At 47.6% G+C, this 72,089-nt stretch overlaps 3 protein-coding genes, 1 long non-coding RNA gene and 1 pseudogene across 13 annotated transcripts; 4 read left to right on the top strand and 1 right to left on the bottom strand.

Moving 5' to 3' along the window:
• The first annotated feature begins 30,237 nt into the window (after nt 1-30,237).
• LOC136463836 (uncharacterized) lies at nt 30,238-33,564 on the top strand. Of its 10 annotated transcripts, none has more exons than XR_010761103.1 (8): nt 30,238-30,562; nt 31,007-31,199; nt 31,283-31,498; nt 31,613-31,716; nt 32,076-32,154; nt 32,221-32,744; nt 32,982-33,207; nt 33,299-33,564. It is a non-coding gene; the product is annotated as an uncharacterized lncRNA (long non-coding RNA). The 10 variants fall into 10 exon arrangements; XR_010761101.1 differs by having other exon boundaries at nt 32,076-32,274; nt 32,571-32,744; XR_010761098.1 differs by having other exon boundaries at nt 32,076-32,274; nt 32,547-32,744.
• Nucleotides 33,565-41,514: 7,950 nt separating this feature from the next.
• On the top strand, nt 41,515-44,245 carry LOC136463835 (aquaporin PIP2-4). The gene is made up of 4 exons (XM_066462817.1): nt 41,515-42,050; nt 42,152-42,447; nt 43,083-43,223; nt 43,833-44,245. The coding sequence occupies exons 1-4, from the start codon at nt 41,732-41,734 to the stop codon at nt 43,944-43,946; spliced, it is 870 nt and encodes a 289-aa protein (XP_066318914.1). The 5' UTR covers nt 41,515-41,731; the 3' UTR covers nt 43,947-44,245.
• A 1,484-nt stretch (nt 44,246-45,729) lies between these two features.
• LOC136463834 (phytosulfokine receptor 1-like) lies at nt 45,730-49,328 on the bottom strand (annotated as a pseudogene).
• A 1,527-nt stretch (nt 49,329-50,855) lies between these two features.
• On the top strand, nt 50,856-52,117 carry LOC136465870 (protein DOG1-like 3). Its single transcript, XM_066464439.1, has 2 exons — nt 50,856-50,861; nt 51,635-52,117. Exons 1-2 carry the CDS (start codon nt 50,856-50,858, stop codon nt 52,115-52,117), a joined length of 489 nt encoding a protein of 162 aa, XP_066320536.1.
• Nucleotides 52,118-58,996: 6,879 nt separating this feature from the next.
• LOC136465869 (uncharacterized) lies at nt 58,997-59,437 on the top strand. The gene has a single exon (XM_066464438.1). The coding sequence runs from the start codon at nt 58,997-58,999 to the stop codon at nt 59,435-59,437; it is 441 nt and encodes a 146-aa protein (XP_066320535.1).
• The last annotated feature ends 12,652 nt before the right edge of the window (nt 59,438-72,089 follow it).

The following is a 72,089-nucleotide window of genomic DNA, read 5'->3' as shown; positions in this document are numbered from 1 at the left end:
AGGCTGAAACATGGCTTCACTATTGAATAGGAGGCAAAAAGGAAGTCCCAATTTGATATTCTTGAACTAAAGGAACAAAACATTACAGTAGTACAATCCATTGGTAGGGGTGGCAGTTATAGCCGACTCCATGAACACTTTCTGGTCATGTTCGAAAATCTTTGCCATAGTAGGCAAAAATGACATATGCTCAGTTGAAACATAATAGAGGCATCATAGGCAGTAACAATCATAGAAAATGACATATGCTTAGTGCTCAGGTTAAAAATGGCATCATAGGCAGTGGTACATGCTGCTAGGGTACATCACAGGCAGCTAGGGTGGTTCATCACAGGCAGCACAGGCAACAAGAAGATGGGGCGTGAAAAAATGTTGTAGGCATCACAGGGAGTTGCTGTGAAATATCTCTCAATGCAAGGGCTGGCCTGTAGGATAGCTGCATCTGCATGCAGCAGGCAGCAACCATGGCCCATGATATATATGTGGAAGGAATAATATGATGGACAGGTGTACCAGCAGCAAAAGAGCAGTAGCATCCATCTTATATCATTGCGAACATGAGCAGTGGTAGTTCATGATGAAGGAAGGAACTAGTGCTAGATGGATGGATCGAAGATAGATAGATAGATGCAGATCTATGAAATCAAGTATAAGATGTTGATAAGATGAGTGTTAGTTCAATCGATTTGCCTTAGATTTAATTGCCTTTTCATTTGACCTTGAACTTGGAGCTTAAGAAACATAGACAGCAACAAACCTCAAACAGATAGTAGAAAACCAAGATCATGACAGGCATGAAACTATGAGAGACATCCAGCCCAGCCATCAGATTATCACAACCGCCCAGCTATTGCTTGGGCATGGATGTCTCACATGGTTTGATGACAGCCATGAGAAGCATAAACAGAAGATAGAAGAAACAATGCTCTAGTACCTCACAAGTCTAAGGTCATCAATGTGCATAATCCATTACTCAACTGGCACTGTTATCTTCATAGGCATGAAAAGGATCTCACAATTGTATCAGCCTCAGTCAAAAAAATGGTTGACATCATAGGCAAAAAAAATGTAGGCCTCAGCTAACTGCAAACTAACTTATGATCATCTTGCAAGCTAACTGCAATCATCCCAGGTGGCAAATAAGAACACAAATTGCTGAGGCAAGTTCATGGCTCCCATGGAAGCGTGGGACATGTCCATCTCAGCCATCAGGTAGGCATGCCTACAACAGTTGCTTGAGAATGGACGTATCCCACGGTTTGATGAAAGACATGAGAAAACACAAGAAGACAAAAAAGCACCAACAGGAAGAATACCCACAGCCACCTCAGATTGCTATAGTTTGCATCATCGGCCAAATGATGTGAGTAGGGCAACCAAACACAAGCGAATGAAACTCTACATGAATTAATCAACCCTGCATTTAGCCAAAGAAACAGGAGGTACGTAGGCACAGGTGAACCACATGATTATAAATCAAACACATACCATAGTCAACATAGCAACACAGACCATTGGACACAATCAAGTATGTCTGCTAGTATTTCAAATATAGCATCCCCAATGTTATACCTACTTTCCTAGTAAGTGCAAAAACAATGTAACTGTGATGACAAGCACAATTACTGTGTGGACAAAGCATAAAAGCACATAAGTAAAAATGCTTTAAGCAAAATGTCGCACCAATTGTACAGATCACATATCGTTACTAGTTAACAGATCAAGGAAACAACAAATAAGGTACCATAGTCAAGAACTTCTGTTACTACTCATATCTAAATGCAGCACCAAGTTTATCTATTTATCTCTATATTACATGAGGTGAATATGCAATCAATCAACAACCTATGTTACGGTACTGCTATGTTAAGGTACAGCTAGATAGTCTAGATTTATAAGCAAACAAGCTGGAAGAACTGAAGCAATGCACAGATCTACAATATGGATTAGCCAAAAAAAGAAAAACAATGGAAGTTTCTTGACAAGCACAATATGGAAGTATAGTGACTCAAAGAATTAGTAGTTGCACAAACAATGGCGTTTGATATTTTAAATGGGCCTATTATAGTACAGAGAGCATGCGTACTACATGCAGATCATTATTTAGCAAAGTTAAGCACAATGGAAGTTTCTTAGATGGGGGGCTACTCAATTATGTGCATGCACGAAAGCCGTATTATCTTCGTGATGGCCTTCTCCAAAATTATCACAGGGGGCAACCAACACAAGCAAGCCATGCTAAACCCTAGTAATAAAACCCGTGAAATCGGCAGCTAAAAGAAGGGGTTGGGCTTACTTGCAGAAGATGGGGGCGATGCGCGGGGGCCGGCTAGGGGACGACAGCCAGAGGAGAGGTCGGAGAGGAGGCGCCGCTGGTGCCGAGGACGACTACCAGAGTACACGGCTGGGCGCGTAAGGGCCGGCGAGGTCGGAGAGGAGGCGCCACCGGTGGTGGGGACGACTACTAGAGCACACGGCCGGGCGCGCAAGGGCCGGCGATGATGGAGGTCGAGGTCCAAAACGGACGGGGCGACGGTAGCCACGCGACTTGTGAGCTCTCACGCAAACCCTAGCCGCCGTGGCAGTCGGCCTGGGGAAAGGCAGCATTTGGGGGAGGAAGCGTGGCGGGCGACGAAGGCGGTCACAGGAGAACGGTGGAGGTGAGAGGAAGCGGCGCTAGGCACGGAGACGATGGCGGCGGCGGGGGAGGTGAGAGGATTCGGCAGCCTAACGGCGTCTGCAAGAAGAAGAGCGCCAGACTTATCCAAATTTTGGCCTCCAAGCCCGCCCTATATTTATACTAGGGAGTATTTGTAGGGGTGGCTGGTGATTGAGCCACCCCTACAAATTCATTTCTAGAGGCGGCTCACTCACCAGCCGTCCCTACAAATATTTTTCATTTTATTTTTATTACTTGTTCTATATATTCATTTTTCTTTTTATATAACTGTATGTATTTGTTTTCTGATTATTCTATATATATAAATGTATCTATATATACATTTTTTCGATATACAAAATATATAATTTTATATTTTCTTCTTTACAAAAAAAATATTTTAAAAATTTAAAATTTGAATTTCAAAACAACAAAGAGAATTTTAGAACACTAAATGACCTCAAAAAAATTTGTAAACATCAAAGTTGTAGAACTCATCAAGATGTACAACTTATATTCTGGTCATCTTTTCATTTGACCAAATTTGAATAGTTCTAATTTTGAATTTCAATAAATGTCAACTTCAAATAAGATTTTGAAACCTTAAATGGTTTCAAATAAGAAAGCCATGAACATAGAAGTTGTTGAACACATCACTATCTACAACATTTATTTTGGTCATCTTTTCATTTAACCAAATTTGAACAGTTGAAATTTTGAATTTCAATAAATGGCAACTTCAAACAAGATTTTGAAACCTTAAATAATTTCAACTATAAAAGTCGTGAACATAAAAGTTGTTGAACTCATCACTATCTACAACTTTTATTTTGGTCACTTCTTCATGTGACAAAATATTAGTAAACATTATTCACAAATTCACATATGACTCATAGTTTCATGAACTATATGAGAGACATGTTGATTTGTGAACAATGTTTACTATCACTTTATTAGATGAAGAAATGACCGAAATAAAAGTTGTAGATCTTGATGAGTTATACAACTTTGGTATTCATCACTTTTTCATCTGAAATCATTTAATGGTTGAAAATCTCGTTTGAACTTGTAATTTTTTAAAATTTGAAAATTTGAATTGCTCAAACTTTGTCAAATGAAAAGAATGACCAAATCAACATAGTAACTTGATAGAGAATGATTTTAGAAAATTTTAGAAAAAAAATCATCACATTTGGAGTAAGTATGAGGGAGAAAGACCAGAGATTAAAAAGAAAAATCACAACTGTTCATGATGATCAATGATGAACAAGTATGATTTTTCTTTTTAATCTGTGGCTGAAACTTGTAACTAGTTTTTCTCCCTCATACTAACTCCAAATGTGATGGGTTTTTTTTCCTAAAATTTTCTAAAATTATGCTCTATCATTTTAGTGTGGTCATCTATCTTTGTCATTAATTTTGGACAATTCAAATTTTTAATTTCAGAAAATGACAACTTCAAACCTGATTTTCAACCATTAAATGATTTCAGCTGTAAAGGTGATGAATACCAAAGTTGTATAACTTGTCAAGATCTACAACTTATATTTTGGTCATTTCTTCATTTCATAAAGTGTTAAGTGCTTGTTTTAAGTGTTTCAATAGTAGTCCGAACACATGCATAAATATAGTCTCACACACATACATAAATTTATAGTCTCACACACATACATAAATAGATAGTCTCACACACATGCATAAATGAAGTCTTACAAACACACATATTTACACAAACACTCCATGTTCAACAATTAGCTAGCCCGCTGTAACGACTTTTTCCTTGACACCTTTTCGTTCTCATGGCAATATATGTTTGGGCAGGTTCTTTTCCACAACACTGATCTTCTTAGGAAAGTCTGTGAATAGCGGCATCTCATCGTAGTTATTGTAAGCTTCAACATCGTCCACGCCATCAACTCCGATAATGTGCTGCTTCCCGATGGCAACCACGTGCTTTGTCTTCTTCTTTGGGGGGGAGGTTACTTTGTGGGTTAGGCATATAGAAAACTTGTGCGACACGTGAAGCGAGCACCCAAGGGTCATCTTGGTAGCCTAGATTCTCAAGGTCTAGGACTCTCAATCCGATCTCATTCAATTAGTGTTGTTTGATCCAGCGGCATTGAAACAGGGCCACCGTTATATCCCTTCTATAGTCAAGTTCCTATATCTCTTCAATGATGCCAAATTATTGGATCTTTCACCCCACTCTATCGAGAGCTTCTATTCGAACGCCGTTGTTTTGGTTCACATATTTACTATCCTTTACATGGGTATAGTACGTATACCCATTGATGTCATAAGCATTCCAAGATGTCACTTGTCTCGATGGCCCCTCCACCAACCTACTGATGGTAATAGAGTCTATGGTTTCTTCAGGCGGTATGTTTTGGTCCTTCAACCATGTAGTTAGTCGTTGCTTGTGCTGTTTCATGACTCAATCATCTGAACGACCATTTTTCTCCGCCATAATGATAGCCAAGTGTTCATCAATGTAAGGTTACATCAGTTGTGTACCCTACAAGACACTGTAATGCGTCCGACTCACCTCTTTATAATCATGGTCGATGAACACTTTTCTACCACTTGTGCCCTTCCCAGCCAGCCTACCCTTGTGACGAGAATCGAGTTTACCAATTCCTTTCTATACTTTTATGTACCCTTGATAGCACTCGACGACTTCTTCAGTACTGTAACCCTCTATCATGGAGCCCTCTAGGTATGCTCGATTATGCACGTATCGACTTAGAACCGACATGAACCACTCGTAGGACCACATTTCATGCAAGTAGCATGGGCCTAGCGCCTGTATCTGATGAACCATGTGAATCATGATATGTAGCATTATATCAAAAAAGCAGGAGGTAAACACACATCTAGTTGGTTTTGTGTCTTCACCACAAATTCATGTAGGTCACTCATCTCTTGCTTGCTAATCGTCTTCTGTGAGATCTTCGAAAAGAAGTAGCACATGCGGGTGATGGCCATTTTTAAGAACTCTGGCTTTATAGCCCTGATTGCAATAGGTAGAAACACTGTCAGCATCATATGACAATCGTGAGCCTTGCAGTGTGTTATTGACAAGTCCTTCATCGATACTAGCTTCTTCACATTCGCTAAAAACCTAGTCGGGACTTTGACCCCCCTCAGTAAAGTGCATATAGCTCTCTTCTCTTCTAGTGTTAGGTTGAAGCATGCCGCGGGCAGAGTGTATTTTCCATTAGCCTCAGGTACCAGGTGAAGCTATGGCATCACGTTTAGCTACACCATGTCTTTCCATGATTTCAGACCATCCTTTGACTTGCCTGTGTCCATCAAGGTAGCAATGAGACTCTCAAAGATATTCTTTTGCACGTGCATAGCATCAATGGCATGGGGGACCTCCAAGTCTGGCCAATAAGGCAGATACTAAAAGAAGATCGATTGTTTCTTGAAAGGTACGCCTTCGACAGGAGGTGTGCTTCTATCTCTATTCGTCCCATTCGGATTCTTCTTTCCATAGACGACGCGTATGTTTTTAACCATTCTGTACACGTGTTCTCCATTATGACGTCTCTTCGGAGGGGGTTCAATCTCTGGGGTGTTGTCATAAAATCTAAAGAATAATTTGCTGCGGTACTTGTGACTTGTCTTTAAGAAGCGCCGGTTCCTTAGGTAAACTATCTTCTTGGATGCATCTAGGAACACCCATGTAGTACCATCCAAGCAAACCAAGCATACCGTCTTCCCTTTGATCTGTCTAGACAAAGCAAACAACGCGGGGTAATCATTGGTAGTAACAAATATTATTGCTCTACATATGAAGCCCTCCTTTTGGAATGCATCGTACATCGGCTCCCCAAGCCTCCATAGCCTCTCCATTTCTTGCATCAAAGGCTCGAGGAACACGTCTATATCAATGCCTGGTTGTTTAGGGCCAGAAATAAGAATAGTGAGGAGAAGGTACTTCCTCTTCTGACACAACCACGTTGGGATGTTGTACATGGTCAAGATCACTGGCCAAGTGCTGTGGTCGCTCATCCTCTCATTGAAGGGATTCATTCCATCGATGCTTAAACCAAACCGTACATTTCTTGGGTCATCGCTGAATTCTTTGTGCTTCTCATCGATCCTTTGCCACTGACTACAATCAGCTGGGAACTAGTCCCAGTTAGGAACTAGCTTTACTCCCGGTTTCCCAACTAGGACTAGCAATCCGGGGCTAAAGGTGTTGTTCTTTAGTCCCGGTTTGCCACAACCGGGACTAAAGATCCTCCCAGCTTAAAAAAATAATGCCTCCCACCGCTGCGCCCTGTGAGATTCGAACCCAAGACCTCATGCACTGCCTCGCACGTAGCTTACCACTCCACCTACACAACACATCTAACAATAGATGGGATGCTTTCCTTTTGAACTAACCCATCCGGGGACCTTTAGTCCCGGTTGGTGTTACCAACCGGGACTAAAGGGTCTACCTTTAGTCTGGGTTGGTATTACCAACTAGGACTAAAGGTTGGAGGACTTTTAGTCCCGGTTTAGCCGTTGGGCAGGGACCTTTAATCTCGGTTAGAGACACCAACCGGGATTAAAGGCCTTCTAGTCCCGGGGGCAAAAAATGCCGAGGCTAATGCCAAATTGGGACATCGTTCTAAAGTCTATTCTCTAGTAGTGGGTGTGCAATCTTATCATCATCCACATTGCGCTCATCATCCCACCATGTCATGAGTGCTTCTTTAGGGTTTAGGAAGATACGTATCAAGCGGTCGATCACTGACAGGTACCACATTACCAAGGTAGGAATTCTTCTCTACTTTGCATCGTGGCCTAATGGAGTGTCCTCTGGGGGCTGAGATTCTTGTACCACCTTTTTTGTACCCTTCTTATTCCTATTTTCCCCGTGGAGGCTTCGTCCCCACCATAAAGGTCATTGTTCTTGTACCGGCTGGCCCCACACCGGGGACATTTATCCAATGACTTAAATGTTTTGCCACGAAAAAGTATACAGTGGTTGGGGTATGCATGGATTTTTTTAACCCCCATTGTCAATGGACTTATGACCTTCTTCGCTTGGTATGTGTTGGCGGGAACTGAGTTTGGTTGTGACAGCACCCATGACAGGAGACGCAATAGATCATTGAAACTATAGTCTGATCAGCCGTACTTAGCCTTCAGGATGAGTAGCTCAAGCACAAAACGTAGCAATGTCCAATGTGTCGGACAACCCTTTTCAACATCATACACAATCTCCTTCGATGCTTTTGTCACCCTTTCCAAATTTTCTAGACTTTTTGGGCTCTTTAGTAAAATCTCTGGTCCAAGGGCTCGAATCATGTCCTCCAAATTATCTTCATCCCTGACATGTGCTCCACCATTATTATTGGCACCACCTTCGTCGTTACCATCCCAACCACCAGCATCACCACCTTGTTCATTGCCAAACTCGGAATCCATTCGTGCATCAAGCTCTGCTGAATATTGGGACAGGGATTCTAGGGTTTTGTCGTCGTATTCCTCCTCATCCTCGTCGTTAACAACAACCGTTTCACCATGATGAATCCACACTATGTAGTCCTCAACAAATCCTCGCATAATCAAATGTGATCTGATGATAGTCACATCTATCCATGCCATATGGTTCTTGCAATCTTTAAAGGGATAAACGATTATATCCTTATTCTGTGTCAACGTCGTTGCATGCTTCTTTGCAGCTTCAATAAATTTATCCACCTCTTAATGGAAACCTGCCATGAACCTTAACGAACCATACATCCCAGAGTTCCTGTACTCCATCTTTTACAACAACAACAAAACAAACATTAGAGGACTACTTATTCATATATATATATATAAATAAATTAAATTACTTGAGAATAATTGTATATACTTTAGATATATATGAATATAAATCAAATATAATTATATGAAGCATACAAACACACCATGGTAGAGAAAAATTAATTAATGGCCCATTTATCCATAAATAATTAAAATACATATTTATTGATTACAATAAACAATTTCAAAGACAACAATTAACAACAATTATATTTTACCCAATATCTTTTATGCAAACCCTAGTCCAATTTCATTAAACATAAATTTACAAAAACAAAATTAATAAAAAAAACCAAACCCTAGATCTAGATCTACATGCACATGAAACATCCATAAAACTAACTAATTGTTCACTAAAATCAAGAAACATGAACCAAATAAGGGTATGATCTTGTTCCCCTACCTAATTTACCCAAGTACATGCAAAACTTGGATCTAATTTGCTTCATAAGTAGCTCAAGCACCATAGAAGAGAGAGAAAAGCAAAATTCTAATTACTCACTAACCAACCATTAAAACTTCAAAAAAAGTGTGGAATAGCATTTTCATACCTTCTACAACCTCTCCACCAAAGGATTTGAGACCAAAACCTTTCCCCCTTAGTAGAGCAATTTTTGGGAGGTGCCCAAGGCCTCCCCACCTTTCTTTCACGGGTTAGAGTGAGTGACCCGAGGAGGAAGAAGGTGCTACAGTTTTTTTATACGTGGGCCATTTGTAGGGGCGGCTGGTGATTGAGCCGCCCCTACAAATAGCAGGTATTTATAAGTGGGGCATTTGTAGGGGCGGCTCAATCACCAACCGTCCCTACAAATAGCAACACCGGGGGCGGCTGGTGAGTGAGCCGCCCCTATAAATATAATCCGACCCATTTATAGGGGCGGCTCGTATCACCAGCCGCCCATACTGTTCCATTTATAGGGGCGGCTGGTCTCGTGACTCCCGAGCACGCCACTGTAGGGGCGGCTCCATCACCAGCCGTCCCTACAAAGAATTTCTCCCGTTGCTACAAACCGTTTTCACGTAGTGCTTCTTGAAGGCATCGACACAAGCACACTTGCTCCCATCTGCACCCGGTGTGACCTTATGCTCTCTCTAGTTGCTCTCCCATCCTATCTCACTACCCTCCTATCCCGGCTTCTGCAAACACTAATTGCTGTCAGGTGCTCGTCATCAACGACTTGCTCTGGCGTCCTCTAGATCACCTCTGAGTGCTCCGCCTCATCATATGTTGGGCTGCGGGGACCTTGATCTCTTCTCTGGATCTCCTCGTTCTCCTCCTGGCGATCCTCCCCCTTTGAGGCTTTCCTCCCCTCAAATGGCATTGGTGGGCGTCGGTTGGAGCCCAGATGCGCTCTTAGGCGATGCTACTCACGGCTGCCGCCTGTTGGCTCCGACTCCATGCCTCACACTTCCTAGTTGTCGTCTATTGGATCCAACTCAATACCTTACAGCTGCACGTGGGCTAGAGTTCTTCAAAATAAGTCATTGGTGGTGACACATGTTAGCAAGTAGGGCTTGCACTCGCGTCGGTTTGTAGGTAGAGCTGGTAGCTGAATAGTGTTGTGTTTGTAGTTTCTGTTAAGTGTTGTATTCCCTCTCTCCTTATCATGTACTTCTCGGAACTTTGTATTGGATTGGCGCCAAGCCCTTCCACCTCCCGGCTAGCCCCGCATCTGTGGAATGAAAATTTAGGTGGGAAGTCCTTTCTCCCTCCGGTGTTGACCTCAAAAAAAGTATTGGGCAGGATTATATTAGTAGTACAGTATATATAGTACGACGGGGAAACAGAGACTTATCTTTGTGCCAACCTGAAAATAGGAGAGTTTGTAGACGAGTTGTCCTCTAATTCCTTTTGTTAGCCATCATGGCTGTTAATGTGAAATATTCCCACTTAACCAAAAAAGAACTACCCATTGTCTGAGCATTATTATCCGATCATGTAAAATACTCCGGTCTTATGTTACAATCCTACAAAGCGGATTGGAAGACTTTTGCAGCGAAATGCGATGCTCTTACGTGTATGGTCAGACTGTTTCGCTGTGAACTTGTGATGGACGCTTCGCTGGATGTAGTAACAATAAAATAAATTTAGGTGGCTAGTGTTGACGGCGTCGACTGCGATGACCCATGGGGTCCAAGCTCGACGTGTCGCAGACCACGAGTCCATCACACGTACACACGCCGCCCCGGATCGTTATCCGCTGCATGGGTGCCGTCGCTTTCGGCCGGAGCCCGGAGCAAAGGCGATGGATGCGCCGGAGCGGGTGGACCCCGTGAGCCGGCGGACGTGGCCACGCCGGAGTGGCTCCGCTCCCGCGCGCCGCGTGGGCGCGCCTTCTCGTGCGTGCGCGGCTGTAATAATCCGCGCGACAAGCCGGGGGCGCATACGGCGGACTGTCCTCGGCCGGGGCCGTGCGTGACAGCGCCCGTATGTCGATGCGCTTTGCAGGCACACGTGCAGTGTGGTGCTGTATCAGCGACTCATCAGAGCGAGATGCAGGAGGGCCTCTCGTTTGGTGTTTGCAAAGAGGGGAATTCGATCGCTGCGGTGCGGAGACGCCGGAGAGAATGATCGAGATGAGTCCGGTCAGGCTGCTTGCTTGGCGGTGGCGGTGGCGGTGCCGACGTACGCGCCGTGCTGCTGCGCCTGCGCGTCGAAGAAATTAAATCCTGTGGGGAGCCCACATGCACTCATGGCTGCGCAGGAGAGTGACAGCACCGACGTACACGTACGTACTGCGGTGCGTGCATGGAGGGCGGTCCACGGTTGATCGCCGTGGACACTGGACAGGACGAGGGCCAGGGCTCGTCAGTTCTTGTCTGGTAGGCTTGAGCCGCCAGCCCAAATCTGTTCACAGCTTTCTGGGCTCCACATGTGAGCCGAATACTCTCAAACACATGGGAGACTGCGGGAAGACAGATGCAGGCGGACCAACAAAATGGGCCGTGCTATGTGTTGGTCAAGCGAGCCTGCTATCACTTCCGCAAAGGAAAAAAAAAATCTATGAAGTCCGAGCGTTGCGGTATGATTTTTCTTCCCGATCTATCTATATCTATACCTAATAATAGTATAGGCTAATATTAAAGAGCCAAAATTTCTCTCCCATTTTTCTGGTCCGGACCTCTCTAACTAACTTTCTGAATGTGAAAATTGTCTCTGTTCGTGTGTCTACAACCCTCCTATTTTTATGTAACACATAGTTGGGTTTTTTAGAAGGAAACAATAATTGTGGTCAATAAACAAAAGGAGAATGACCAACCCAAAGTACATGGGTGGTTAGGAAGTTCCACCTCTTTGTTAGTTTGGGTTAATCAGGCTTTGAATGTTGCAATGGTTCCAATTAACTTGACGGCACCGCCTTCTTAGCTCCTTTGCTTTCACTATTCTAGACATCAAATTCTCATAGGCAACTTGAAAGGTCATCCACTTTTGGTATTGATGCGATGGCTCGGCTACTTCTGATCACTAGTTTTTTGTAGTGAACTTGGGAGGCGATCCTTGGACAAACACTGGATGGCTGGATATATGTGTATTTCCAACTCTTGTAGTGTACCTTGGAGGCCACCCTTGGGTAATGACCAGATGGGCCACACATTGGTATATGATTATTCTCTTAAGGTTGGGAATTCTATGCAAACCTGGAGGGAGGCCCTGCATCTTGTTCTAGTACTAGAAGTTGATTGTTCTTTTTTTATGAAATCACCGGGGAGGGGGGAGAGTCCCCCACCCGAATATATTGATGATTTGGCCCTTATGGCCTGATGTCAAGGTTACAATAACAACACTTCAGTACTAAAGGTTGATTGTTCTTGAGAAAAGTAAGGAGCTGAAGTAGCTTATCTTGCTACTTTGTGAAGAGTTGTACCTCTTTGTCCCTAAAAAAGCTCAATTCAGATAGTGAGTAAGACAACAAGCTACACATGGGTACAATAAAGGACATTCAACGCATTCAGTCTAAAGTGTATAGTTTTGGGTGGTAGTGAAACAACACGAGAATTGGGGATTTCACTGACAATTTCAATAAGATGACCTTCAGCGGGGAGTGACTACAATCCCTCACCTCTTAAATCCCTACATCCTCGTATGTATAAAATAGTGATAGAGGTGAGGTGTGAGAGAGGCAAAAGTGTCTCTGCACCCACTATGCCTTCAAGAGACATAATCCAGGGAGGTTGGGAAGGGGAAACAAGAATTTAGGGAGGCTGGGCAGGGGAAACAAGAAGAGGAGGATGGGGAATGGGAGGAGAGTAACTTGGGGCAACCACTTATATACAATGTTTGAAACAAACGTAGACTTTGGAGGCCCCCTCCTCTGTCTCTAGTTTGCTCTAAGTCTTTGCCTCCATCGAGCGAAATAGGACGGAGGACCAAATTTTGGAAGTCAAAGATTTTCAAACTTTGTAGTTGGGGAGGTAATAACAATATAATAGTCTTTATATTTCGGCTGCTATTTCCTCATCTCATCTTTGCTGGTCCACCACACCAAACCTAGTAAAATTCTCACACTTGCAAACAATGAATTTGTGGAGCTTTGGAAATAAGGCAATAGATGCATTAGCTACCCTCCATTAGCACCACACTCTGCAATGGTAAGGTATTCAACTAGACATTGATATCTGACATGGTAATCACCTTTAGTCAAAGAAAAGGCATCACTTGAGTCAATTATCTCGAGGGCATTTAGGGATGACAGCTTTTAGAGGAGAACAAGTGACAGAGCAGGGCATCTCCACATAGTCAACACTCCTAATCTAGATAGGTTATCAAAGTTCAACGCTCTCCAAAAGACATTATCTAATGCATCCTTGCCCTTAATATCCAAGATAAGCCGAGACTTAGAACATTCTCTTAATTACGATTGTTCAATCCCTAAACCAGCGTGTGCAATAGTAAGCGCGTAGCACTAGACCAAGGAGTACAAGTAGTGGCGGGGGCAGGGGTGAGAGGGGGCAAGCGCCCCCTAGGATGTGAGAAAGGGAACTCCATAAGTTCTAGGCAAAAGGGAACTCCATAAGTTCTAGGCAATCTTTTGAGAAAGGGAACCCCGGGATGGTAATTACTTTTGAGTAAGAAAATAACTCACTAGGACCATTTCCAACCCATTTTCTCAATTTTGGAGCCTTGTCCTAGTGTACGGCTTCTATATTCTACACCGTGTTCATCCACTAGCCACAGCTCTCCTAGAGATGGAAAATTTGTCCAAGGTGCATCATTCAATTGAAGAGATTCCAAAGTTCTTACCGAGATGTTCACATCAAGCCACGAAGGACGATTTTCACCTCCATGCCCCTTAATATAGAGCTTGTAGAGACTGCTATTTGGTCTGAGACTTTCAGAGATATTGTCTTGTATGTGACTTGAAATCATGACCCATACTCATATGAGTTAGTACAACTTGCGTCTAGCAATTATGAATATATGAAGTCCGATTCTAATACATATTTGGCTCATATGAGTTAAGAACAACTTGCATTTAGCGATCATATGAAGTTTGATTCCTATTAGTATTGAGTTCCATTACGACGCACAGGCACGTTTGCTAGTTAAACTAAAACTAGACATTTTAACCTTGTTCATATTTTTAATCAGAAAAGAGGGATGGATTTTGTAATCGCTGAACTGTAGCGTACACCCCTAAGTCTTAAACAAGTTCCTAGTCAAACATGATTTTACAATAACAAGCACAAACACATAGGACTCCCGATACGCCACTGACGCACCTCGTCGAAGAAAGAGAAACTCTATCCAGCTTCAAAATGTGGGGACAACGTCAACTCTGAAGAAGAAGCCTGAGTCATTGTTTAAGTGTCGCATGAGACAACCCTGCCAATGGAGACACATTAAATCCATTGAACGTACATCGGCCATGGTCATGTTGAAACTGGAGGATGACAAATCTCGCACCATCACCTTCGTTGATAGAGGAAATCGCACAACCCAAAATTAGGAAGTGCGCATAAATCAAACCAAAGCCACGTGAAGTTGGGATTGGAAGGTAAAGAAGCACCACGAAAGATAAGGGTTATAAAGTCGATGATGTACCGAGCCATGACCCTGAGCATCCAAAATCTAGCATAAGAGTAAGACTCTAGCCTGAATAATACAAGCAGACTAAAATGACTCTGATCCGATAGAGGAATAAAGTCCAGTAGTACTACCCCGGGGAAGAACAAGAGGGAGCAGTACCCATGCCAAAAATCTACCATGGGGAAACTTAAACTAATCTAATACTAGTTAGTATTCACATATCCGATGTTGATTGATGGGTCAACTCCACTACCTGTGCCTATGACTCTATGAGACAACCAGAGGCGAGGGGGCCAATGAAATCGACACATAGATGAAGTCTAGTCACCGCTCTCTACTGTTATGGGGAAGTTCTGGAAGAGGAATTAACCCTGGCTAGGTTAGAAGTGGTTGTCAAGATTTCATTCTCCTATAGTTAAATACCCAATAAATACCTAATAAGGCTTTTAAATCATGAAAAAAGTATCTAAGCTTCTTAAGATTACGAGAGAAATCCTAGAGATAAACCAAAATAAATGTTTAGAGCTTTTGAAAATATCTCAAGAAACTTCCAAATTGGAACTAGCTCTAACAAAATGGGAAAAACATCTTGAAAATTTAAAAAAAAATCTCAAAAAAAATCTAATTTATGTCTTAATGCGTTTTATAGATTTTACATAACAAAAATATGAGATGCAACCAACAAGAATGCAATATGCATTTAACGCAGCATGCATTCATGTTGGTTGTATCTCGTGTTTTCATTGCATAAAGTTTTCATAGTATGTTTAGACATCGATTGATGATCATAACATCTTGGGGAACTTTCATATTTTTTTGAATATTTTCCCATTAATATAGACCTAAATCTAATTTTTGGAAGTTTTTTTGGTATAATTTCAAGAGCTATAAATATTTTATTTGTGTTTTTCATGTGCTAATCTAGCTTTATGATTTTTCTTTGAACTTTTAGAAGTTTATATATTTTCTTGATTTAAAAACCTTATAAGGCATTTACTATATCTTCGTATAATTAATGAAATGATGAAACCGACTTGAAAACAATTCAACCTAGGGAGATAATTTAAATGATTTTTGAGAGTTTAGGCATGTCCAATTTTGAAGTTTGACGAGGAAAAATCATATCATGATAATAGTTCATAAAGGTAAAATGATTTTTTTTTGTTTGTTTGCAAATTGTAGGATGCGTTAGTACGGGCCGGGCTGCTGTTGGATGTGTTGACATTTTTGCAGACCTTGCAGCTGGCCTCCGAAATTCTAAATTCGTGTCGCGATTACTGGAGCCATGGGTTCTAAACTGCCACACAACTCGGCCCGTCAAGCTGGAACAATCCGAGTACAGGCTGATGGCGTCAAGCCGGGATGCCACCCAGGCCCTATGTCGATTTTTTCTTTTTTGTTAACGTGGAAACATGGGCTAGAGGATAGAAAGACATAAAGCTGTGCTCTGACACCAGGCTTTGCAAAAGTGCAAAAGGGTTTTCTCTCTCCTCTGATCTCCTACCTCTCCTAGGTATTACAACTAAAAAGAACAGGAGCGACAATTTGGGGGTCGTCGCTCTGTCTCTGCATGCGATCCGAGCGACACCCCTTCCGCGCATTAGGCCAGCCCTAACACGCCACTCTAGCTATTAGCCTCACGCTCCACGTCCGCCCGATGCATTCATAGCCTCACGCTCCACCTGCAGAAGAACTGGGTGCCCAATCTAACAAAAGTCTGAAATCATTGCTCACCGAATGTCGTGGAAGATTGCATGTTAGCTTGTGACGTGTTTTTGCAGGAGGTGAGGGAGAAGAACTAAAAAAGTTCTAACAAAGTTAAAGCTACTTTTTTTTGTTTTGAGTGTTGGCCTGCCGTAGAACTAAATTAGCCTCGTGTGTATATTCTCTATTTACGTGGCAGTTTACTTTAAGCTGAAGCATTTGATATCATATGCCCGCGTTGGGCATGCTCTTAGACGGTCTCCAACAGTGTACCAATAACGCGACCCACACTCAACGGAGTAGGTAATCGCATGACTCATTTTGCGTTCGAGGCGACGCGGAACGCAAATAAGCGTCCTCTCTCCGTCTCACCCGTCGGTCTCTCCCTCTCTCTCTTGATCCCCACGCGGACAGGGCGGCGACAGATGGCACGACGGCTGCGGCCGGCCTCCTCCTCCTCCTACTCTCCCCCTCGGCCCTCCTCCTCTCCACCTCGCGCCGCGCCATGGCCGGGGACGGGCACTGCCGGCGCCCACGGGTGGTGCGAAGTCCGCGCTGCAGCCCACCGGCGAGGGAGGCCCCCAGGCGCGGTGGCGTGGGACGAGCGCCCTCCCCCCGACGCGGCGGTTCGAGGCCGGCGCGGCGGCGTTGGGGCGAGCGCGCCCCCTGGCGGCGGCGCAGGGCGAGTGCCCTCCCCTCCCCTGGCGTGGTGGTGCGGCGGTGCCCCAGCCCATGGTGCGGCCTCGCTCCCTTCCTCCTCCTCTGCTTACCTCACTGGCTCCGGAGTCGAGTGTCGGTCTGTGCTTGTTGCCGTTCTTTGCTGGGTCGATCTGGGCCCTCCAAAACCGAATCCAGGAACTTCATGGCTGGATCCATTCATTCCCCCGCCAGATCTGGCCTGGTGGCGTTCTGTGGCAGAACCGCCTAATTTAATGCCTCACAGGAGTGCTTGTCTTCCATTAGACACTAAGCACTCGAGAGAGAACACTAAATTACTCGATTCCGTCGGGCACACCCCAGGGGAGAACCCGAAAATCCACATTTTTGCCATCAGGATCACAAATGAGAGAATAAAGCTTACATCATTCTTAACCATTTCTTACATCACTTTTAAGACAACATCAGAGTATAATGATTATTAACATAACAGTGGAATGAAATCATATTATCAGAGTTGTAAACAATTTAATTGAACAGCGGAATATAAACATGTGATCAGAGTTACAGCAGAAATAAACCTCTATTAATGACATGATGAAGTATTGATATATGAACTACGTCAACAGATTATTAAACTTCCATTTATAAAAGCATTTGGTGAGAGTTATAAATAACAACTACGATCGCAGCGTAAAGGAAATCCTCTCTGAGCCCACCAGGAGGAATCCACACACAAAGGTCAGCTCAAGCCTCCACCTGTTACCTGCAACAGGGGGAATAAAACCCTGAGTACTCAATTGTACTCAGCAAGACTTACCCGACAGGAGAACAGAAAAGACTCCAAGGATATGCAAGGCTATCTGGTTTGTGGGTTGCATTTGTAGAAAGCATTACTAAGCGTGCATCCTTATATTCGATTTTTATTAAAAGCCGCATTGGTTCATTAACTAACCATTCTATGTAAGCACCTGTGCTACTTTCAAGCAGGTGGTAAGCAATCAGATTTCCTTTGTCCATCTTCCATCTTTCATCTTTCAGTTCTTACTACGATGCTAAACCGTAGACAAGCCGTACCGGATAGCCCGGCGATTCGCGAATCAATGCCCCCAGCTGGGTACCCCGAAAACACACGCCCCGCTTGTACCCCAGGCACAAGCAGGACCAACCCATCACTCTCCTATCCCGGGTGTCCAGGTCCCCGTCCAAACTGGGACTCCAAGCCCCCGCCCCTGAGTCCCGGACTCAGTGCGGTGCAAGGACCTCCTCCACCAAAATAAAACCCTGACAGTCGGTCCGGAAAGAGCCGGATCCGCGACAAGAGAGCAACAAGCTTTCCAAGCGCCCATACACAAGTATGTGCTCGGGATAATAAGTCTGTGACCTGCCTAGAGTCATATGCACGATCGGTCCTTAATCGACCAGACAGGGAAAACGGTGTAACCAAGCTATGACCCGCCTCCGCGGCGACACAACTTCTTACACCCACCAATACCCAAACCACATCCCTGCCCGGTCACCATTTTCTTTTCTACCATTTTATATATTCCAAGTGATAATCATATAGTAACATGTTTCCTATATCTCGCGAATGACAGACAATCACTCGACTTCTACCGGAGTCCTGTAGCATAGCAATCTACACGATCCTGTCATACTAGTAAGACTCATAGGGTAAAGATATATATGCAAGTGGGTTTCATTCAACTCCTTGAACTTAATGCACAAATATAGTTTAAGCTGCAGAAAGATAGGGGTTATGCACCGGGGCTTGCCTGGGTAAGATATATTAAAAGTTAGTATCTGCATCTTCAGATCATGCACCATCAACTAGATAGAAAGCCCACTGCATCAGCTCCTGGAGAGAATACCATTACACCATCTTCGGATTCCCAATCCTCCTTCGATCGATCCGTTGATCCATCATCGTACCTATATGATATGCATGCGATGCAATGCAAAGATGTAATTAATCAACTAAAATCGTGACTCGTATAAATACGCTTTACGTCTCTCGAGTTAACTGGCTAGTTCTAACAACGACCGTACTTAGGCTATATATACACGTTGTCGGATAAAACGTTATTTCCCAATAATAATTTTAGTTATATAAACCAAAGGTGTTTCTTTATTTCACTCTATCACTTTAATCATTGTTCGAATTAAGACATCATTATCTATTTAGCAACTAGTTATTCCGGAGCTACAAAATTTATGATGAGTAACTAATATTGCTAGGGATCTACTGTAGAAATTTCAGATCCAACGCTATTACCAATTTACCACGAAAATCCCTACAAGTTTATATATCACAATATTAATTATCTCTAATTAATTATATAGCTCCCTAAGAATATTATCCAACTACGTGAACAAAATATACTAGCAGGCAGGGCAAGATTTTAGGAGCTCAACAAAACTGGTTTTACCATTTTTGGACTCCTATGTTATTTCATATTGATTTTACAACTTTACCTTTTTAAACTAACTTAGAAATTATTCTACAAGTCGAAATGGGCCGGCGCCAATCACTTGGCCCAACGGCGCGCGCGCCGTCAGCAGCAGCCCATGCGGACGCGGTGGCCCAGCAGCAGGCAGGCCTAGGCGGACGCAGCCACGGCAGGCCGGCCCAACGAGCCGGGAGCCCGCGCGCGCCGGCTTCTTTTCAAAAACGACCTCGAGCTTTGCGATATTTATACCAACCCTATCCGCACTATTCCTAGTGATAGAAGTTTCATGACAAGGCCCTCGTAGTATTCGTCTTTACAACGGGGTGGTCCTCGAGACCCCCGCGCACGACGGCACGGCTCCGGGCGGTGCTGCGCGACCACGCCGGCCATCAGGGGACCACACTAACAATGCTAAGAGGTCGACCACCTCCTCTGACTCGAACGGTGACGCTGGGTGCCCACAGGAAGCTACGGTGCGCACCCATGTGAGCAGAACCGGCGGGCGGCGATTCACGGCGGTGGCTAGGCCGTTCCGGTGATCCTACGCACTCACGGGCGAGTAGAGATAGCGGAGAAGCAACAACAGCTTACCACGGTGCATGCTATGGTGACGGTTGGAGTGGAGGGAGGCTGAAGAACTCCAGCCATGTGCGCCCGCACCGCGTGGCGGCGCTCCGAGCCGGGCACCCACGCGTCACCTCGTCACCGACGGCCGGCCTAGTCAAGACAACACGAGCATCGGAAAGAGGGGGTCGCGGTGAGTCCAAGGGCACAAGCAATCGAATTTCAATCGATCACGCGAACCGTACCTCCCAACCTACCAACCTGGCGGCACACAAGACCGGCGGCGAGCCCAACACCAAATTGGCCGACCACAGTACACGACTGAGGCCAGGTGCGGGTTGGGTTGCTAGATAACCACCTAAGCTACTTGCAGAAGTGAGGAATTGGACGGTGAGGCCTCGAGCCAAAAGAATTGGAAGGGCGGGGAGCGCGGTGCCCAGCTGTGGTCCTATCGCGAAGCAGCACACGGCGAGCCGAGCGGTTAAGACCAGGCGAGGACCGGCCGGAAGCAGCAGCACGTGCACCTGAGTACCGACGATGAGACCGGGAAACCTGGCGTGACGTGCTGGGTAGGAGGAGTCAACCCCGAGCAGTCCCTCTAGCGTCGGCTAGCGGCGGCAGCACGCAGAGGCGCACGCCTCGACACAGGGGTCGGGGCCAGACGGCCATCACGCAGCGGCAGTGGCGAACACCCAGGGGCACGGCGCGGCAGGGAGACGTCGCCAACAGCGTGGCTGGGCCAGGCAACCCAGGCGCGACGGTAGCGGCAATGACCAACCGACACGGCAAGAGTTCGACGAGATGGCCACGACGCAGGTGCAGCGATACGGCGTGCAGCAGCCGCGTGGTGTCGTGACGTTCGTAAACGCGGCAGGTTCACATGGCTCTGGCTGAGCATGGCGCGATGGAACGTGACAAGGCAGGCAGCGACGGTCAGTTGGGACGTAGACCTATGTCGGGCGTGAGAGCAGTGCTCGTTCGGCAACAGTTTGCGCCCAGCAGAGAGCGGACGCGGCCACGTCGGGCCCGGCGTATGGTCGACGTCCACAGACTGGCCAGCGGGGCACGGCATGGCAAACGGGCACCCAAGCGCGCGGGGACAGCAGCGCGACGTCGGTGGCTCAGCGCGGCCAGCACTCAGCCGGACATGGCCAAGCGTGCAGACACGCCTGGTGACCGTGACCCAAAGGCCAAAAGGGCAAAATCAGAGCCGTGCACGCTTTTTAAAGCGACGCCAAAGCTGCCAAACAGTGCGGTTAAGGTTCGGCCAACCTTGCAACTCAAAGTTCACACCACCAGCTTGCTAGGAAAACACTCGGCGCGACCAAAGAGCGACTAGGGAAGAAAATGCGAGAAGGCCAAGACGGGTTCGTCACACAGCGCGTCGGTTCACGAATAGAGCACCGAACGTAGTTCTACGTGCGTTCTAAAGGGTTCCGAAAACTTCTAGGGCAACCCTGCTACTTCAGACCATTCTACGCACCACCCCTCGCCAAAGTACTTACCATGATACAACCAGCGATACAATAATATAAAGTTAACGTTTAAGGATTTAGCGAGAATTTAAATGCTAACACGTCAATGTCAATCGTTTCTGATTTAGGAAGTTATAACTTTTAGTTTTGACTGCATCCCTAGAACTATTCAACTAGCTAGTGCGATATAACTTGCCACGAGTGATACTTTAAAACCTAAGTTAAGACTTCTAAAGCCCGGAAACTCGTTTCGGTAAAACCCGTTAGGTCAAAATTGTGGCGCTAAATAAGATCGTAACACCGGGGTGTTACAACCAACCCCCCTTAAAAAGAATCTCGTCCCGAGATTCGAAACTAGAACCAGAAAAGGGGAAACGTGATTACATTCCGTAGATCAGGGATTACACGAAAGATTACATGACTTCGAATACTAAACCACACGGGGATCTAGGGATATATGGTTACGAGCAACTTGGTACAATCGAGTCCTACTCCAGAAGTCGAGATAGACGAGGACAATGGAGAAACAACAAGATAATGATTATCCAAAACATGGCGTAGCACCAACAAATCCAGAAACAGTCGACTGAGAAGTAAAACATCGTGAATCCTAAGGCCAACTAACCAAGGGACTTGAACTTCTTTGACGAACTGGATCCCTTCTTCTTCTCAGATCACACCATCACCTCAGACAGCCGAACCTAGCTTCACAACGTCGACTGGATCTCGTAGCTAAGCTCCGAATACGGGGGAATGGGGATGAAGAAGAAAAGCAAGGACCAAGGGTTACTTATAGTGGAGAATGGAGGTGGGGAGCAACACACCGGAGTGGAGATAAGATTGGACATGTTGCGCTCCCTACGTGAGCGATGGAGGGGGGGAAAATAAAGGAGAGGAGAGGGGGTCCGCTCGACGAGGCGGCGTGCGGGCGACCATGTTCGCAAAAGAAGAAAGGAAAAGAGAGGGAAGGGGGGGTCCGGTACGAGGAACGAGGCGTGAGAGTCGAGAGCCGACCGGATGCTGGGGAAAAGGAGCAACGCACAATGCACAAAGACGGTGAGCACTGCACGATGCCGCGGCCACGCGAAAACAGGGAGCTAAAGACCCGATACAGACAACGTTCGTAGGACACGCAGTGAAATTACCCAGCATGCAAAGCATGGTCAACTAAAAACAGGGTTTGGGACAAGACATCCACTCTAACTTTTGCAATTACTCCCGACTGTCCATTGCTAACCTTCCTTTACTATTCTTCTTTTGCTTTCCTTCCTTGACCACATCCGTCTTTTCTGTAAACCTAGATCATATCATTCTTTCTTTCTCCAAACCATCTCTTGTTTACCTTGAGAGAACACTTCTGTATCACCCCGTTGTGGATTTTCCCGTTTGAACACCTAAACATTTTCAAGGAGAAAACTTTAAAACAAAACAGTACTACAGTGTAACTTGATAAAGGTACTTGGTTAACAACCTCGATACCAGCGCGTGCCGAGCAGCGTCACATGTGGCAGCTGTTCCACATGGAGCCCTCGGTTTCGTCGTGGCACCATAAGCTTTTAACCAGGCAACTATTACCAACTTACACGCCCAGAAGGCAGTGGGGTCATAGACCACAGAGTAAGGGGTATCGCAAGGGAAAAATTCAACAACAAAGGTTTCCCTCCACAACAAGGGACAAGGAATTTTAAATCCAACGACGGATTTGGTTTAAAAAGATTCAAGTATTCTGTTGGGACATCCACAATTAGTCGATACAGCGTCCAATAACACCCAATCACGACAGATCTGCTGGCGTCTGAATGGCAACTTTTCTTGCAACCCACTTGATATCACCCATGAAACTCTTACGCACACCTAACAAACTTAAGGTAGATGAACGCAATAAACACAGCGAATAAATAAAATGCATGTTCCAACGGTCTTATATGGGTACAACGTACAGGCATTAGGCTCACATTCACGGCATAGCATTCACCTACGGTTAGACGATCTCAACAACTACGGACGAACAACAACGATAAGAATGCAATACCGGAGGGACAGCAACGAAAAACACTACTACTACGGTTACAGCATTCCAAGGAAACTAATCTACATCCTCGCGGGGCAACGACTGAGCGAGAGGAATCAAGGGTTCTTCTTCTGACACTTCCGAGGGTGGAGGTGCTGGCGTGCTGCAACAACCAGTTCTTCTTCTTTCTGGCGGGTGGAGAGGGGATCCCTTCCAAGATCGGGGCATCCTGCCTTCCATCAACCAGCGACCTCCGCCTGGCCCTAGTGAACAGATAGGCCTCACCCAGCTGATGGACATGCCGATCTTCAGCCTCCTTCAGGGATTCCTCCATGGTGGCCTCTCGGCTCTCAGCAGGCTGCAGCGCTGGCATGCGCTTCGGCGAGCTGCACCTGGAGCATCCGGTTGAAGACCTCGGCTTCCTCGGCGCACCGAAGGCACGCCCTCAGCTCCAAGGCTTGACGGTCGTACTGCTCATCCAGAGCGAGCAGGTACGTGGTCAAGTGCACCATAGTGGGACTGTCCTCTTGCACATCCCGCCCTTGCAAAGCCTCCATGCGAGCCCTCCATGCCCGCCGGTTCCTATCCAAAGGTGGAAAGAACCGCATGGGGGTACGGGCAATGGGCTCCTCATAGATCTGGCAGAGGTACCGTAAGGCTTTACGGGCCACAACCTGGTAGGTGTCGGTGAAGCTAAACCCGGTTGCGGTCACACTCCAGGCTTCGGTGAGGTCGGGGAACTCTTCACTCTTCCCGATGTAGACGGTAACCTCACACCGCTCGGTGCCATGCTCCTCATACTCACGGCCCTCATACTCGGGGCGATCATTGACTCCGAGCTTTTGCAGGGTGGCATGCAGGATTTTGGGAAACCCCTCAACATTCAGGCAGTAGGTGCTAACCCAGGCTCCTGCCATCTCTGGCAGTGGTTGCAAGGAAGGCTGAGCGAAAAGCTGGCTCAAAGGAGAAGCTAAGCGAGCTAAAGTGCGCTGAGTGGTGGTACTAATGGCTAAGCCAGGCTCTACTTATAAAGGCGGAGCATTCAGTGGTCCTGGCGCGGTTCACCAGGGTTCCCGCGCGATATCACTACGGCGGATTGACCAAACTCCGCGCGTTGGAGGCGAGCGACGTGCGATGCCATTACTGACTAGTACGACTGCAGGGCAAGGGTCCGACAAGAGCGCAGAAAAGGGTATGGGGAGACGTGGGTCACGACCGGCGTGAACCACGGGCGAACGCGGAGAACGAAGCCACAGTGCAGACCTAACTCTAGAACAGGAACGAGTTAGTCGTGCACAATACGACACTCGTGACACCTGTGGATGGTGTATCTGCCAGTAATACGAGTGCTACAATGCATAGGCAGGATGTGCATGAATGCACATCCTATACGTCCTTTCACTGTTGCCACATATAGGGCAACCGTTCTTAGATTTATGGCACATCGTTCTCTCCCTGTAACTAGGCGATACTATCGGACTATGCTCGAGTCAGTGTACCTGCAGAAACTTGATTAATCCTATCTAAGTCAGCAGAGTGCCATCTATCCTGGATACATAACCATAGTAATAGGGCTACTTATATAACTTCGCATACAAACGCCCTAACTTTTTGCAACAATGGGTTGTCAAATTTTAGTTTAGAAAAGGTTTTCGAAGCTTTATTTCCTCATTTATGCTCTGATACCACCTGTGGCAGAACCGCCTAATTTAATGCCTCACAGGAGTGCTTGTCTTCCATTAGACACTAAGCACTCGAGAGGAGAACACTAAATTACTCGATTCCGTCGGGCACACCCCAGGGGAGAACCCGAAAATCCACATTTTTGCCATCAGGATCACAAATGAGAGAATAAAGCTTACATCATTCTTAACCATTTCTTACATCACTTTTAATACAACATCAGAGTATAATATTATTAATATAACAGCGGAATGAAATCATATTATCAGAGTTATAAACAATTTAATTGAACAGCGGAATAGAAACATGTGATCAGAGTTACAGCGGAAATAAACATCTATTAATGACATGATGAAGTATTGATATATGAACTACGACAACAGATTATTAAACTTCCATTTATAAAAGCATTTGGTGAGAGTTATAAATAACAACTACGATCGCAGCGTAAAGGAAATCCTCTCTGAGCCCACCAGGAGGAATCCACACACAAAGGTCAGCTCAAGCCTCCACCTGTCACCTGCAACAGGGGGAATAAAACCCTGAGTACTCAATTGTACTCAGCAAGACTTACCCGACAGGAGAAAAGAAAAGACTCCAAGGATATGCAAGGCTATCTGGTTTGTGGGTTGCATTTGCAGAAAGCATTACTAAGCGTGCGTCCTTATATTTCGATTTTTATTAATAGCCGCATTGGTTCATTAACTAACCATTCTATGTAAGCACCTGTGCTACTTTCAAGCAGGTGGTAAGCAATCAGATTTCCTTTGTCCATCTTCCATCTTTCATCTTTCAGTTCTTACTACGATGCTAAACCGTAGACAAGCCGTACCGGATAGCCCGGCGATTCGCGAATCAATGCCCCCAGCTGGGTACCCCGAAAACACACGCCCCGCTTGTACCCCAGGCACAAGCAGGACCAACCCATCACTCTCCTGTCCCGGGTGTCCAGGTCCTCGTCCAAACTGGGACTCCAAGCCCCCGCCCCTGAGTCCCGGACTCAGTGCGGTGCAAGGACCTCCTCCACCAAAATAAAACCCTGACAGTCGGTCCGGAAAGAGCCGGATCCGCGACAAGAGAGCAACAAGTCTTCCAAGCGCCCATACACAAGTATGTGCTCGGGATAATAAGTCTGTGACCTGCCTAGAGTCATATGCACGATCGGTCCTTAATCGACCAGACAGGGAAAACGGTGTAACCAAGCTATGACCCGCCTCCGCGGCGACACAACTTCTTACACCCACCAATACCCAAACCACATCCCTGCCCGGTCACCATTTTCTTTTCTACCATTTTATATATTCCAAGTGATAATCATATAGTAACATATTTCCTATATCTCGCGAGTGACAGGCAATCACTCGACTTCTACCGGAGTCCTGTAGCATAGCAATCTACACGATCCTGTCATACTAGTAAGACTCATAGGGATAAAGATATATATGCAAGTGGGTTTCATTCAACTCCTTGAACTTAATGCACAAATATAGTTTAAGCTGCAGAAAGATAGGGGTTATGCACCGGGGCTTGCCTGGGTAAGATATATTAAAAGTTAGTATCTGCATCTTCAGATCATGCACCATCAACTGGATAGAAAGCCCATTGCATCATCTCCTGGAGAGAATACCATTACACCATCTTCGGATTCCCAATCCTCCTTCGATCGATCCGTTGATCCATCATCGTACCTATATGATATGCATGCGATGCAATGCAAAGATGTAATTAATCAACTAAAATCGTGACTCGTATAAATACGCTTTACGCCTCTCGAGTTAACTGGCTAGTTCTAACAACGACCGTACTTAGGCTATATATACACGTTGTCGGATAAAACGTTATTTCCCAATAATAATTTTAGTTATATAAACCAAAGGTGTTTCTTTATTTCACTCTATCACTTTAATCATTGTTCGAATTAAGACATCATTATCTATTTAGCAACTAGTTATTCCGGAGCTACAAAATTTATGATGAGTAACTAATATTACTAGGGATCTACTGTAGAAATTTCAGATCCCAACGCTATTATCCAATTTACCACGAAAATCCCTACAAGTTTATATATCACAATATTAATTATCTCTAATTAATTATATAGCTCCCTAAGAATATTATCCAACTACGTGAACAAAATATACTAGCAGGCAGGGCAAGATTTTAGGAGCTCAACAAAACTGGTTTTACCATTTTTGGACTCCTATGTTATTTCATATTGATTTTACAACTTTACCTTTTTAAACTAACTTAGAAATTATTCTACAAGTCGAAATGGGCCGGCGCCAATCACTTGGCCCAACGGCGCGCGCGCCGTCAGCAGCAGCCCATGCGGACGCGGTGGCCCAGCAGCAGGCAGGCCTAGGCGGACGCAGCCACGGCAGGCCGGCCCAACGAGCCGGGAGCCCGCGCGCGCCGGCTTCTTTTCAAAAACGACCTCGAGCTTTGCGATATTTATACCAACCCTATCCGCACTATTCCTACTGATAGAAGTTTCACGACAAGGCCCTTGTAGTATTCGTCTTTACAACGGGGTGGTCCTCGAGACCCCCGCGCACGACGGCACGGCTCCGGGCGGTGCTGCGCGACCACGCCGGCCATCAGGGGACCACACTAACGCTGCTAAGAGGTCGACCACCTCCTCTGACTCGAACGGTGACGCTGGGTGCCCACAGGAAGCTACGGTGCGCACCCATGTGAGCAGAACCGGCGGGCGGCGATTCACGGCGGTGGCTAGGCCGTTCCGGTGATCCTACGCACTCACGGGCGAGTAGAGATAGCGGAGAAGCAACAACAGCTTACCACGGTGCATGCTATGGTGACGGTTGGAGTGGAGGGAGGCTGAAGAACTCCAGCCATGTGCGCCCGCACCGCGTGGCGGCGCTCCGAGCCGGGCACCCACGCGTCACCTCGTCACCGACGGCCGGCCTAGTCAAGACAACACGAGCATCGGAAAGAGGGGGTCGCGGTGAGTCCAAGGGCACAAGCAATCGAATTTCAATCGATCACGCGAACCGTACCTCCCAACCTACCAACCTGGCGGCACACAAGACCGGCGGCGAGCCCAACACCAAATTGGCCGACCACAGTACACGACTGAGGCCAGGTGCGGGTTGGGTTGCTAGATAACCACCTAAGCTACTTGCAGAAGTGAGGAATTGGACGGTGAGGCCTCGAGCCAAAAGAATTGGAAGGGCGGGGAGCGCGGTGCCCAGCTGTGGTCCTATCGCGAAGCAGCACACGGCGAGCCGAGCGGTTAAGACCAGGCGAGGACCGGCCGGAAGCAGCAGCACGTGCACCTGAGTACCGACGATGAGACCGGGAAACCTGGCGTGACGTGCTGGGTAGGAGGAGTCAACCCCGAGCAGTCCCTCTAGCGTCGGCTAGCGGCGGCAGCACGCAGAGGCGCACGCCTCGACACAGGGGTCGGGGCCAGACGGCCATCACGCAGCGGCAGTGGCGAACACCCAGGGGCACGGCGCGGCAGGGAGACGTCGCCAACAGCGTGGCTGGGCCAGGCAACCCAGGCGCGACGGTAGCGGCAATGACCAACCGACACGGCAAGAGTTCGACGAGATGGCCACGACGCAGGTGCAGCGATACGGCGTGCAGCAGCCGCGTGGTGTCGTGACGTTCGTAAACGCGGCAGGTTCACATGGCTCTGGCTGAGCATGGCGCGATGGAACGTGACAAGGCAGGCAGCGACGGTCAGTTGGGACGTAGACCTATGTCGGGCGTGAGAGCAGTGCTCGTTCGGCAACAGTTTGCGCCCAGCAGAGAGCGGACGCGGCCACGTCGGGCCCGGCGTATGGTCGACGTCCACAGACTGGCCAGCGGGGCACGGCATGGCAAACGGGCAACCAAGCGCACGGGGACAGCAGCGCGACGTCGGTGGCTCAGCGCAGGCCAGCACTCAGCCGGACATGGCCAAGCGTGCAGACACGCCTGGTGACCGTGACCCAAAGGCCAAAAGGGCAAAATCAGAGCCGTGCACGCTTTTTAAAGCGACGCCAAAGCTACCAAACAGTGCGGTTAAGGTTCGGCCAACCTTGCAACTCAAAGTTCACACCACCAGCTTGCTAGGAAAACACTCGGCGCGACCAAAGAGCGACTAGGGAAGAAAATGCGAGAAGGCCAAGACGGGTTCGTCGCACAGTGCGTCGGTTCACGAATAGAGCACCGAACGTAGGTCTACGTGCGTTCTAAAGGGTTCTGAAAACTTCTAGGTCAACCCTGCTACTTCAGACCATGAGGCAACTAACGATGCAAGAATATAAAGTTAACGTTCAAGAAAATTAGCTAGAATTTAAATACTAATATGCCATCGTCTATCGTTTCCGATTTAGGTAGTTATAACTTTTAGTTTTTGCCTGCATCCCAGAACTATTCAACTAGCTAGTGCGATATAACTTGCCACGAGTGATACTTTAAAACCTAAGTTAAGACTTTTAAAGCCCCGGAAACTCGTTTCGGTAAAACCTGTTAGATCAAAATTGTGGCGCTAAATAGGATCGTAACACCAGGGTGTTACACGTTCTCTTGCGGCGTTCGGCGTCGAGGGATGCGGCATGGGGATGTCGTGCGGCACCGTGGCTCCTCGCGTTCCGTTTCTGCCTCTGATTTTTTCCAAATGCGTGCCTCAAACCGTGGAACAGGTGCCGCGTTTAGGTTCTGGTTCGCTGGAGACAGCCTTAGGCCGTTCCGCTTATAAGCGGCTTATCGGTGGAAATAAGCGAGAATCCCGCCAAACGTTTTGCTTATTTCCACCGATTCCCGCTTACGTGGTAAGCTGCTTCAGAGATTTAAACTACGAAAAGCGAAAAACGAGAAGCGAGAAAATCTTCGCTTAGATTATAATCCAAGCGTGTTTGGAGAAGCGGAAACAAACATGGCCTTAGCTAGGCCCGGCGTCGCCTCGCCTCCCCCACAGCGTACGGCCTGGCAGTAAGCCCTTGTTTAGTTGGAGAAATTTGGATTTTGGGGCTACTGTAGCACGTTCGTTTTTATTTGGTAAATAGTGTTTAAACATAGACTAATTAGGCTCAAAACGTTCGTCTCGCAATTTCTCACCAAACTGTGCAATTAGTTTTTCTTTTCGTCTATATTTAATGCTCCATGCACGGGTCGCAAACATTCGATGTGACAGATACTGTAGCAACTTTTTGGAAGTTAGAGTGAAACTAAACAAGGCCTAAATATGGAAGGTCACTCCAATCTCCGCCGGGCGCTCCGTTCCCCTTCCCAGATCGGCCCTCCCCGCGCCCCCTCCCCCAATCGCGAGAGGCCTTCATCGAATCGCTCGTCGCCTCCTCCCCTGAACGCTTGCCTCCTTGCCAAGATCGCCCCCACGCCACGCTCGCACGCTCGCCTGTGGTTCCGCGTCCCTCCCCAGCACGTCCGCCCGTGGCAGCCGGCGGAGGAGCAGTCCTCTAGCCGGAGCGGCCTAGATCGCCTTCGCCGTGGTCGTGGCACGTCGCCGGAGCCCTCACCGTCATCCTCGCCGTCGCCGGTCGCAAGCCGCCGGTAAGATCAAATGTACCACCTGTTGAGTCACACTGCAACCCTTGAATTGGGATGTCTTCTGCATAGATTTCTAATCCCAGGATCAATCCTTCAGTCGTATGTGTTTTGTATGAATAGAAAGCCACGTGCATCGCCAATTTGTTAGGGTAGTTGGATTTCTATTCATTCCAAATCATCATGTGAATTTTCAGAAGGTTCATAGCTTGTTGGACATGTTGGCCTTGAACAGAAGATTAGATCTCAGAAGTCAAAACCAATTACCAAAAGTATCTGGACGAGTGACTATTACCTGGCTTCAAATATATTCCATGCTATAATGCTTCTGACGAGTGACTATTTCCTGGCTTCAAATATATTCCATGCTATAATGCTTCTGTCTTTGTCTTTTCTATAATCTATCTTTTTTTTTTCACTTTCTGAATATTGACCTGTATTGTACACCAGTTGTGTGTATAGATGCTGAATTTGCCATCAGTCTTGATCCGAACAATCCAGAGCTAAGGAAGCAGCATTCTACCGCCAATGGACATATCAGATTCATAGTATTGCAGAAGAGGCACCACACAAGCCTCTTCAGTCTTCCCAAACAACCCAAATAATCACCAATGGACAGACAAGAGTGGAAATATTTTACCGGGTTAGGAATACAAATGTATATGCTGCTGTTTTTTAATGCGTTTTTTGACAATGATTTTGCTCAAATGTTTCTGGAATTTGCAGGCACAGCTCCTCTCTTCTCCCCCCTTGCTTCTGCCCCTGTGAAACCGGTAACACTTGGAAGGGTGTTCAGGAGGTGGTTTGGTCTTGGTTCACGCTCTTGCCTTGTGCTGCTGTTGCTGCTTCTTGATTCGTTGTCATGATGAAGAGCCGATGAGCTGAGTTGCTGTCAGGCTCGGTGGTTCTGCTGGTTCAGAAATGGACATGGCTCTTTTTCAAGTAACTAACTAATCTTAGTATGTTTCTTTCATGGCATATAAATTCTCCCAAAACAAAGTATGTCGAATCTTTTTCTAGAAAAGTCTAAATTTCTCTCTGTTGGTGACGACGAAGAACAATCAAAGGCTTGTTGCAGATCACATTGGCCATGGAAACTTCATTGGTTATCTCAAGAACACTCTGAACTCTGGTGATATGGAGGAGCGCGAGCCCCTAAGGTACAGCACACCTTGCTTGTACTACCCTGACTGCCCCATGTGCAGAGAACTTTCGTTTTCAGAAATGTCAATGATAGAATCCTTTTTATTTTGAAATGTCAATGATAGAATCCCTTTTTATTTTGAAAACTAAATATTAGGGAATTCTTCTTCATAAAAAAAAGAATATCAAAGTAAAAAATTTTAACACTCATGAACAAATAATGTTCATTATTAGAAAATAATGACAGAACAAAATGTACTCACCCTCCAAGTAGCTCTCCATCCTCCTACCTGCCCCCATAGGTTCTCCGAGTCCTCACCCTTGGAGGTTATAAATGTACTCAGATCATGAAACATATTTCATGTATTTTTTTCAGGATGTAGCTAGCAGCATTTCCACATCTACAAGCTGTGAGAATATGCTGTGGTTTTCATGTTGTCACATTTCGAAAGGTGGTATCCTTTTGATTCTCTGTGGCATTGTTTTTTCTCTTTGCTCGTCTTCCTTACAGCACAAGCCAGATTCATGTACCCTGCAAGCACACAAAGAAGACAAAAACTAAAGTTAATTATCGTGTAAGTATCTGATCTCCATTTTTCAGCCTTACTGTATTTTACACATTGATTTTTCAGTGATGTAGCCTGTAAGGTAAGGGATTTTTCTCATGGGTGCTACATATCAATGTTACCCTGTTATTTTTCAGTGATGTAGCCCTTGGTGAATCATATCAAACTAATTACATGGTGATATGCTCCGATAAACAAGTTCGAAGATTGGAATATTAATCATTGCCCATGGATTCAGTGTGATTATTAACTTTTGATTTTAGTTTCTTTTTGCTTATTAGGATCATGCCCGTGCATTGCAACAGGAACAGAATAATATCAAGGTAATTTAGGTCTACAACGTGTATATATATTTGGTCTTGCATCCAGCTGATGGATTGACGAGACCACGCACTGTGGTGGGACTGGGACATCAAGCTGGGAGATGTGAATTTGGGCATCAATCCGGCGGCATATTCGAGCACATCAGGATGGACATGGTGATGTTTTCATGTCCCATTTTTTTCTTGCAGATAGCAGAATGTGTAGTTATGCTCTTCAGTTTGATTATTCACAAATTGGATTGCTTATTCTGTAAAATTACATGACTGGAATTTAACTTACTGTAATTAATAAGATAAGTTGTTGCGTACATAGGATTCGATAGACAGTGCATAGAACACATCCATTCTCCCAAAAGCTGGTATCTTCACTTAAAATGGGCAAACATACTGTAGGGATTTGCGTTGAATGATTATGTGGGATTTCCTATTTGTGTATCTTCTGCATGATCTGGGGTCCCAAAGAAAGGACCGAAGGATGGAGGCCGAAAAGCATTTCCAACTGGATATCCTGGTATCTGTATGTGATTTTGGGTACATTCGGATTTACTAGGGTCCTGGTGGGGTCTCAAGTGTGACCCGTAGCAGTTTGTTAGAAATCAGTCTAAACCTGCATCCAAGGGTAATATTCAAGTGCAAAAAATGTACATTATCAATGATAATAACGGTTGGCCTTACTGTTTCTAACTCAATTATTTTTGTATGATCAGCAGGAAAAATTTGGTGACGATGAGGCAGCAGCCACCGGTGGGAAGTTTATCGTCGGTGCTTGTGAAAGAGTTTGCAATGCCACATCTACAAGAGGCCTTTATTATCCCCTCCATGGTCCATTTTCATATTTGTTTAGAATCAAATGATTGTATGTTCTATATGTGTTAATTCTGAACTTTTGGCCATTGTTAAAAAATACTTGTCAAACTGTACAGTGAGAATATTTTTTAGTGCATGGAAAAAGGGGTGGCGTCATCACCCAGTTATCTAATTTGACTGCAAGAACAGTAATGTTGACTTCTGATGCCATTTGAACCGCACAAGTAGCTCAAACCAAATGATTGTAAGGAAAGCGAAATGTTTAACTTCCCCAAGTGGCAATTTGCACGAAAGAAATGGATATCGGAGATTTCTTTCTATCGATATAAAATATTATTTTAGCCGCATTATGAAAAGGTTTATACAGTAGAGTTGGGGTTGGTGAGCCTGCGACGCCGCGCTCTCCGCAACTGTGTTAATTTCATCAACTTTGGTTTTTTATATTAAATATCTCTTTAACGTCGGTTTTTAATTTTACAGTAGTGTTATCTTATCGTGTGATCCGTGTGTTATCGTGTGATCCGTGTGTTTTCAGTATAAAAGTTTTGATGTCATATAGCAACCCACGAGCACGCTAACCAGTAACATTTTAAAAACAGAACACTGGCGACAACTATGTGCTACCTTCACGGGAGGAGACCTGCCCTGGTGCCCTGCACTGCACGAATATTGTAGAGGCACCTCTTTGAAAAGCCTGAAATGCTCCTCGTTCACTGATGTCAAGCTCTCTCTCCTTCCAACGACAGAGGAGTATTCCTGCCCATCGAAGCTCCATTCCCTTCCAGCTCAGTTCAGCTGAGCTGGTGTATGCCGCAGCGGCACATGCAATGCACAACGTGACCTCGGCGGAGCAGTTCACCCGTGGCGCGCCATTGGCTCGCCGTCGTTCTCCGATCCAGCATCAGACCTTCGCATGCTGACACGGGGTGGCGGTCGCTGGTTGGTAGAAACCGGCAGATAGCATGGAATTGGAGCGCCGCATATGTTATGGGCCTGTAGAATGCTGCAAACCGCAACTCTTGGCCTGCGCTGCCAGCACAGACGTGAAGGCATCACGGATGATTGGGACCGTGAGAGGGACGCGAGCCGCCCGGCTCTTGGCAGCCACAAGAGTGCAGGTGGCACCGCCGTATTGGCCGGCCGCCGCTCTCGCGTATGCTCCAGGCCTGCAGGCTGCAGCAATCTGAAGGCCGCCGTTGTGCCAGGTGTCGCCTCTGCAGGATACGCATATTACTCGCCCCGAGGCGAGGCCGCGAGGGGGCAGTTGCAGAGATGGAGAAGAGAGTACTCCGTAGAAGAAAAGGAGAGAATTCGGTTGAGTGAGTTCACTCTCATGACTGAATGATTGAAGAAAAGGAGAGAAATCTTGTGGAAGTGGGAGGCACGCTGGCGAATGTTCTGCCCCGCTCTGCTTCGATGTCATGCTTGTCCTCATCGATCAGGGAAAGTGACCTGGTTGGAATGGCCGATTTCTCTCATCAGCCAAAGAGCGAAGACAAATGGGCAGCACCCCCGACCGTTTAATTCGCTCATGCGGATGTACTATGAGTCATTGAACAGAGAGGATGCAACGAGAAGAGAACAAAATCACGACTCACCAGGACAACTCATAAAACAAACCGAGGAACATTGTTCACGCAAAGTGCCCTGATTAATCTCCAATGATGAACCATATCAGTTCCATTTGCGGATACGCTAGACCTAATGTTCATGGGGAGTTCGTGTGTGGTCCAGAGATGGGACAGGATTAGGTTTAGAACCCTTTACATAACGTCGTGCCACTGCCATGCTAGAAATCTCTCGAGTTTTCCTTCAGAAAGGGGCGAGGACGACGACAGCTAATGCCGTCACGCTCATACAGCTTGTACGTTGCAACTAATCGAGCCTGCGATAAGAATCTCAATTTGTAGGTAGCGCGCTATAGGGCTCGCTGTCTGTCTGTGCGTGATCGATGCAATGCAATGATTCGCTGTTGCTGTTTGTTATTATTGCCAATCAAGTTTCCGAGCATCTCCATTGGCGGATAAGTACTACTACGATTTTTCTTTTCAGAGGATAATGCGGCGAATTGTGTTTAGTTACTATATATATATATATATATATATATATATATATATATATATATATATATATATATATATATATATATATATATATATATATATATATATATATGTCCACACCGTACTCTTCATCTGAATAATAATGTCCATGCTAAATGTGTGTGCCTCATTTTTCCAACTAGCAATTGGCAGTTGGAATATGTATGTCGAGCAAGCATGGCAGCATGCTGACTTCAGTTTAGAAATTCCTGATAAGTTTTTTTTTTTGTTTTTGTTTTTAAAGAAGAAACAAGAAGTCCTGATAGTCGCTTAAGATCGACGACGATGACAGCAATGCTGACAGCGCATGCGTCGCTATTCCACAGCATGCACTCGGCCATGCATATTCTTGATTGGTTGTCTGATTTGTTTTTCTCTAGGTGCACATATGCTTGTGGTCATCGCGTTCAGTGTTCTCTCTACTTTCACAGTAGTCCATGATTCATGCCTTGCTTTATTTGCATAATAGTGTTTCATCCACCTAATTCTTTTGACAACAAGTTCTCCTAGCCATTGGGGGGGGGGGGGGGGGGTGTTCGAGCTGTGTCCACGCACAGGGCCCTTGAAGCCTAGGGGGCCAATCTCAAGTATGTAAGCTAGTTGGCAATACTCTGGTGCAATAGGAAATATATATATATATATATATATATATATATATATATATATATATATATATATATATATATATATATATGGCCCATAGGAAATACCAGGCGCGTAAGAAAGAGTTTGTCGATTTCCCTTCTGTCGCGGCCGCTCTCCTTCGTGGTTTTATCGCGGCGCGCCTTCGCGTCTGCCGTCCGGCGTCACTGTCGCCGATCGGCCGTGCGCAGCGCACTGGCTACTTCGCTTGCTCCACTACCGCAAAAACGTTCTTTGCCCAGAGCCGCGATTTTTGCCGAGAGCAAAAACGCGGGATCTCGGCAAAGAAACCGTTTGCCGAGCGCCGCTCTCGGCAAACAAGGGCCGTCGGGAACTCACAAGATTGCCGTGGGCCTGCATCTCGGCAAACAACAACTCTCGGCGAAGTGGTCCATTTTGCCGAGAGCCCCGCTCGGCAAAAAATGACCTTCGGCAAAATGGGCCTTTGCCGTGGGCCGCACTCTCGGCAAAATCAGGCTCTCGGCAAAACATTGCCGTGTGCCCATCGCCGTGACTTGCCCTGACGGCGTCACCACTTTGCCGAGAGCCCCACCGTTATGGCTCTCGGCAAAACAGTTTGCCGAGCGCTGCTCTCGGCAAATATTTGCCGAGAGCCCCTCCCAGGCTCTCGGCAAACGTGGTTTCTATATTTCATGTACATGTGTTTCTCTTCTCCTAACTCTCTCCAATCAAATTGTTTTTTCTTTCATATGCTCCAAACTTTTTTTCTCTATACACATACTACAGGTTGTACTCAATATTAAAATTTTGTGTATTTTTGTAATTATTTGCTATATATAATTAATTAATTGCATTTCAAGGAGTTTTTTTAATCGATTAAAATTTGAACAACGATTGATTTAAACACGGGAACAAATTAAGTAGAAAATGATATTCATGCTATTTATGCATTATTGGGGGCAAATAACATCTTGTTGACGTTTTTTTCACCTTTTATTTTACGAATCGAAGACCACGAACATATGTCGCTGAACGATTTAAAAATTCTTAATAAAAGGAAACGAATTCGGAAAATTGTGATATTTGCAATGAAGTCATGGTATCACACTTGGAGGCTGTGGTAAAAAATTGAAAATGTTTCGCGCAAGTGGTTGCGTATGATTCTTACAATCTGAGACATCTCCGAATAAGTTTCATAAAGTTGAGAAGGATCCATTAGGATTTTCAAACAATGTCACGGTCGAATTAGTTTTGGAGTTCCAAACTTTTTGTATAGCCATTAGAGAGCATAAGTTGCAACACAGCAAAATTTCGTATTTTTCCGGAGCCGTTTGCTATTTATTAATTTTTTTTTGGATATTCTTTGCCGAGAGCTTCAGGGGATTGCTCTCGGCAAAGCTTCTTTGCCGAGAGCAACTGGGCCCGCTCTCGGCGCAGATTTCTTTTTTTTTTACCTAGCCTGGATCAATGGTTTGCCGAGAGCTGGCTCTCGGCGAAGAGGTTTGCCGAGAGCTACTCTCGACAAATAATGATTTTTATTTTTTTTATATTTTTTGTGCAGTTAGCTAGTTAAAAAATTCGAACGAAATTTGAAAAAAAAATAACTGTACCGAGAGCCGGATCTGGGGGCTCTCGGCAAAGGGGGAAGGTTTGCCGAGAGCCTCCCAGATCTGGCTCTCGGCAAATGGCTTCACCACTTAAACGTTTCGGCGCAGCCCCGCAAGCCGCGCAAGTGAACCGTTTCGGCCGCAGCCCCGCCGCCGCCGCAGCCCGCCACGCCCGGCCGCGCGCGCTGCCGCCGCCGCTCCGCCCGAGCCTCGCCGCCGCCGCAGCCCACGTCAACATACACACCATCGGTCAGGAGTTTTCTCACTGCCATCGATCGGTCTTTTCTCCTTCCCAGCAGGAACTCGTGCCTGTTCTCCTTCCCGGCGGCACAGAATCTCCCGCCGAGAAAATCCTCACGTTCTCATCTCTGCCACCACCCTCCATTCAGGCAAGTGGCCAGGCAAGCGTCCGTTCTAATTTTAAGCGCCTCCTACTTTCTCCTATGATCCTATCAGGTTTCATGATTTCGCGATTGCGCTGTAGCTCCAAAGGTGCTCGACGATTTGCCAACAAGGGAATCTCTGCAGAGTTTGTGCTTCATTAAGCTCTTCCGGCTCACACAGGTACACAAATTCTCATCTCATTTACGTTGGATGAGTGTATGCATCTTTTCTTTTGTTACTCTTGCTGCTCGATTCACCATCCCATGCCTGAATTTTTATACATTGGATGAGCAACAGCAAATTTCTTCAAATATATTAGCTACACTTGGCCACCTCCCACGTCCCACCAGACAAAAAAAAAAAATAGCAGCCATGGACACTGGACGCCGTGGGGTCATGTTTGTGTTATTCTACTGAACTAAGCAGCACGCTCGCATAATCTATTTCTTCTCGGAACTAATCATTTCAGATTTTTTTGTGTCAACATAATCAGCAGTATTAAGCTTTATGCTATGTATATAAAATGCAATTAAATTTAAATAACTATCAGTACAGCAGTCTATATCAGCACAGCTGTCTAATTGCGTTTATATTTTGGGCATCAGCAAATCCAGGGCACCTCAGTCTATATCAGCAAATCCAGTTCTGCGATGCGCATGAGGTGACCATGGTTGATTTGATTTGATCATTGTGCAGTCCAGATAAAAATACTGCCCCTGGTACTACCAATTGGGCACTTAGTGATTCATTGTATTTACCTAGATAGGTAGCTTGATTGGTTTTGAACTGCTCACAGCCTGTGCAGCCAGTTCAGATAGAAGAATTTCTCCGGGGTTTCCCCCTTCGCTTCTTCCTTATGCCATTCCAAATCGCTCCAGTTAAGTTTCGGAAAAAAAAAATCGCTCCAATTAAAACCAAAGATAAGCGGCATCTAACCACAAGGATCAGCGTTCTTCCTTATGCTTGTAACAATGCGGTAAAAAATTATAGGCTCAGGTGCATGCGCTCGAGGAGCATAAGGCTAGGGTGGAGGAAGAGCGACAGAGGGAGCGGGAGGCCGAGCGACAGAGGTGGGAGGCCGAGCGGGCGAGGTTTGACGCCTTGGCTCAGTACGTGGCAAGTCTTGGCGTCACGATGGGTCGTCCAGCGCCACTAGAGCTGTTCGCTCCTCCACCGCCTTACCCATACCCACCTTACTCATACGTGAGTTCAACTTCTCTAACAAAAGCTCTTTACTGTGCATGTCGGCCATCGTGCCGTTGATATGTGATAGGAGGCCTTCGTGCCGTTTATATATATGTGTGCCGGCCATCGTGCCGTTGATATATGGTGGGCGGCCATCGTGCCGTTGGTTTTCTTGCAGGTTTTGGAAACCTCACCGTGTAGGGGAGGTGCTGCCGAAATTTTGATGTGTCTAGGCTTAGATTATAATTTTATACCTAGTTCTGTAAATTTTGACTTGTCTACGCTTAGATTACAATTATATGCCTTAGTATTACTATAATTATTAATTTTTCTTCTCATTTGTGCAGAATCAATCGGCGGGTTCGAATGATGTGCCTGAGCAGCCATCGTCGGGAGGGTCGTGGCACCAATCGTATCCACAACTTCCGCCGCATCAGCAGCCGCCGGGAGGGTCGGGGTACCAGCCGTATCCACACCGTCCGCCGCAGCAGCAGCCGCCGTCGGGAGGGTGGGAGCCTTGGGAGTGAGCCTGTTGTTCTTCATCATGTATTAGCACTTTGTGACATGAACTTAGCACTTTGAGATGGACATGTGTTGTTGGATTTGAGATGTTTAGATGGATTATAATGTGAGACATGTGATGTGGATGACATATTTGTGATATATGTGATGTGGATGATGTGTTATATTTGTGAAATATGTGTCGTTGAAGCTGGAAATATAAACAAAATAAGAAAAAGCTCTCTGGACTCTTTGCCGAGAGCTAGGCTCTCGGCAAATATTCCTCTTTGCCGAGAGCTTGGTGGTCGGCTCTCGGCAAACCTTCGTTCATCCTCGATGTACTGAACCCTTGAATATGCCTCTTTGCCGAGAGCCTAGCTCTCGGCAAATATGCCTCTTTGCCGAGAGCCTAGCTCTCGGTAAATCTTCCTGTTTGCCGAGAGCTTGGTGGTCGACTCTCGGCAAATCTATTTTTTTTTTGAAAACCACCTCGGCCGCACATCTTTTTTTTTTTTGCAATTCTTTGCCGACGGTCGCTCTCGGCAAAGAAGCCCCTCACACCGTTACCTACCGCCTGACCGTTACTATTGCGCGCCAGTTTGCCGAGAGCTATTGTTGCCGAGAGCCTTTACATTACTCTCGGTAAATGTTTTGCCGAAAGGGGCTCTCGGTAAAGAATCCTTTGCCGGTAGATGTTTTGCCGACGGCTCTTTGCCGAGAGCTGCTCTCGGCAAATAGTTTGCCGAGCGTCAGATCGTCTTTGCCGAGAGCATCGGGCTCTCGGCAAAGTTACTGTTTATGGTAGTGCTCGCTCCATAACTCCGTTCCCAGCCAAGCGAGTATGACACTACGACTATACGAGACGTCCTTGCGCCTGTTCAGGTAAAGTGTCGTGCCCAATTGCCCCTGTTCCCTAAGCCCCTTTGTTGATTGTTTAATCAATGTTTAATTTGCCTAATTGCTTTTGCCCCCTGTCGTTATTCTTCAGAATATAAGACTCAGATCTAATTTGGGATTGGGGAATTCCTAATGGTGCAGGGCAGTGAATAATTATTATCCTGTTCTCCACTTGTCTCTCACCAAAAAAAATACTTGGTAATTTACTAACACTTATTTTTATTTTAACGTTAAACTGAATCTAGTATTTCTAAAATTCCAGTGTACTCGTGTTGACAAAAGGCACGCATTTATATAGAAGTGAAAAAAGAAAAAATAGAGATGAATAGAATTTTTATGTATATTATTATAATTATAATGAAGGGCCCATCTCCCAGGCTTGGCTCCAGGTCTATAAATTGACAGGACCGGGCCTGCATGTACCGCCACGCAACTGAAGCTGGACCAGTAATTGGAAGCACCAGAGGTTTTGTGCTTTCAGACGCACGTCAGGATCTCAAATTTTCAATTCGCTTGTTAATCTTTTTTCAGAACGTACAGAACGTAAGCACACAAGGCATATAGAATAAGTGAGTAGCCCCTCCGATTAATCACTGGCCACCAGTGGCAGTTCGCGACTCTGGCTGACATAATGATGAGGGTTTAGTCGGTTGTGGGCGGCAAATTATATCCAAGAAAACCTCTAACCAGAAACTAAACCCTTATCCCTGACTAAATTAGTGTAATCAAGCGGTCGCTAAGCAAACCATCATCGAGGCGATGAGCTCGTCCTCTCCCCTGCACGAGCTAGCCGTCCTCCTCCCGCGCCCCATATATACCTCGGCTCTCCCGTCTCCAGCCTCACACCACACAGCAAGCACAAGCGCAGAGCCTGAGCAGAGCTATTAGCTAAGCTACTCGGCCCGTTCGCTGGTTGGTTTCTGGGCTGGTTTGGGCTGGCTGGTGCTGGTTTATTGTAAGAGGAAAACACTGTTGACTGACTGATTTGGGCTGGCTAAAACCAACAAGCGAACAGGCTGACTAGCTAGAGAGCAGCAGCTGCTGGTCTGAGTCTGACATGGGGAAGGACATCGAAGCATCGGGGCCCGAGGCCGGCGAGTTCTCGGCCAAGGACTACACCGACCCTCCGCCGGCGCCGCTCATCGACGCGGAGGAGCTCACCAAGTGGTCGCTGTACCGCGCGGTCATCGCCGAGTTCATCGCCACGCTGCTCTTCCTCTACATCACCGTGGCCACCGTCATCGGGTACAAGCACCAGACGGACGCGACGGCGTCGGGCCCCGACGCGGCGTGCGGCGGCGTCGGCATCCTCGGCATCGCCTGGGCCTTCGGCGGCATGATCTTCATCCTCGTCTACTGCACCGCCGGCATCTCAGGTCCGGTCGCCACCCTTGCATGCAGCATATATATGCGCGTGCCGCTCTTTTACTGCATTGAATCGTGTGCGTGACACGAAGATGTCTATGTACGCATGCAGGTGGGCACATCAACCCGGCCGTGACCTTCGGCCTGTTCCTGGCGAGGAAGGTGTCCCTGGTCCGCGCGCTGCTCTACATCATCGCGCAGTGCCTGGGCGCCATCTGCGGCGTGGGGCTCGTCAAGGGCTTCCAGAGCGCCTACTACGTGCGCTACGGCGGCGGCGCCAACGGGCTCAGCGACGGCTACTCCAAGGGCACCGGCCTCGCCGCCGAGATCATCGGCACCTTCGTGCTCGTCTACACCGTCTTCTCCGCCACCGACCCCAAGCGCAATGCCCGTGACTCCCACGTCCCGGTGAGTACATATACACACTGTTAATTCAATTCTGGTACACTGCTCATATACATGAACACATATATACAGTATAACAATACTACAATAGTGAACTGTTACTTACTGTTAGTGGCAATATATACAAAGTACTCGATCGATGCTAAAGACTATACTGTAGAGTTTATGCATACTGCCAAGGCAGAAACGGATGTTAAATAGAGCCTGCAGGAAGTGTGTTGAGAAAGGACTTGAGCTGACGTACGTGCAGTAGTCCTTTTGACGAGTAGAAATTCAGACTTTAGTCCTCTGCTTCATGTGGATAAAATGTGTTAGGGATAGGAGCAAGGTGCAAAATCCCAAGAGAAACTTCTGGTCATTTTGCCTTCAGATTTGGTGATGCATCCCTTTCTACTTTCTACAGTAGCTACTAGGAGCCTGCGCTAGAACGACCACACGCGGCGATTTCAAAGTCCTGTGCTATTTTTTTCAGCTGGAACACATTTTAAAAGGATACCCGTTTTGTCAGTAGCTGTTCGGATGATGATGTTGTGGATCATGAGGAAAATTGCGATGATGGAAGTGATCGATCGGCGAGCTAAATTAAAATATACGGAGCACTAACTATGGTTTCCCCTTGGGTCTATGTATATATGCAGGTGTTGGCTCCTCTCCCAATTGGGTTCGCGGTGTTCATGGTGCACCTGGCCACCATCCCCATCACCGGCACCGGCATCAACCCGGCGAGGAGCCTGGGAGCCGCGGTCATCTACAACAACGACAAGGCCTGGGACGACCAAGTACGTACACGTATCAGTACCACTGAAATTTTCACGATATGCAGAAAGCATGCTTAATTTTTCTCATGCTCAATTGCTAGTTGTTGGCAATAAAACATGAATTATTCTTTAATTAGTGCGTACCAACGGCTCAGGATAAGCAAATCGATTAGCTCTACCCTTACGACGAGACGACCATTGCTAATCTGTCACAATGTATGTATGTATACTACTACTATTCCATTATTTAGTACAGCTGTTTAGTTTTATGCATGACATAAGCAGCCCTTTATCGCAATATACTACCACATCCCTTGCCACACTACCCTCCTACCTTACGGACACCTAAAAGATGCCCACATCTGTTTGGAACTAATATAACCCTGTTGTTGCACAGCTGTTGGCTTGGTCAAGCATTTGACTATATATATTTTTCCCACAACAATAATCAAACAAATCTTTAATTTGCAAGATAAGTACTCCTACTCAAGCAAGTAAAACAATCGCTTCGGATGTCTTACATTATACACCATAAATATATAAAAGTCGTATAACTGAAAGGTGTAGTTTATGTTAGCGCGCTCCTCCACCGCTCACTGTCGATCGTGTTTTTGTGTATTTGTTGTGCAGTGGATCTTCTGGGTGGGCCCACTGATCGGCGCCGCCATCGCCGCCGCCTACCACCAGTACGTGCTGAGGGCCAGCGCCACCAAGCTCGGGTCGTCCTACCGGAGCAACGCCTAAGTCCGGCCGCCCGCCGGACGCGCCAGAAGCTGGGCACCGATCGATCGAAGTGTAGATACGTACGCGCACAGCCGACGCCCGACTCCGTCCACAACTCCACTCCGTACGTTAGTAATTGTGTCATGCAACGTACGCGGGTCTCCATGTGGCCAGGAGTCCGCTTGCTGCTGTTTTCTTCTTTCTTCGGAAAAATGTGTGATAAATCTTTGCTTTCTGTATATGTATGAATGCATTCTGTAAGGAGAATTTGGAAGCCAATTATGTGAGTTTTTATTTATCACAATCTATTCATTAGCGTATAAAAGGTCCTGAATCTTACTTGCAAGTTTAGCGTTTTTTCTTCAAAAAAAAAAGAGACTTACCATTGATATGTGTTGGGCTTACGGCCCAATTTGGAAAGCCCATCGGGGGCTCCGTTTCTCCTCTGTTGTACTGCGGCGCTGGCCTGCTGGGCTTGGGACTGAAGCGGCCGAGCTGAAGCAGTTAGGCCCAGCACAAACTTGGGAGACGTGGTGGCGGACGGCGGTGACCATCGCCTGCGATCGCCGGTCGCCGCCCGCACGCCCTACACTCCTCGGCAGATGTGCCCATGCCGAATGCTCTAGTGTTCGATGCGGCGCCAAGGTACGCGCAGGGTCCATCGAGCTCGCATTCCCTTTCCCTCGGCGTCGCTCTCCCTTACCTTAGACTTAGAGGGCCCAGGGCCCACGCCCGCATGCGCGAGCCGGTCCAAGCAGCGCGGACGAAGGCGACGGACATCTCAATGGCGGCGCTGGAGGAAGGGGACGTCCACTCTCGGAGTCTACGATCTACGAAGGCGAAGCTCTGATAGAGCACGAGGGCAACCGCACATGCACGCCACCTGTTCGAGCGAATGCCTGAGTCACTGAACCATGGGTTGCCAGTGAGGTAACGCTCCATAAGTTTTCTCCCTCTGTTTTTGTGTCATGTGCTTTAGATTGAGAGTTCGAGTTGGTTGTGTTTTCTGCTTATTCAGCAGCAATTTCAACTCTAAATCTAGCGGATACAAGTACAACCATGAATAGCAAGTTCTTTTGTCTGGGTGAGCTGATTTTGGTGACGTTTCTTCTTTTTGGGTATTGAGATAGACTGAAAAGTCCTTGACCATGGCAAGGAGACAAGAACCAGTGCCAGTGACGAAACTAGAGCAAACTAGAGGGCGTTGTGCGGTTGTGCCTGCCTTGTAGATAGACTGGATGCGTAGACTTGCTGCAACCATGGTGAAAATTTGATCCTACTAAGTACTAACTGACATTCCATTTTTTCTGGGTGCATCCGCACCCACACCATTGTATATAGCCTCATTGTTATCTGAAGTGCCAGAGGTAAGACGGGTGTTGCTGGACGACTTCTTTCTGACATGGATGAGATGAGTTGGTCGACTCTTATTCCTTCCATATTGATCTGCTATTTTTTTTATTGTATCCCCTCCACCCCAAATTATAGGCCGTTTTAGCTTTTCTAGGTGCATAACTTTTGCTATGCATCTAGATATACGATATGTCTAAATACGTAGTAAAATCTATATATCTAGAACAGCCAGGATGACCTATAATTTTGAAACGAGGGAGTACTTACTAATGTGAAATCAGTAGCATCATTCTTAAGTTATAAAGCAACATAACAATGAACTGATGCAAGAAAAGTGTGTCAACTTAGTAATGTACTGTAATATGTGCACAAAATTATAAGAGAAACTCAGAGATACTTAATTATTCCTTTATTTAGAAAATCCCCTGTAACCATATACAAGATATTCACACCAAAGTCAAAAAAGAAGCAAAACTTCCATAAACCACCTGAAAATTGTATCTGCTGCATGCAAAATAACAGAGTTTTTTTTTTTCTATTATTGAATTAGCAAGTTAGACTCTCATGAAACATGCATTATTGAATATACAATCATCATGCATTATCTTACATTTCTCACTAGAGAAGAACATTCATCTGAGAGAGGATCAATTAAACACAAGGATTTCCCCAATGGCCACTGTCATTGAACTTGCCTCACTTTGGTGCATCACTGGTCACACCAATGTTGTCAAGCCATAGCACTAACTGATGTGTTAATGGCCGCAGTTTTGGTGAATCACTTACGCACAGACAAGCAACATCAATCATCTGCATCATTTGCGTCTCAAATTTCTTATCATACATTGCACGGTCCAAGACATCAGCTTCCCGGTTTTCCTTTTTCATATGTGTAACCCATGAGACTAACTCCCGAGCTCCCTTCGGCTTGCACATGTCTACAGGCCTCTTGCCAGTTAATAACTCCAGAAGGACAATGCCAAAACTATAAACATCACCCTTGAAAGTGGCTACTGAAGACTGGCCGTACTCAGGGGGAATATAACCCAGTGTGCCAACTAGGTCAGTGGTCACATGTGTGGCATAGGGACAAATAAGCCGAGCAAGCCCAAAATCAGCCAAATGGGCTTTAAAATTCTCATCTAGAAGGATGTTACTTGACTTGACGTCACGATGGAGAATATGAGGTTGGCATGACAAATGCAGGTATGCCAAACCTCTTGCTGCTCCTTTTGCTATCTGAAGCCTTCTTGGCCAGATTAATCTGGAGGGACCATCTGGCTTTTCATGAAGCCAATGGTCTAGGCTGCCATTTTCCATGAAAGAGTAGATCAGGAGTCTGTCACTGCCAATCCTGCAGTAACCTTGCAGAAGCACAAGATTGGGATGCTGAGCTTTTGATAACGTCTCCACCTCTGCTTTGAACTCCCGCTCCATCTGACCAAAATCACCTGATAGTCGTTTGATAGCGATTGCTGCTCCATCTTGCAATGTTGCCTTGTACACTAGACCAAAGCCACCACAACCGATGATGTTAGCCTGATCAAAGCTGTTTATTGATTTCAAAATGTCAGCGATGGTCAATGCCTTATCAGCCTTGTCCTGAAACAGTAGTACCAGTGAGGCTGGTTCCAACTCGAGGGCTCAATTAGTATCTGCGACAGCCTTTACTGTATGATCCTGCCTTCTGAAGCTACTCTTCAGCACAAATACAACAGCAATAGACAAAACAAGCGCTGACCCATGCAATACCCATAGCTATTCCAAATATGATGCCCTTGTTCTTTCTCTTATTTGTTGCAGCAATTGTAGGAGCAGGAGTTGAATGACACCGGGGTAGGCCTAGGCGAATGCCACAGAGTTTAGGGTTACCCTCATAAGCAGAACTACTGAATGTCGAGAATTGACCTCCTGATGGAATGGTACCATTCAGATTGTTGTATGCCACACTGAAGCTTGATAGAAAATTCAGCTTCGTTAATGAAGATGGGATGCCTCCAGTAAGTTTATTATGTGACAAATCCAAGGATTCCAAGCTTGACATCCCTGATAGATCATCAGGAATGGTACCAGAAATATTGTTGTTGCTGAGGTCCAATACATGTAGGTGCTTGAGGATCCCAAATCCCGATAATATGGGGCCTGTGAGCTTGTTATGGCTGAGAACTAGGGAGGGTGGGAAGCTGCTAACCTGATTGTACTGCAACCCTTTGCCTGTCTTGTTCCTTTTGATGAAGAAAGGAAAATAATCAGTCTCTGTAGATTCCTGTGAGATCTTTCTTGTTACAAGGGCCTTCATGTTGGACAAGTTTTCCGGAATTCCTCCACTAAGTGAATTATTGGATAGATCCAGATAGAACAGAAACTCAAGATCACCAATCCATGCAGGAATATTCTCGATCAATTGATTCCATGACAGATCTAGCACCTTCAGTTGTGTGAAATTAGCTAGCCATGGTGGTACCGATCCTGAAAGATGGCTATTTGATCGGCAAGGCCTTCTCATCACGGAAGTTCTTTGTGAGCACGAGGCTTGTTAGGCTTGGACAGTCCTGAAGGACAGATAATGCTGAAGGCACATCTGTGAAGCTATTGTTTGAAAGTGAGAGGTAGGTTAGCGACTGAAGCTTCCTGAAACCAGCAGGGATTTCACCACTGAGGTTGTTTGTGGCAAGGTTCAGGCTCCTCAGATTACGGCAATCCGACAAACTATCAATTGTGCCAATGAACTTATTTGTGCCAAGGTCGAGCGAGCTAAGTTGTGTCATTGCTGAGCAATTGAGGTTGATCTCTCCATTCAATGAATTGTTCCTCAGGTACAGCATCTTCAGTGACGGCGAATGGCACAGCGAGGGAGGCAATGGGCCCCTGAAGAGGTTGGACTGTGCAGAGAAGAACTCCAACTTGCGGAGGCTACCAAAAACATTGGAAAGGTGCCCAGAGAATGAATTGAAAGATATGTCCAGCCTATCAAGGCTGGACAGGTTACCGAACCTTGGGCTCATCCCCCCAGAGAGTTGATTCTCTTGCAGAGACAGGATGTTCAGAGATGGCAGCCTGAATAGGTCATCTGGCAATCTCCCGGAGATGCTGTTGAGTTCGACATACAGCTCCTCGAGCTTTGTGCAGTTCCCGAAGCCTGCTGGGAAGTCCCCAGTAAAGAGATTGGATGTGAATCGCAGCACACTGATTTCACCAGACGACTCACAGATGCTTGTATCAATCTGCCCGGCAAAGGAGTTGTACCCTGCATCGAACACGGTGAGATGCTCTGAACCAGGGAGCGTGGGGTGGGAGCCACTGAAGTTGTTGTAGGATATATTGAAGAGCTCGATCAATGGGAGAGACATGTTGTCTGGGAGTGTGCCGGCGAGCTCGTTGTAGCTGAGGTCGAGCTGCTGCAGCCTCTGGAGCTGGAACACAGGCGCGAGGACGGCACCATGGAAGTAGTTGTCGGAGAGGTTGAGCCACTGGAGCTGGTCCAGCTGTGCTAGCGAGAGCGGCAGCTCGCCCCCCAGCCTCCGGCCATGGAGGTCCAACCCGATGACCCTCCTGCTGCCATCGCACGTGACACCTGGCCATGCACAGCAGCTGGCCGCGTCGGAGGTCGCGTTTGGGAACGTCCAGCTAGCGACGCCACCCCCTTCAAGACCTTTGGAGAAGCCCTCCAGGGCTTTAAGATCACCCGGGTCGCAGGAGCTGGAGCTCTGGTTCAGGGAGTCGACTGGAGACAGGAAGAGCAGCAGGACCAAGACAGACAAGCACAGGAAGAAACGGCCTGGCCATGTGGCGGTGCGTTGCATCAAGAAATGCTCCATAGAAGCAAGGATGCAGCACAGTGATGACGCTGGGCGGGGAAGAAGGCTTCTTGCTCGGTCTTTTCAGGACCTTCACATCATCTAGGCCATATGGCGCGGAAAGCTGGACTCGCCTGGGAGCTTGCACCCGTAGCTACAATGGTGGAGGGAAGAAGGGAAGTGAGGTGGGAAGGAGACGATGGGACAGTAGTGTTGCCTGGGACGGCATGGCGTGCGTGGGTTTTGACTTGTGATTGTGCAGGCACTCAGCCCTGGGTGGCCCGAGTTTTCTTCGGCGAATTGATTGTCTTTTTCCACTTGCTGAAAGAATCCATGGCCGGACATCTTTTGACCTCTGTTCAAAATTGGCCTAACCGTCGTTCTCAGTCTCGCTCTCTCCATTTGACTTCCCTGATGAACATGAGTATTGTAACTATCACGAAAGCAGACCATTCTAAGGATAGAACCTGCATACCAAATAGATATTAATGAATATTGCCCCAGCCGGATTAGTGCTACCTTTGTGCCCATATTATCAGAAATAAAATATAACCGTGATTATGGAAGATAATATTCGCTAAACGTTGCAGAACAGTACGTGAAAGACATGAAGAGCTATGCCATTATACGAAGCATGCTTAGTGGCGGAAATACCAAAAGATTTGCTATGAACTAAGAAATTTAAGATTTACTAGGAAAAATTACTACGAAGACTACTGCAAAGTCTTTAGCTTGTTGCTTGCCGTTGCTACGCTATTACTACTTGTCCTGGCCATGCTGACTTACCCGCAGGGTTTCTAGGGCATGTTTAGATTCCAAAAAATTTTGCGTAGTACCCGTTACATCAAATTTTGCGGCACATGCATGGAGTACTAAATATAGACAAAAAAAAAAACTAATTACACAGTTGGGTGAGAAATCACGAGACGAAACTTTCAAACCTAATTAGTCCATAATTAGACACTAATTATCAAATACAAACAAAAGTACTACAGAACACAAAAATTTTTTGGATCTAAACGTGCCCTTAATGTGCAGGACTGCACGTTCCGCTCGGGGTTGGGTCTTGGGTGGGGGATGGCCACGGAAGGTTGGCGGCGAAGTCAACCGGTAGCGGCAGGTGGCACGTGTGCCGCCGCCGCTTTCGGCCGCGCCAACGCGCCGCGCTCCAGGGCGCGTGCGATGCTTGCATTGCACATTTGCACACCGCGCGTCAGCGCCCCCCCCCCCCCCCCCCCCCCCCCCCCCCCCAAAAAAAAAAAAAAAAACTGGGCGTCCGTCCCTTGCCCCCCCCTCCAAAAAAAAAAAAAAAACTGGGCGTCCGTCCCTTGCCGGGCGCGAAGGACCGGTGGAGAAAATACTGCCGCGAGTGCACCAGGCCCGGACAAAGAGCCCCGACGACGTACCCGGCGGCGGCTGCGTCGCGGTCTCGCGGATGCGACGATCCAATTGGCGAGTACGCTGGATCTGTTGGTGGCGGGAACTGCAGGGCCGGCTCTCTCACCTTTCTATCTGCTTTGGTTTGATGTCTTCTTCAAGTTGTGCTATATGCCTATCCGGCTACAGGGAAATAATACGGCGCCATACACTATTATTACAGGGAAATGAAAGAGACGGGATTTTGATAGATACACATCAGTCATACAAACACCGAAAGATCTTTTTTGTTTTTGTTTTTTGTGGTGGTGGGGGGTTTAAATAAAGACAGGTACACATGTGATTCTATTGAATTCTCTGTTGAACGTCTTGGCAGCACGGAGATTGGACTAAATCACATCCGATGTCGGTAAGACGGTAATAGTTTTCTTAGGCCCTCTTTTGCAGAACTTATGTTGTGTATCTTCTTCACCGGCCTAATCAAACAGCCCTATCAAATGAGGACATACGATACGAGATTGGCTTCTAAAGCTGAAACCAAGGTAAAAATGATGAAGCTGAAGCCAATTTATTTTTTGCAAGAAACCAAAGCCACTAAAACGTGCCTTCACCATTTTTTGAGAAGCTAAAGGTCTACCAAAGAGACCCTTATTTTCATTTCGAGATAATGCTATTTTATGTTGTGGTTTCAGTTTGCCCTTTTGGATTACCTCACTTCATCGGAAAAAAGAGTTAAATGTACTAGAGGTCCTCGAACTTGTAAATGTATGTCACATAGGTCCATGAACTTTGAAAATGCATTTCTAGGTCCTTAAACTTGTTAAGTGATATACTGTAGGCGAATACCAGTCATGTGGATATTTTTTTTGCTGATGTGGCATGTATTTTTTTATTTAACCCCTTAGTTTTATTTTTTTCCTAAATAAAGAGACACTACCTTCTCCTCTCCCACCTCTCATGGCCAACGCCCTGTGGTCCAGCGCTAGCTCTACGTCGAGTTGTCAACGTGCACGTACACGGCCCCAAGCCCCAGGTCGTCCATTAGCTGCCCACGACTGGCTGCCTGCGTTAGACGGCATACCAGAGGAAGCGTAGAGCGTCGTCCGCCGTCGTCGCTGTGACTGCGAGCGAGCAAAGGCCGAGCTGCGGACCGTGGTGGAGCGGTGCATGCTCGCGTAACAGGACTATGCCACCCGCAGGCGCGCGCTGTTGCGGGAGGACAGGACACCGGAGAACGCTCTGTCGGATCAGCTCGCCACCCTGCAGGAGGATATCGCCAACCGCCCGCTCCTGCCCATCGTGAGGCAGCGCGGCGAGCTTGCCACGGCGGCGGCGGCTGCGGCGGCACCGCTCGACGCTGCTCGCGGAACCTGCGCCGGCGCGGACGCCGAGGTGGACGCGGCGCTGGACAGCTACAAGGCCGCGCTGTCGCGGCTGCTGGTGGAGGCCGAAGAGCTGAGGATGGCGACGACGTGGGCGTTGACGACGGAGATCCTAACGCCGCGGCAAACGGTGGAGATGCTGGCGGCAGGCAAGCACCTGTACCTCTCCGTCCGCGACTGGTGCCGCCGTAGGCAAGGAGCAGCTGGTGCACAGCATCAGCTTAACGGGCCGAGTGCCGGGACGGCCGACAACACCTCCGCCGCCGTCAGCCGGAACCCATGAAAGGCTTGCCATTCCTCAACCTTGCCTGCCCGTACGTAGCGTGAACAACAGTGGCCGAATATTTCAGTACGCACATGTGCTACACGAGGCGCGCGGATGGGGCCCGGGCCGGGCCACGGCGGGACGTGAACACGCAGCACGCATCATGAGGCCTGGACACGCAGGAGGGGGCTCTGGGTTGTCTCTGGCGTCGCCTTCAGTGCCCCGTTATCACCGCTGAGGCCGGGCAAAACGAGGCAAACTGGCGCACACAGCCACACAGGCCAGCATGGACCATCGCCAGCCGCACACCCGCGCCCTCCTCCGGCTCCGAGTGCGGGGGCGCGCGCGCCACCTGCCCTTCCTGCGACACGGCCGTGACTATATGCCGGCGACTCGGCGCAGCTCCGGCTCCGCTAGACTGCCTCTGCGTGACGCCCGTGGCGATGCGCTCTAGCTCGCCTCTGCTCACCACGACAGGGTGTCGACGGTGCTGGCGTGCTCTACTTCCTGGACGAGAAGTCATTCTCGAGGCGGCGCTGCGGTTGATGGCCGACCTCAGGCTGGGAGCCGTGAACGTGGACGTGGAGCTGGCGCTGGACCACAGGGCGCTGGCCATGGGAGGTGAGAGAGGAGAAAGGAGTCTCTTTTTTAAAAAGAAAAAGAGTGAAATACACTGGCGGTCCTTTAACTTGTCGGCCTGTACCAGTTTGGTCCACGAACTTGCAAACGTGGAAAATGGCCCCCTGAACTTGTCAAGTTGTTCACCATAGGCCCATTTCCCATCCGGTGCGGCCTCCAGGCGACGTGGCAGCGCCAGCGTGGCGGATGATTGGTTCTGGCGGAATTTTTGCTACTCCTGGACGTTGGCAATTTTACAGAGGACACCTTGAGTTGTATTGAAAAGGGCAACTAACCCACGGTTCGTATCTACCCTTTCTCTCTAGACTGTCTTCCTCCTCTTGCTCCCGTCGTTGAGATCAGATCGGCACCATGGCTAGCGAATCAAGGGCGTCTACGGCAGATCCAGCCGATATACCGCTGATCCAGTGTAGGGAGTGCGGGCGGGCAAGGGTGGTGCGCCGGGTATCGAAGCAGGAATGGAGCTTTGGGCAGGCGTTCTACTGCTGCCCGTTCTACAAGGTTAGTGGTTCAATTAAGATGAAGTTCTTGTTCTTGCTAGATTCGAAGCTGATATTAGGGATTTTTGTAGCGAGATGGAACTGGTTGCCCTTTCTGGAAGTGGGAGAAGGAGTACTTGGAGGTGGTGTTTAGCAAGGACACTGTTGGTGCTCAAGCAAGTCCCAACAATGCAGGCACAACCATGGTGGAATCCCCTAATTTGAAGATGAAAACTGATGGAGGAGTACGCAACAATGGTTGGGTGAAGATGGAAGCTGTATCTACTGAAATGGTGAAAGAAGTAGTCATGGTGCTGAAGGCTATATTTGTAGTCTGTGTTGCTCTACTGTTTGTGCTCATTCTTGTTCTGCTAGTCCTGTTGGTGAAGTACGTAAATGTGTAATCAGTACTGTTGCTTTTGTGTTGCTAAAGGCTGTCACAAGGATTCATGTTGGTTTTGTGTATTCAGTAATGTTGGATTCAACAATCATGATGTATTCATCAACATTATGTTATCAATGCATATGTTCAGTAATGTTATCAAGCCATGTATGAAACCATCAATGAATAACAACAAGATGATGTTCACAGATCTTGCAATGTCAATTCCTCAAGATGGAACCATAACAGCATGATGTATTGTCACAGATTTTGTGTCCATCAACCATTTACCAAGAACATTGAGACACACATGTCATTGTCCTAGATGTAAGGCACTAAGTAAGTACTATCTTCCTGTGCTTATATGGAAGAACCAAAAGATGTATCTATCTTCCCTATCTGGCTAGAAGAACCAAAAGGAAGCAAAATAAGCCTAAAGTATCAACTAAGATGTTTTTGCTGCTGCTTTACAGGTTCACAGAAACTGGCACAGTGAGCCTATTGACCTATACAAAAGCATCACAGACCACATCACGGGTCTTCAAGCCTTCTTGTCTTCGTAGTTGTATTCTTTTTTGTCTTGCCTTGCTGATTACATGGGCCACTCGGCGCATTGCACTTCAATCTTTCTCTTCAGCCTTGCTTGCAGTGGTAGGGGGCACTGGCCTCGTAGTAGGCTGGTTCCTGCTGATGAATGTGGAATCTGGCAATGGTTCCTTGTGAAGTTGTCTTTTGCTTGTTTGTGAGGACTGCATGGAATCGAGTTAGGTGTTTACAAGTTCAATTTGATAGAGTGGACAAAGTTCATGTGCACTTACATCTGCATGCAATTGAGAAAGGACAGTTCCTGTCATTTTTATAGCACTAGCTGGCTCCCCTCTCCAAACTGCATGGAAGCTCATAATACCATGCTTCAGAGTGTATGAACTATTAATCCAATTGACATGCTAAATGAGTTTCACTTACATAGCTAGTAACTGGTTCTTCAAAACCTTCAGCTGATCCTCCTTCTTGGCCATGATCCACATTTGGTTTGTTTTGAGGTTGTAGTTTAGGCCTGTTCCCAGCCTTCCTCAGCTGATCCTCTGTTATGCCCTTCTGTTCCATAATAAGAGCAAGTAATGACAGTACCATGCTTGGACATTTTAGGACCAAACTTGCCCATGACTTCATGAGGTTGCTTCCTTCTGTTCTTGGGTGGCCTGCCAACTTTTTTCTCATAGACTGGTGAAAGTACATTTGGTCCTTGAACTTTCTACCACATGCTCCTATCTTTGCAAGGATAAATCTTGGGACCATATGCTTTCAGGTAGGTTGCAGTAGAGTAACACTCATGAACCATGGACTCAGGAGGAATTCTCTCTATCTTCAAATAAGATATAGCATGAGAGCAAGGGATACCAGTCAGCTCCCACCTCCTGCAAACACATTGCCTAATGCCTATGTCCACTGTGTATTGTCTGTCCACCACATTGACCTGAAAAATGCCATTACCAATAGGCTATGCATAACAGGTGTTTGCCCACTGAGAATTCTTATGAAGTTTCTTCCTTATTGTTGGAGACCAATACTAGGGTACCCAAAGAGGAGAAGCTAATGGTCATCAACATTGATTCATTCGAGCAGTCAAGAGCGTGACTACAACTCCAACCAACCCCCTAGGTGTGCGGGCTCTGCCTCGCCTGACCTCTGAGGAAGGGCTCCGCCTCGCCTGACCTCTAAGGAAGGGCTCTGCCTCGCTCGACCCCTAGGCCATGGGCTCCGCCTCACCCGACCCCAAGATCATGGGTTCCGCCTCGCCCGACCCCAAGGTTGCAGGCTCCGTCTCTCTCGACCTCAAGGCCGTGGGCTCCGCCTCGCCTGACCCCAAAGGTTGCGGGCTCCGCCTCGCCCGACTCCAAGGCCACAGGCTCTGCCTCGCCCGATCCCGAGGCCGTGGGCTCTGTCTCGCCCGACCTCAAGGCCATGGGCTCCGCCTCGCCCGACACCTTGGGTGCAGGCTCCACCCTGCCCAACAGGGACCCATACCGCCGCCAACCACTCCAGGTCCAAGCGTATGGGCCTAGATCAAAGCTCTAACACCAGGGAAGAGACTAGCACGCCTTAATATAACCTGTGGCCATGACGGGCCATACCTAAGGGTTCACATCAAGAACAGCGTCGGGCGTGCCGGTGCTATTCTGCCTAACCCTCCTACGAACGATGATAGGCGCGTCAGTTCACCACGATGTCCACTGGGATGTGATGGAACACCATGACCGGTAGATGATGCCTACGCATGGCACCAGTGACGGACAGGGCCGCGATGTGGAGCTGTCCCTATTGACATCTACAAGGTCGGTAGGACCCACGTGAAGGAGGAGATGGACCCGATGATCCTATAGGCCTTCCTCTCTCTCTCTCTCTCGTTCTTCTCTTTTCCTCCGCTGTAATCCATGCTTTCCCTTGGCCTATAAAAGGGAAAGCAGGGCATCCCATGAAGGGGCCCCGAATCGATCGACCCTTTGAGATCCGATCCAGATCAACACAAGAGCACTACATTAACACTCGGCTAAGCAGCAGTCGAACTCTCAGCACCCATTCATTCTTTCCACCAGAGACTTGGGATCCTTTTCCTCTCTCGCCCGTTTGTAACCCCTACTACAAACTTTCAGTGCTAGTAACATGAGCAGCAGCGACAAACTGGACGTAGAGACTTTCTGCCCAAACCAGTATAAACCTTGTGTCCTCTAAGCACACCATCTGAGCCAGATGCGCAATATTAGAAATTTACTCGTCGATGGTAACTCGAAACACTAATAGTTGGCACGCCAGGTATGGTCCTTTTGCGCGTCTGGACATCCACATCAGGCCTCGAATGGCTAGTCACGGCATCATCTGGGTCCCGGGCGCGCACGTGCGCTTCAGGAACCTAGACTTCATCATCACAATGGAGGGAGAGTTGGCGCAGGCTCCCACCGCTGTCCAACCTCTCCACTCCGCCGTCCTCAATGTGATCGCCGAGGTGCTTGAGGAGCTACAACTGCACGCACCGGAGGCCCATGCCCCTAGGTGCGACCAGCTTCATGGCTTCGATTACTAGAGGCTAGAGCACCAGCTCGGTGCCCTCCTGGGACCTCGATCGTCCCGAGAGGACCTGTGCCACCTCACCTTCTCATTCACCAATGTCATGCCGTAGCTTGCTAGAGGAGAGCCGCTCTCCCTAGAATACCTCATCCGGAGCACCCTGACAGCGCTCCCCTCCGGTCTCCGCAACACCACAGAGACCGTTGGTCACCTTATGGCGCAACACACGCCTCCATCCCCTACGAATGATGAGTTCGTGGGGATTACCAAATATGTCATGAAGTCTTTCCATGACCTCCTCGCAAGAGAAATAGAGTCACCCTCCAACTCTGACTCCAGCAGGGGGAGCCATCACCCCTCGCGTGAATGTTTCATGATGGGTACTCCCGAGGGACACGTTGAAAGCATCCACGATGGCGAGGCTACCCCAACAAACGACATCGATGACGAGGTCGAGGGGGATGTAGGGTCCCCACCTCGCCTACGGGTGAAGCAGCTGAAGGCCCAGCACCAAGAGTTTGAGGAAGCATGACTCCAGCTCGAGCAGGAACGTGCGGAGCTCAAGCGACAGATCAAGCGCCATGGAGACAGCGGGCATGCGCGTGTCGTGGCCCGCAACATGAACCAGAGGATCATCAAGGACGATGAAGCCCTCCCACACTTCACCCGGGCGAGCCAGAACATCGCTGCCATGTCGGCCTTGCTCCAGGGGCTTATGGGGCCCGCGGCGCTCGAGGATCATCGGGCCCATCGTGAGATTCGCACGCTACTCGAGCATGCGGTGACGCAGCAGGCCGAGAGCTCGCTGTCCCGACGACATGAGCTCGACGCCAGCCAGCGCACGCCCTTAGAGCGACCTAACAAGGATGTATTAGTCCACCAGGTGCTGTAAGGCGGTAGGTCACGCACTGCAGTTTCGGTGCACGAGCATCTCGGCCACCACCGTGACACGCGTGACACCCTCGATGCCTGTAGACATGCCCATGGTGATGCGAGGGAAAGGGCTAGCCGTGGCTACCACCCACATCATGTTGGATGCTACGATAGCGGCGAGGACCGAAGCCTAAGCCTCGACTTGTCGGGACCTCAGGCCTTCGACCGACACATCCTCAACGCCATCTTCCCACCGCGGTACCGACCACCGAGCAACATCCCGAAATACTCTGGAGAAACAAACCCCGGACTATGGCTCAAGGATTATTGGCTTGCTTGCCAAGCCGGTGGAGCGGATAATGATGATTTCATTATCCGCAACCTTCCAATGTTCCTAGCCAATTCGGCGCGAACGTGGTTGGAACACCTTTCACCCAACAGAATCAAAAGTTGGGCGGACCTAAAGGAGATCGTCGTGGAAAACTTCCAGGGCACATACACGCATCCTGGGAACCCATGAGATCTCAAAAACTACTGACAGAAGGTCAGGAAAACTCTTTGTGGGTACATTCGGCGCTTCTCTCGGTAGTGCAACGAGCTGCCCAACGTCGCCAACATAGACGTCATAGGAGCTTTCCTGTCTGGGACCACTTGTGAGTCCCTAGTTCACAAGTTGGGACACAAGGGCCCACGAAGCACCAAGGAGCTCCTCGACATCGCCACCAGCCACGCCTCAGGCGAGGAGGCGGTCGAGGTGATTTTTGACCGCCTCAAAGGCAAGGCAAAGCAGGACAAGGACGCTGACGAAGGCGCCTCCAACTGTCCTATCAAGAAGAAGAACAAGCAGCGGTGCGAGGGCTCGCTCATGGCCACCGCCGACCGCAAGGGGGGTCGGAAGCCCGCTGAAGGCACCCCAGACCACTTTGAGAAGCTGCTCAAATGATCATATCCAAACCATGCTTTCCCCATCAAGCATCTATACAAGAACTGTGGCCTCATAAAGGAGTTCTTGTCCGGAGGCTCCAACAAGGGGGAGCATAGGAAGGAGCCCAAGCCGACCACGGATGATGCCGAAGGGAAGGACAACAGCTTTCTGATGTTGGATGGCTGCCTCATGATCTTCAGAGGGTCGGCGGCCTATGACTCCAAGCGTCGCCAGAAGCTTGCGCACCATGAGGTCTACACAGCCAAACTAGCCGAGCCTGCTTTCCTCCGATGGTCGGAGTCCACCATATCCTTTGATCGAAATGACCACCTAGAAAGCGTCCCATAGCCGGGAAGATATTCGCTCGTGGTCGACCCGATCATCGGCATGAAGTGTCTCACCAAGGTGTTGATGGATGGAGACAACGGCCTCAACATCATGTACGCCGAAATGCTCGACACCATGGGCATCGACTGATCACGCATCCGACCGACCAGGGCGCCTTTCCATGGCATTTGCCTGGAAAGCAGGCCATGCCACTTAGGCAGACCGATCTGCCCATCACCTTTGGAGATCCAACCAATTACAGGACAGAGACCCTTACCTTTGAGGTGGTCAGGTTCCATGGAACCTACCATGCCATCCTAGGACGTCCATGCTATGCGAAGTTCTTGGCCGTCCCCAACTACACCTACCTAAAGTTGAATATGTCGGGTCTATGCGGGGTCATCACCATCGGCTCCTCCTTCCAGTGCACCTATGAGTGCGAGGTCAAGTGCTGCGAACACGCCATGGCAATCGTCGCCTCCAAAGAGCTTGCGGCCATCAGGAAGGAGGTCGTCAAAGAAGCACCCAACCCTAAGCGGTTGGCCGGGTCTTTCGAACCTATGGAGGGTGCCAAGGGGGTCCTCATAGACCCCAGTGGCTCCAAGGGAAAAGTGGTGTGCATTGGCACCACACTTTCCTCTGAATAGGAAAGCGCGCTCGTCGACTTCCTCCACACCAATAGAGACATCTTTGCGTGGAGACCCTCAGACATGCCAGGCATTCTGAGAGAAATCACTGAGCACGCCTTGAAGATTAGGTCAGGCTCCAAGCTAATGAAGCAGCGCCTACGTCGCTTCGATGAGGAGAAGCGTAGGGCCATCAGCGAGGAGATCACAAAGCTTTGGCGGCCGGGTTCATCAAGGAAGTATACCACCCCGAGTGGTTAGCCAATCCTATTCTTGTACGAAAAAGTGGGAAATGGAGAATGTGTGTTGACTACATGGGTCTCAACAAAGCATGTCCAAAGGATCCGTTTCCTTTACTATGCATAGACCAAGTGGTCAACTCGACCTCAGGGTGTGAAACCCTTTGCTTCCTTGATGCGTACTCTAGGTACCATCAAATCATGATGAAAGAGTCCAACCATCTCGCGACATCTTTCATCACCCTATTCGGATCATTCTGCTACGACATAATACCGTTCGGTCTAAAGAACATGGGGGCTATGTACCAACGTTGCATGCTCAAGTGTTTCAGGGATCTCATCAGGCAGACCATTGAGAATTACATGGATGACATCGTGGTCATGTCCAAACGGGCTGACCAGGTCATAGCTGACCTAGAGAAGACCTTCACAAAACTCCGAGCGAACGACATCAAGCTAAACCCTAAAAAGTATATTTTTGGGGTCCCAAGGGGTATGCTGCTAGGTTTTATCGTCTCTGAGCGTGGCATCGAAGCCAACCCAGAGAAGATCTCGGCCATCATGAGGATGGGCTCGATTCAGAACATAAAGGGGATACATCGAGTTGTAGGGTGCCTCGCCGTGCTCAGCTGCTTTATCTCATGCCTCAGTGAACGGGGTCTCCCCCCTCTATCGGCTTCTGAAGAAGGCCAATCATTTTAAATGGACGCCTAAGGCCTAGGAGGCACTTAACACGATCAAGCAGCTTCTGACGAAGGCCTCAATCCTGGTCCCTCTGACTGATGGAGAACCGCTTCTGCTCTACATCGCGACCACCACACAAGTGGTCAGCGCCTCCCTGGTGGTAGAGCGAGAAGAAGAGGGACACACCCTCAAAGTGCAACATCCCATGTACTTAATTAGTGAGGTCTTGTCCAATTCCAAGACCCACTACCCCCAAATCCAGAAGCTCCTGTACACCGTCCTCATCGCTAGGAGGAAGTTGCGTCACTACTTGGAGTTGCATCCAGTGACGGTCGTGGCATCCTTCCCTCTCGGCGAGATCATCTAAAACTAGGGTACCACAGGAAGAATCGTAAAGTGGGCACTCGAGTTGATGGGCTAAGGCATTTCATATGCCCCTCGAACGGCCATCAAGTCCCAAGTGCTGGCTGATTTTGTTGCAGAGTGGATGAAGGTCCAAATGCTGCTAGTAGTCGTTGACCAAGAGTACTAGACAATGTACTTCAATGGATCACTAATGAAGAAAGGCGCTGGCACGGGACTGGTCTTCATTTTGCCCCTCGAGGTACGCATGAGGTACATGGTTCGCATCCATTTCCCCTCCTCCAACAATGTGGTTGAGTATGAGGCACTCATCAATGGCCTACGCATCACCATCGAGTTGGGTATCTAACGGCTCGATGTCTAGGGTGACTCCCAGCTGGTAATCGACCAAGTCATGAAGGAATCAAGCTGCCACAATGCCAAGATGGCTACATATTGTCAAGAAGTCCGCTAGCTGGAGGACAAGTTCAATGGTCTCGAGCTCAATCACATCTCGAGGCATCTCAATGAGGTGGCCGACGAGCTGGCAAAAGCGGTGTCTAGCCGAGAGCCGGTGCCAATGGGTGTCTTCGCCAGCGATTAGTATAAGCCCTCGGTCCACTATGAGGAGTAGAATAGACCGGTGACGTGCCGCCCACCCTAGGCTTGAGGGCTAACCGGTGGTTGGCTCCATCCGACCCCGAAGTCATGGAGCTTGACGAGGATCCAGTGATAGAGCCCGCCCTCTGAGCAACTAGAGGACGCCTTACCTCTACTACCTCCTCCATGAGGCGCTGCCAATGGACAAAACGGACGCTCGATAGCTCGTGTGTTGCGCCAAGTCCTTTGTCCTTATTGAGGGCGAGCTCTACTGGCGAAGCCACACCGGGATCCTACAGCACTGCATCCCCATCGAACAAGGGAAGAGGTTGCTGAGGGATATCTACGGTGGGGTCTACGGTCACCATGCTGCACCTAGAACCTTGGTCGGAAATGCGTTCCAAAAAGGCTTCTACTGGCCGACCGTAGTAGCCCGACGCTGAATAGATTGTGTGCACCTACGAAGGGTGTCAATACTACACTCAGTAGACCCACCTGCTAGCCCAAGCACTCCTAACAATCCCCATCACATGGCCATTCATGGTCTGGGGGCTCGATCTGGTCGGACCTCTCAAGAGGGCGCCCGAGGGCTACACACACTTGCTTGTCGCCGTAGACAAGTTTACAAAGTGGATAGAGGCTTGACCAATCTCCGCGATCAGGTCCGAGCAAGCCATGATGTTCTTCCTTGACATCGTCCATCGCTTTGGGGTCCCAAACTCCATTATCATGGACAATGGCACACAGTTCACTAGAAAGAAGTTCCTCCTATTCTATGATGAGTACCACATTCATGTTGATTGGGCTGCCGTGGTGCACCCCCACACGAACGGGTAGGTTGAGCGTGCGAACGGCATGGTCCTACAAGGTCTCAAACCTAGGATCTTCAACTAGTTGAACAAATTTGGCAGATGATGGGTCGTGGAGCTTCCCGCGATGCTCTGGAGCCTGAGGATGACCCCTAGCTGGGCCACCGGCTACACACCATTCGTCATGGTCTATGGTTCCGAGGCTATCCTCCCGACCGACCTCGATTATGGAGCACCGAGGATCAGGGTGTATGACGAACAGGGAGTCAAGGAGTCCCTCGAGGATGCCATGGACCAGCTAGATGAAGCATGCGATGTCACCCTCCTTCGCTCGGCCATGTACCAGCAAGTTTTGTGCCTGTACCACAGCCATCGAGTGCGGGGTCAGGCCTTCAACGTTGTAGACCTAGTGCTCCATCTCGTCCAGAGCAACAAGAACCACCACAAGCTCTCTCCACCATGGGAGGGATCGTACGTCATCGTGGAGGTGCTTCTACCAGGCACCTACAATCTCTAGACCATCGAGGGCGAAGTCTTCATCAACCCCTGGAACATCGAACAACTATGTCAATTTTACCCTTAATATACGCACACTTTCTCTTATCAGTTTTGCTACGAACTCCCCGATCTTTAGTGACACCTGACCCTAGCAATGGCAGGGGGTCGGGCCACACTCGGGGCTGATAAGAGCATATCTATCCGGTAGACATTCTCTATGATCGACTCTTTCTCACGTTAAGACCCAGAAGCAAGGATTGCGGAAACATACGCTGAGTAAAACTGGTCGGACTTCAAGAAACCTATGCCCCAGTAGCTATGACATTTTTGCTCACCAGCGTGATCAGAATGTTTTCCGCACCCTGAGCTTTTTAGCCTTAACTACAGAAGGAGTCGGTACGCGTCTAAGAGTATATCCACCTAGCAAACATTCTCTATGCCCGACCCTCTCTCACGTTAAGATCTAGAAGCAAGGGTTGCGGAAACAAACACTGAGTAAAACTAGTCAGACTATAAGAAACCTACGCCCCAGTGGCTATGACATTTTTGCTCACCAGCATGATTAGAGTTTGTTCACCCATGCCCCGAGCCCAAGTCCTATGCTAGCAGGTCACCCAAGTCTTGTGCCGAGAGATAGGTAAGGAGCATTTGGATGCCCCATGTGGGTTATGCCAACTCCGTCACAAACAACAGACCTGGATTCCACTCAGACATATTCGGTAAGAGCTCTCTGAACCCATCACTCGAGCTGTCAAGGTAAGTCCTGTGCCAGCTGGTCACCTAAGTTGATTGGACGGCTCAGGCCGCTACTAAGAGATGAGTCATCTTTAAGTGACACTTGACCCTAGCAATGGCAAGGGGTCGGGCCTCACATGGGGGTTGGCAAGAGTGTCTTTTTGGTAGACATTCTCTATGCCCGACCCTTTCTCACGCTAAAACCTAGAGGCAAGGTGTGCGGAAACAAACACTGAGTAAAACTGGTCAGACCGCAAGAAACCTATGCCCCAGTGGCTATGGCATTTTTGCTCACCAGCATGATCAAAGTTTTTGTCCCCATACCCCAAGCTTTAGCCTCCACCTTCCCAGGAAGGATTTTGAGGGGCCCATCGAAGGAATCTCCATCGAGGAGAGGCCAACAGGTCGCCCAAGTCGATCGAACAGCTTGGGACGCTGCCGAGAGATGGGTAGGGAGCAGTAGGATGCCCCACATGGGTTAGGCCGAATCCATCATGAATGATGGACTCGGATTTCACTCAAACATATCTGGTAAGAGCTCCCCGAACCCGTCACTCAAGCCATCGAGGTAACTTTACCAACCCCCGTTCTACTTTTCCAGTGCATGGGCATTCATTCATCCATTCTTATGCATTCATTCATACATTCATCCATACATTCATCCCATACATCCAAGCATTGTATATGCAATTGTTGCATCACAACGCTTCGTGTCATGTCACGAAGCAGTAGTCATCTTATTTGATATGAGCGGCAACCGACCGGGGTTCGAAGGCTAGCCTGCAAAGGGCTTGAGGCCACCTCGCATCGAATAGAGCCAGGGGAGAAAATGTAGATGAGCCCTAGTGGCCCTTGCCTGACCCGCTTAAGAGCTGATAGGGTCATCTCAACCTTATCGTTCGATCCTAACCTCGAGCCATGCCCATAGAATCTCCATCGAGGGGAGGCCAGCGGGCCACCTAAGTCGATCTCTAGAAGGACTCAGGCATCTACCAGGAGGCGGGTTAAGGAGCAGTGGAATGCCACATGAGGGCTATGCCAACCCCGTCACAAACGACGGACCCAGATTCCACTTGGACATACTCGTTAGCGAGCTCGCCGAGCGTGACACATGAGCAATCAAAGCAAGTGTCGTTAGCTCAGCCCCTCTAGTTGTGGAAACCGTAGATGGGGTGATGCATAAAACTCGACCAACCCCCACCAAGCCCAACGGGGCTCGGGGGCTCGAGTCGCCCGATCCCAACTTAGGAATCCGACCGACCGAGGTTTGAAGGCCGACCCACGAAGGGCTCAAGGCCACCTTGCATCAAATAGAGCCAGGGGAGAAAACACAGATGAGCCCCAGTGGCCTTTGCCCGACCTGCTCATGAGCGGACAGGGTCATCTCGACATTCTCATTCGATCCTAACCTCGAGCCATGCCCACAAAATCTCCATTGAGGAGAGGCCACCGGGCCACCTGAGTTAGTCTTTGGAACAACTCAGGCTTCTACCAAAAGGCAGGTTAAAGAGCAGTGGAATGCCACATGAGGGCTATGCTGACCCTGTCACGAATGATGGACCCAGATTCCACTCGAACATACCCGTTAGCGAGCTCACCGAGCACGACACTCGAGCCATCAAGGCAAGTGGCGTTAGCTCAACCCCTCCGGTTGCGGAAACCATGGACAGGGTGACGATCACAAAGACAAGCTGACCCTCGACTGGACCCCCGCCATGCGTGGGGGCTCAAGGAAAGCTGAACTCCAAAGGAGACCAAATGCGCGGTCACAGAACGATGGCTTAGATCCTAGGGAGGGGGTATGTAAAAAAACTAAGAATAACGTTTCTAAAACAAGAGACACTTTCTCCTGCTAGTTTTGCTATCCACTCCTCGATCTTTAGTGAAACGCAACCCCAGCAACGATAAGGGGTCGGGTCTCACTTGAGGGCTAATAAGGGTATATATATACCCTTTCTAAAATAGTCACCGTGCCTGTCCCCTTCCTCACGTTAAAAACCTAGAGGCAAGGGTTGTAGAAACGAATGACTGAGTAAGGCTGGTCGGGCTACAAGAAACCTATGCCCTAGCGGCTATGGCACTCTTGCTTACCAGTGTGATCAGAGTTTCCTGCTCACACCTCAAACTCTACAGTCTTAACAACAGGAAGGGTTGGAACACATTAACCCCTTTTTACACATAAAAGGAAGAAAGAACAAATTTGTTCAAAAGAAACAACACACTTGTTTAAATAAAACACAAGGGTTGGAACTTGTCTGCTTATTACAAAAACGACCGCCTGACCTATTTAACTAACTAGCCCCTCTAGGGAGAACTATGCCTTCTATCATGTCCGTCAGGTCCTACGAAAGGGGAGCCACCACCGTTTCTGTCTCCTCCAGCTCATGGACTTCATAACTAGGTGCATAGCCATGGCTCATCACCTCTAGATTGATGCTATCCCCATAATGAGAATGAGCAATCGCGAAGGACTGATTGACCCTGGTGTGAAGGGCATTCCTCTCGAGCTGGTGCACCCGAGCCACGATCTCAATGGCACGAGCCATGAGCGATCTAGTCCCCTCTAACTACATCACCTCAAGGTCATCACAGACCGCTCTGAGGGTGGTGCTTAGGATACTGAGCTCGTCACTCTCTGCCTAAAGATTTCTCCTCACCTTGGCGAGATCCATAGCCAGCCCGACAGAAATGCTCTTGGCCGCCAACTTCCGAGTTGTCTCCTTTTCGAGCTCGGCTTGGAGGGAGCCGACCTTTTGCTGCATGTCGTCACACTCTTGGCAGGCCTATTCACGCTCTCAAAAAGCCTGGTCATGCTCCTTGTGAGCCGCACCATGTTCCGAGTGGAGCCTCTCCTTGGTTTGGAGCAACTCATCCCGCTCCTTGCACAACCGAGCGACCGCCGCGACATCTAGGCTCGCCCTTTTATCTAGGGCGGTGAGCTTCTCCTTAGCCCCCAGCTTCAGATCCCTTTCTTTCTCAACCTTGCCCAGAAGGTCAAGGATTCACTGGTGGGTTTCAGTGTCCTTCTGGAGCAACTCATCCTGCTCCTTCCTAACCCTGGTGGCTTCTTCATCATCCTTTCATGACCTTGCCGACAGGGCCTTAAACGCCTTCTCGGCCTCATCAGCATCTCGATGGGCCTTGGCCACCTATGACCGAAGATTGGCCACCTCCTTGGTGAGGGGAGTTAGCTCGGCCACCCTCTGCTGGGCGGCAACGAGCTGAGCTGCCACCTGTTGATGAAGGAACTGAGATTTCCTCTGGCTATGAGCTATAAGGGACTATAGGGAGATGATGGTCAGGATACAAAAAGTATATAAAGGAAGAAAGGGGCAAGAAACAGGACAAAGCAATCCCGACCGGAGGGAACAATGACGTCGCGCAATGCACCCGTAGCGTGGTCTAGGGCCTCGAGCATGGACACGATCCCTACGTCGAGGCTCTCCCACTCCATGCTCTCTATGGCGTCGTTAAGGGTAAAAAGCATCGACGCCGGATCCTATGGATCCGCCCACTAGAGCAAGGGCTCACCCCACGTGGGCGAGCCGCTGCCCACCGACGTCAGGGTCAGGGATGACTCCCCGCCGGCCCTAAGCACCGATGACCCCTCTCACCGTAACGTCCCTGCTAGGACGCCCCTCTAGTGATAGAAGGGGTCAGTAGGGCAGACGCGAACCTCTCTCCCAGCACCATGACTCCCGGGGACCCCTCGGCAGCGTCCCCCTCCGTCCGGCCCACGCCAGGCATCGTCGCTTGGGCCATCGATGGCTCGGGTCATGCCAATGCCTCAGGCGACGCTGCGGTTGCGCTCGGCTATGACCCATCTATCACAGCCACCTCCACCTCCACCTATGTCGGTGGGGTCATGACCGGCTGCGTCATGCCTGCCACAGTCGGTGCCACGAGCGCCGTCGGTAGCCCCATTCGCCCCGTCGTTGGCAGCGGTATCGTAGCCATCACCGACTACTCCATGACCTTCAAAGGCGCTGTAACACCCTAGGTGTTAGGCTTCCATAATTTGACTCGCATTGCATGAGCATGAGCATCAAACATTCATATATAAGCTTTTACAATTAAAACATGTGATTGAAACATATGAAACATGCTTGTTATTTTATGTTTCTTTGTATATATGCATATGATCATGAGTGAATACATGTAAATGGTTGATGTGAGTCACTAAAACATATTAGCTACACTTAGGATGACTAGTGGAACAATGTTCATGAAGATCATTTTGTATGATCAAGTCTTTAAGTGATGCTATGTATGTTGATCTAGAAAGCTTTATGGGCAACCCATGTATGAAATGATTGTGTGACCTTATAAATAGCTTAAACATGTTTAGAGTGTCATTATGAACAACTTTGGTATTCATGGCTAGGGCTAAATTGGTCACTAAGTCATAGTTCAAGTACAAGTCATCATTTGAATGTAATGGGTTTGACCAAGTTTCAACTATATGATAGAGACTTTGCATGGATGTGTGCACTAAAGGAAAGTTGTAGTATTTGATAAGGGGAACAACTTTTATGTTTGGGTCATAGACTAGTTTAGCTCCTAACATGCTTGAAATTGGCTCACAAAAATCAGCTTTTCACTGTTTTCAACACAGCAATTTTTTTCTAAGTCCTATGCACTGACAGTTCGACCGGCTCAACTTTGGATTGACTTTACTCAATTTTTGTTGAGAATTAGCATGTGATCCTTTAATAAGAATTGTAGCTGGTACTTAGGGCTACAAGTTTTGTTCAATTGGTTTGCACTAAGGAGCTATGGATTAAGAGTTTAATCGCTGGAAATTCGCGTCGTCAGGCTCGGCTCGGGGCTCTGATGGCCAACTCGACCGGCCTTCAGTGGCCGACCAACGCCAGAGCATGGCCACCGCATGGAGGAAGCAAAGCCGCACGTCACCGGTGTCCTGCCTAGCGTGGCCACGTCGGGCCAGAGCACACTACAACATGCCCCGCACTCGCCCGCTCCATCCCCGCGCTCTCATTTCGCTCTCGCCTCTTCCTTCGCCCACTCGCAGCAGCGGACAACACTGCCGTCACCATTGCTGACCACCCCACTCACCTTGCACCATGTCACGTCACTTCTCCACCACCGCAGTAGTGCCGTCGCAACTCCACCGAGCACCGCGCCACCTTCGCCGAGCACCGCGCCACCTCCACCGCATCACCGTGCCACCTCCGCCGAGCACCGCAACCACTCCACCATTGTCCCAGAGTCTCACCGCGCCCACATTTGTTTACTAACCACGCTCAGTAAGCCGTTGTGCCGCGCATGACCTCATCGGTGCTCCGTCGCCTTACTCCATCGTCATGGCCGCACCGCCTCCGACCGCCTTTCGCCGTAGTGGTTGGTGCTCTAGAACCGCCGTCGTGTGTAGCAGCTCGTAGACTCCTTAGATTGAGTCATCGCAGTCACCACTGGCGTAGCGCCATCGTCCTACTCTGCCGTGCCGCCATTGACGCCGCCGTCGTCGTTAGCGCCGGCAATAGGCCCAGCGTAGTAGCTCAATCGGTGTGGGAGGTCTTGGGGGTCACTCCGGTGTAGGTGCCGTCGCCAGAGAGGGTCGCCGTCGGCGAACTCCGGTTGTCTCATGCCGTGCACTATTTTCTGTTCGCTGACGTGTGGGGTCGACTGAACCGAGGGCCCCAGCTGTCAGCGACTGTGGATATTAAAACTAGTTCATTTGTTTTCAATTTTGATGCAAAATTTGAAAAATGATAAGTAGAGTTCTAGAGGTCCAATTTTTGTGAACCAAATTTTGTAGTATTCCTTAGGAAGTGTAGTTTTTTATAAAAATATGAAATGTGCTTTTTCTGGTATTTTTCATGGTGTTTTAAATATAGTTAAATGAGTGCTTTTTATATGGTTACCATTTTGTAAATTAGATATCTTGATCTAGAAAAATGATAAAAATGTGATTCCAATTTTGTGGGTTTTGTATTGACATGCTCTAGCTAGAAAAAATAATAAGCTTGCTGTGAACTTGATTTAAATATGGTCTTTCTATTTATTTATTAATAAATGGTATTTTCTAAGGAAATTTGTAGGGATAAAACTATGTAAAATATTGCTATGAATTTTTTTTGTATAGTAGTATGGCACTAATGTGAAGCTAGGAAAAATATATAATCTATTGCTTGACACTTTTCTATAGGGGTTTCCATTTTCACTAAAATAACCCTTGCTAGCTTGTCATTTTTGCATAGGATGTTATACATGTGCAAAGGGTATGAAATTTTTATAGTAGCCTATTGTGAGCATGAGTCTAATGTAATTTTCTGAGAATTTATTGTACACATTTGGTGTATGTTTATTATTTACCCTAACTATTTAATTAAATTAATAAAGGCATTTAAATAATTAGATTATGATTAAACATGATGTTTTTTCTATGGTTCTTATGATGCATAGTAACTGTTGTTGTCAATGGTAAGGCTTAGAAGCCATTGATTATATGCAAATAACTAATTATCACTTTATAATTCAAATACAAGGCTGCATGTATAGTTTTGATTGTGTGGATGAATTCATATGGATAATGGTCTTTGCTATAAAACTTGTTAATAAGAAAGTTGTAGATAACTTACTAATCTACCTGGTGTTAAAGTGTCACAGTCATAGGGCTTAGGGTTTTTGAGTTCTAGCTGTTACAAGTTTGCTGTCCGAAATGTTTGCTTTCTGGATAGATTTTATTGAACGAATTGTTTGCCCTATATAACTCTTGAATCACAGTAAGAGTATTAAAACAAAGCTGTAGACAATTTTATAAGCTTTCCAGAAAGTCTAAGATCACAACATTTGGATAAACAGAACTTCAGTTATGAGTAAAACAAGTAGCTGTTGTTGTGTGGTATAGTAAATGAATTGTGATGTGTTTGATTAAATAATCAAGAAGAGATATGCACATACTCAGTAAAATGTGATGCACTTGTTATTACTTTAACACCATGCTGTTAAGAATACTTACATGAATGCATTCATCATGTGTCATCATACTATACTTGTCAGCATATATGCATTCGCAATATCTTATGCCATACTCATGCATATAGGATCGACGGAGGAGATAACATTGCTGGAGTTCAACGAAGGAGAGGAAGGGGACCAGCAGGAGACTCCTCAAGCGCAGCTCCCGAAGGCGAGGAGCAGACCCCAGAAGAGCTTCCGAAGTGCCCTGACCACCGCCCCACTTCCTTTCTAAAAGGCAAGCCCCGGAGCATTCTAAGTCTCCCAGTATTTTACAAAATATTACTCGAGTCCTTTATGATTGATGCATTAGGTTATAAGAGTTGATTGAAACCACTCGATGCATATAATTTCCTTGTCCAGAAATATACCTTTAACCCTATGTAGGTCCAGGATCGAATATATGCTTAGCCATGCTTAGATCGGTAGAAGTCAGGTGATTTTTTGTCACCTGCGAGATATAGTGGATACCGAAGCACGGTTGGCTATATTTGCTATCATGGAAAAGAACCATAGGGTAATGTAAATCGAGGCCGGACAGGGTCTATGGTTGGTTGACTCATGTGATTCCGCCTGTGCCGATTAAGGACCGTATCATTGTTGGCACTTCTAACAAGATTGAACGCATGCCTATCACTTAGCTGGCCGGATAACTCGTTCCAACCGCAAAGCTGAGTAGCTCAACTCAGGCCGGGCCCTGCTCTGTGAGAGTGCGCTTCTAACAATATAATGGTTCGGATAAATATGGAATTACAATACCTGCTACGGTTACTATTGTATGCTCTTAAAATGATATACCACCTGTTTGGCATAGGATAGTTGCTAATTTAGAGATGGATAGTCATAATTAACTTGATAACAAAATTATAATTGTATAACTGAGTTAATCGCTTTTTATGCAAAATGTTGTCAAGCTATCTCCACTTATACAGCCTTGCATAATCCTTGGAGTCAATTTATTTCTGGTTTATGTAAGTCTAGTTGAGTACCTTCTCGTACTTAGGGTTTTATTTCCCATTGTTGCAGATGGCACAATATATCATGGTTATTGCAAGAGTTGATTCTATCCCGCTGTGGATGAGGAGTAAGCCTTAGGAAGGCTTCTTTATTAATCCCTCTACATGCTTTTGTGGACTGTGATCGTATGTTGGCACTGTATTAAACTATGTTGGTAAATGCTACTTTCAAACTTAATTTGCTTCCGCTATTATCTATCAAACTTGGTTTGTATTAACTTTGTTTCATACTCTGATGATGGAAATGTATCTATGAACTTTATGTAATATGTGACATGTATGTTGAATCATGTACGATCTTGGTTGTTTGTGGATCGTTTATCGAGACCCGTCGTGGTACTCGACAGACTACTGGGTTTATATAGGCTCAAGTATGACAGTGTGACCGCTTACGGATTGCCATTGTACTTGTGCTCTTATAAATTGGTCGGTTCTGCGACAGCTGGCATCAGAGCAAGATTCAACATTAATTACCACATGTTTATTTAAAACAAAAGTTTTTGTTTTCCTAAACCCTTATCTAGCAACTAATAGCTATATAAATAGGTATTTGAAATCTAAAGTGTGCCAGTGATCACTTTCCTTATGCCCAAATTAAGGACTATTAGGTGGCTAATTAAGTACTAACTTGGGGTTTTTATCTTTCGTCGTCCATACGGCGTGCTATTGTATGGATGCTTTGGTACGACTATGTATGCATGCTTGCATGTGTATGTGGTGCATATTTAATTGTGGGTATAAACTGTTATCGGGTAGCTTTGATACGGAA

This window comes from Miscanthus floridulus, chromosome 7 (genome assembly GCF_019320115.1).
Source record: "Miscanthus floridulus cultivar M001 chromosome 7, ASM1932011v1, whole genome shotgun sequence".
Classification (NCBI taxonomy): domain Eukaryota; kingdom Viridiplantae; phylum Streptophyta; class Magnoliopsida; order Poales; family Poaceae; genus Miscanthus; species Miscanthus floridulus.
The sequence above is the reverse complement of the archived record's forward strand: the minus strand, read 5'-3'. Positions and strand labels throughout refer to the sequence as shown.

What these genes read in the sequence shown, in the direction of transcription:
- LOC136463835 (XM_066462817.1), top strand. Translation starts at nt 41,732, where the DNA reads ATGGGGAAGGACATCGAAGCATCGGGGCCCGAGGCCGGCGAGTTCTCG. An exon ending in CCCGTGACTCCCACGTCCCG is followed by an intron (nt 42,448 to 43,082) that starts GTGAGTACATAT and finishes GTATATATGCAG; the next exon opens with GTGTTGGCTCCTCTCCCAAT. An exon ending in ACAAGGCCTGGGACGACCAA is followed by an intron (nt 43,224 to 43,832) that starts GTACGTACACGT and finishes TTTGTTGTGCAG; the next exon opens with TGGATCTTCTGGGTGGGCCC.
- LOC136465869 (XM_066464438.1), top strand. Translation starts at nt 58,997, where the DNA reads ATGCCACTTAGGCAGACCGATCTGCCCATCACCTTTGGAGATCCAACC.